The 71,424-nt window shown below is 48.5% G+C and overlaps 2 protein-coding genes and 1 pseudogene across 3 annotated transcripts in view; all 3 read right to left on the minus strand.

The window, feature by feature from the left end:
- Positions 1–24,029: 24,029 nt before the first annotated feature.
- Positions 24,030–24,902, minus strand: LOC311176884 (olfactory receptor 14A16-like; the record flags this gene model as incomplete). Its single annotated transcript, XM_084242522.1, has 1 exon — positions 24,030–24,902. The coding sequence occupies one exon, from the start codon at positions 24,900–24,902 to the stop codon at positions 24,030–24,032; it is 873 nt and encodes a 290-aa protein (XP_084098648.1).
- Positions 24,903–25,260: 358 nt separating this feature from the next.
- LOC311176885 (olfactory receptor 14A16-like) lies at positions 25,261–55,561 on the minus strand (annotated as a pseudogene). The gene is made up of 2 exons: positions 54,790–55,561; positions 25,261–25,419 (listed from the first exon to the last, which is right to left on the minus strand). The product of its transcript is annotated as an olfactory receptor 14A16-like (transcript).
- A 12,149-nt stretch (positions 55,562–67,710) lies between these two features.
- The window catches only part of LOC311176887 (olfactory receptor 14A16-like), a gene marked incomplete at both ends in the record, with an annotated part of 12,975 nt that continues 9,261 nt past the window's right edge, over positions 67,711–71,424 (minus strand). Inside the window, one exon of the mRNA XM_084242524.1 lies at positions 67,711–67,767. Coding sequence (XP_084098650.1) covers positions 67,711–67,767 — 57 coding nt within the window. The remainder of the gene's footprint in view (positions 67,768–71,424) is intronic.

The raw sequence follows: 71,424 nt of genomic DNA on the forward strand, positions 1-71,424 counted from the left end.
GCAGAGGTCCAAGAAGGACAGACTCCTCAGGAAGAAGTACATGGGGGTGTGGAGGTGCCGGTCCAGGGTGGTGATGAGGACGATGAGCCCGTTCCCCAGCAGGGCGCACAGGTAGACCAGGGCGAAGAGCAGCGGGTGCAGGAAGCCCATGGTCCCCTGGGTGGGGAACCCCAGGAGGATGAATTCTGTCACGGCCGTGAGATTGGTCACCCCTGGAGCCGTCATCTTAACAGAAGAGGAAAGAGCAGCAAAATCTTAATTCTTCCAATATTGAAAATAGAATGGGTTATCAACACAATATAATAACTGAATGTATTTTCTACATGATTATTCCTTCCAGTTCTATGGACACTAATATCATCTATGTCTGCTGTTTCATTCAACCCATTTATTACCACCTCATGTGAATATGTCATTATTACATTCTCCACATAAGTCCTGAAAATTGGTGAAAACTAAAATTTTTATCTCTCCCCTACAACACTTGAACAAATTAGAATCTTGTATTTGTCAAAAATCTCAACAGAGCTCCCAACTACGCTCCTCACCCCAGTCCTGCTGCTCCTGCCTCCTGCCCAGGCCCCAGCATCTCAGCCCAGCACACCTCCCAGAGGTTGTCCAGGGCACAGCCCCAGAGGACACGGGACCATGCCCAGCCCCTCCCCACCCTGGAGAGCCTGTCCCTGCTCCTCCAGCACAGCCCTGGTCTGGGGAGGCCCCACAGGGACGGGTGTGCAGGGTGGTGGGGTGTGCGGGTCCCTGTTTTCCTGCTCCCCGGGACCCGACACTGTCCTTGAACTGAATGATCTGGGCTTGGCGTCGCCGTGCGGCGTGTCCTGACGCCTCTTCTGACAGATTCCTGCCCCTGTGGCCTCCCTGCTGCCTCCTGGTCCGTCCCCTCGTCTCCTCATCTCCCTGCCCCTGACTCCCCATATCTGAGGCCCCAGAGACCACATTTCACGCAGAGTCTCCTCCTGGGTCACCCCCACACTTCCCTCCTGCAGGATGTGCTCGTCCACCCCGGGTCCATCCCGGCCCCTCTGTCCCCTCAGACTCATGCACGTCTGTGCAGGGAGGAGGCGGCTCCGGCGCTGAGCCGGACGGTCTGTGCGTGTGGCTGTCCTTGCCGGTCCCAGGGCCACGGGTCCCCTGGGTGCGGGTTTGTTCCTCCCCCCAGGCTAGTGCGTGAGTGGGACGTCTGGACATGGGGCAGCCCTGCCTGCTCCCCTCCTCCTCCACAATCTTATCCTCTCCCCCCTCTGTGGGGTGGCATAGGGGCAGGCCCTGGGAGGCAGGATTTTTAGAAGAGTATAGTAATATAAAATAATTGAATCACATGGGTTTGAATATTCCGAAAATTTAATAAATACAAGGTAATAAACCAGGATATTGGTGTGAAAAATGTTGACATCTGCTGAGTGACCTTAACTACATATTAAAATTGATAAAATAACTTGACACGTCTCCTCCAGGCCCTGTTTAAATACTGTGACTCATTTTGCAATTATACGAACAATCCCTGAGTGTGGAGTTGGGTAAAAAGCCCAAGTTCATGTCCATAAATAGTCACACATCCCTGCCAGAGTCACGTTCAAGTCAGAGCCATGAAGCCGTCAACATGTTGCTGCAAAAATTATTGATTTCTACTTGACTCATTTTTGTTATAATGTTTGGGGCAAAAAGGCACAACGTTCTGAATTCAACAACTAGGTTTATTTTTTAATTTCTTCTGGAATTCCTTTGTTACAATCTAATCCCGTTCATCGTTGTGATTTTATTCAGTGCCCAAAACACACTGAGTGTCGTGAAGCTAAAAACCCAGGTTTGAAGCAATAATCGTCACATCTCCCGGATATCAAAACCAAGAGGATTGTATTAAAAGTCAGTATCTTTGAGCACCGTAATTACAAGAGAATGTGTTTTCTCTCCCTGAGTCTCACCCAGGCTGACGGGGCAGCGGGACATGAAGACTTGGGCCCCGTCAGCGTTAGTTGTCGTGATTTACAAAGTGAATAGTTTAACTACGGTGCTTTCTCCAGTCTAACATGAAGCTTGATCTGAAAACCCTCAAGTGTGAGTGGATTCTCCCCTGCAAACGGCTGGGGCAGATACCTGCAGTCTGGGGAGGAGGTTCCCGATGCCGTGTCGAGTCTCTCTCCTGAGGGTGTCCCCATGGCAGGACAGAGGGCGTCGGGGCCTCTCACTCCATGGTCGGGGCTCGTGGGGAGCCTCTGAGCACTCACAGGATGTTGCACCCCGTCCTGCGCCACCTCATGGACAGAGCAGGGCCTCAGGGTTGGGTCATTTGAGCTCTGGAGCTGGCGTCCGTGGGTTGGACACGGTCCAGATTCCAGCCCTAGGGGACCGTCCTCCCGAGGGAAAGTGTGTGTTTACTTGACTGTGTTAATTGGCGCGTCCTGCAGTGCATCTCAGCGAGTAATTATCACACTCAGTGTGCAGATGTGATTTGTGTCTGGCTCACGCCTCTATGGACGTGAATAGACAAATCCTCATGTCCAGGTTCCATTCCCCACCTGTTGTGTCCGCTGTGGTGGGCACCATCCGTCATAACAGTGCCCTGAGTCCCTGTCTAGACAGCTGGACAGTCGCCCGACATCCCCGTGTGCCCTTCATGGTGTGGCCCCGGGATGGGCGTGAGGGGGGTGCGGGAAGGCCGGAGGCGGGAGGGAGGGACACGGAGAGAGGCAGGAGGGAGCCCAGGGAGGGGAGTGGGGCGGAAAGACAATGGACGTCCAGCAGAAGTGAGTGACCACGGGGGTCCCCAGCCCTGCGGGAAGAGAAACTTTACTCGTCTCTGAAATTGTGTGTCCTGCGGTTCTTTTCCACCCCAGCCCCTGTCCCTGCACTGACATTAGGACTGTTATTAGGTTTGAATAATTTTACTTTTATCCTTAACAGAACGGAGTAGAATATTAGGGTTTCTGCTCATGGTGTCATATCCTTAGGTTTGCTGCATGACGGTGGTGCCGTCACCCATGGAAACAGGCGTTTATCTGCTTGAGTTTCCTCTTCTGCAGGGGGTGGGGCAGGACCTGCTCACTCTGCTGCGTGTGTCTGTCTGCTTCTCCCAGCACCGTCTCCCCACTTTCCTGCTCCAGGGCCTGCTCTGGCTCCTCTGCCGTAGGGTCACTGTCCCTCCTGATGAGGGTGGGTTCCTGGGCCTCATTATTTTCCACATGTCTGTGTGTCTGCTTTTCTCCAGCACCATGCTGTTTTGATTATTAGAGCTTTATTGTGTGGACTGGAGTCTGAAAGTGTGCTTATGCCTGTCTTACTCATTTTTGTCACATCTGTTTGGATACTTGTGGTCTTTTGTAGTTCCATATGCAGGCTCATCAGCAGTTTGCTCAGGGGAGGTGCGGCCAGAGACGGCTCCGGTGGGCCTGACGCTGCGTGCTCAGAGCACTTCAGGGTATCTGGGCCGGGATGCAGGCGCCTCACTGCCCAGCTGAGACGTGGGTGCAGCAGCTGCTTCTGGGCTCGGAGCCGCCATGATGCCAGGGAGTGCCCTGGGCCTGCTCTCCTGTGGCTCATGCCAGGCTGGGTACACCTGGCACGTCAACCCAGGGCTATTGCCCAGGCTAGCCCCTGTGCCTAAGCTTGCACCTGTGGGCAGGGCCCCTGGAACACCGAGACTGGGCAGATGGACACTGAGCACTCACAGAGGCTGAGGGAATCCAGTCACTCAAGGCCAGCTCTGAGGTCAGTTGGTGGCATGACCTCGGGGGACGCCCTCCAGCAGCAGGAGGCCCAGATCTTTGCCTGTGGTCTCTGCCAGACCCGCTTCCTCCCGCTTCTGCCCACGGGGCTGACCTGAGGTGCAGGTCACTGTCCTCCTGCCCGTGTCCGGGACTCTACCTGCCCCCGCTAAGGCGTCGTGGCTTTCTCTTCCTCGCCCCTCAGTGTGGAACGGGCGGTGTCCCCCTCGCTGGCACTCCCGGTGGGCACGGGCGCGTCATTCTCCTGCCTCCTCCGCAGAGGCCGCTGGTCTTGAGTCCGTTTCCTGAGGACACCGCCCGCCACCCCCGCTGCTGCGTCCTTGACCGGGCGGCCGGCCCTGAGAGTGGGCGCCGTGGGGACGCACCGGCCATCGGGGACGGCGCCCTCTGCGGCTCCCTGTCGCCTCCCAGCTGAGCTTGGGCCTGAGGATGGTCCCTGCGGGCCTCCCTCCTGCCGGCTCCTGTCCCGGCCCTGCGCGTCTGTCTTCGCTTTTCCCCCGCGCCGCGCGCTCTGAGGCCCGGGCGTCCGCGGCCCCGCCGGGGACAAGCACGTGGACCCTGACGCGGGGCCGGGACGCGGCCCTCCCCTGGCGAGCGGCCTCGGGTCAGGGCTCAGGCGACGCAGACCTCGCCCCGGGCTCGGCCCAGCCGCGTCTCAGGCCCCGGGCCCGGCCCGCGCCGCAGCCGTCCAGGGAGAGCGGCCGGGCCCAGCGCGCTGGGTGGAGAGAATGTCCGCGTGTCTGCGCGTGGGCGGGCGTCTCCCTGAGGGACGCGAGTGTGAGGAGATGCAGTTTAGGGGCCCGCGAGTGCTGCCTCTGACGTCATCTCCTCTGTCTGTAAATACTCCCCGCGGCCTCTCTTCATCCACCACGAAGCAAACGTCCTCCATCTGTCTCCTGTGTGGTTCGTGTGACAGGAACGACCCGCCGCTGCTCTGAGGAGACGGGGCCGGGACGAGGCCGCCCGGGTCTGTGCAGGCCGCGCTGCGGGGCTGCGGGTGGGGCCCCTCGCTTCCCTGACACCCGTGGGTGCCCCAGAGCTTGGGGTGGGGGGCCCGGGGTCAGGGGTCGGGGCCGCGGGCGCACCGGGGAGCTGGCAGACGGGGCCGGCGCCCAGAGGCCGGCGGGGGCGTCGCCTGCGAGCTCAGAGGGCAGCCTGCGGCCCCCAAGGCTCGCCTGTGTCTCCCCGGGGCATCGTGATTCTGAGCACCGCACGGTCAGCGGTTCCTCAAGTCACCTCTGACCAGTGACCGTCCACACCGACTGACGGTGGCCCCGGACGCCTCCCGGAGCAGAGCCCCCCGGGAGAGGACACCCCCTTCCCTCCTGCTCAGCAGGTGGCCCGGGTGGCAGGGCAGGCGGGGGCAGTGCCCAGGCGGGGTGTCCTTTAGGGGCTCAGGGAGACGGGGGCAGAGGCTGGGGAGCTGCTCATGGGGTTAACTGGGAACCCGCGTGGTCACTGAGACTGTTGTCGTATCTCGGCCAACGAGGGAATGTCTGTCCTTCCCACTGTCCCGGCTGGGCAGTGTCCAGCCACGGGCGCCCACATGTGAGTCGCAGAAAGCAGACTCAGGTGCTCTGTCTCCTGGGAGGCCTCTGTGGGGAGACAATGGGACAGCGAGTGGGAAGGATGAAGAGGATCAGTTTGCAATGGTCAGACCCCGCAGGAAATCACCCGGGAGAACTAACTCAGGAGACTCAGGTTCTCGCCAATATTAAAATCCAGAACAAGCCTCAGGAATGCAGGAGACTTTACGCAGCACGAGCGGCCCCTGTGACTATCGAGGCGCGTTCACGTCCTGCAGGTGTGAGGCAGGTGGACGCGCTCAGGAGCCGAGATGGTTTCAACCTGAATAAAAAGTGTGAGAGGCTGCGGCTCCTGAACTCCCCCAGGACAATGTCTCTGGGGGTCTGAGGTGTGTTGGATGGGGGTGTCTCTTTCAGTTGCTGAGTTTATAGGCTTTGTGTACTTTGGACACTCGCCCTTGTCAGGTGTGTGATGTGCACAATTTTCTCCCAGTGCAGGGGCCTGTTTTGGGGATAGCATATTCTGAGGCACAGAAGTCTCTAGTGTGTGGGGGGCAACCTGCCTATGTGCTCTTCTTCCCTGGTCCTTGGCGTGTGTCCCCAAGTTCACCTGTGGGGTGAGTGTGCAGTAGGCAGCACCTGTGTGTTCCTTCTGGTGTTTTATTGTTTTGTCTAATGCAAATTTTTAATCCATCCCAAATTGTTCTAATAATAAGGAAAATAGAAATACAAACTGTTGTCACCTGTGAGCAGGGACCAATCCAGAGACTGGACACAGCAAAAAGGTGAGGGAGGGAGAGAAAAGGCCTCTCCCCTGTCCTGGGAATGGCGTGGAGACGTCTTCAGACACTGACACCAGGACAAGCACAGGATGGAGCAACCTCATCCCGGTATTTGCCCCTGATGCGCAGACTCTACCGTGCAGACCACGCACACCTGTGTTCCCAGCAGCACCGTCCTCCGTTGCAGGCCTTGGCCCCAACTCAAGAGCCAGGGACAGAGGAGAGAATATATAATGTGTGTCCACACTCCGTGGAATACCTCACGGCTATTAAAGAGGCGAACTAGTGTCCTTAGGGACCAAAGTGGACGTTGGAGGGCGTATGCTAGTGAGAGAAGTCAAAAAGTGAAAGACGTTGGCTGGTCTCACCCATCTGTGGATTATGATATAAAAGTCAACAATTAAAAAATTATAGTGGCAAACAGCACAAGGAAAAGTTGGACTAAGTGAAAAAATTTTCTCTTTACCAGACAGAACAGGGGAGGAGATAGGAGTGTGGACGGAGGGGCCGGGCACTGCACGGCATTTAGTAGATTCTGAATGGACGCTTGTGCATGTGGGGAGTGAAAAGTGACTCACGGTGAAAACAGTAAAAGTGAAAATGAGTGTCCTCCTTGATAGGAACAAATAACAAGTTAACGTGATGTTGGGGTGAAACACTCATGGTGAAGATCCTCACAGACACTCACTGGATTTTTTCAAGGAAAAACAGAAAATGCATCAACAGGAATCAGACCAGGGAATGACGTCATATCCCAAGGGGATGGGGACTGTGATCTCATGTGTATTTTTTTAAGATTTATTTATTTATACAAGAACTGGGGGACAGTCAGAGGCGCGGGAGGATGAGAGAATTCACCAGAGACAGAGCAGGGAGCAGAACAGGCAGAAGGACTGAAGACACTGCTGAGGGGAGCAGCGGGAGACCTGAGAGTTCTGCCGACCATGTGGGTTTCTCCCTGGCCGGCGGGAATCAAACCCGCACTGCAGAGGCTGCGCACAGCTTCAGAGTGCGGCGCTCAACCCGCTGTGCCACCAGGGAGGCCGTGTGCTCTCGTGCTCTCACTGAAACGAATATTACTTTGAGTGATTTTCTAACTCAGGTTTCATTCTGAAATTTGAATGAACGAGTCATGTCTGGTGATTAACTACATTTTATTATCACAGATAGTTTCGTGGACAAAATGTGCTCATTGGTCAGGAGAGTGACCTGCTCTGGAGAGGAGCAACGTCACCCCCAGCTCACGTTCTCAGTGTTAGGGGAACACGAAAGAGAACCTCTGTGACTGCAGTGCAGATGTGTGGAATTATTTTAAAAAGTTGCAAATATCACCAAGCTTTATTTTGCTTTTACATAAAAAAAAAAAAAAAAAACAAACACAGTTCCCAAGTGGAAGAAAAGTGAACTTTAGTGTAATCTACACGAAGGTGGAGAAGACCTGGTCGAGGATCAAGATACCATCTGGAAAAGTAAGGGAACCTAAAAATCAACACAATGACAAGTTACAGATTTTAAACTTTTACATAGAAACGTAGTTCTTCAAGGATAATTCATATAACTTTACTTTTGAAAACGCCACATGGAAGGGGTACAGTCACGTTGGCATCCAAACCGGCATCATAGTTAACATTCCATGCATTCCAGGTTTCACTCATAGATTCCTACTAACCAAGGAAGCTTCCCTCCTTCCATCTGGCAGAGTCAGGTGTGGTTTCCTTTGTCCTTTGAGCAGCAACAGGAACTTCTCCTAGAGGAAGACGCCCGTGAGGAATCGTGAGGGACGGGGCCCACTCAACCTCTTCCCTGCCATCAATGAGGACAAGGCCTTCAGTGGAGACACACGCAGGCTGTGGGACCCGAGCCCCAGGACTGGGGTCCCCTGGCATTGTGGTCCTGAGGACAGACCCCTTTACCACTGCTCATGTTATGTAAATGTTGGTGAATGTGAGTTCTAGAACAGTCTTTCTACACCAAATACAAGTTTTTAACCAAGAGCTGGATTCAGTTTATGAACATCACACAGGGAGGGCTTGGGGTAAGGATTGTAGCAATTTAGTAAACCTGAGTATAGTGAGGATTATAAGAATATGAATTTGTGACAAGGGAATAATCCTAATGGAAGAAATCGATGCTTATAAATGATGACATGTAAGAGTTAGGGGGAAAAAGCTGAATTAATGAGGGTTTGTAATTGTAGATTGTGATATCTCACATCTTGGAGTATTGTCTCTTCATCAGTCTCCTCACTGCCGAATTCATGGCTTGGTTCCTCAGACTGTAGATGACGGGATTAAAGGTGGGGGGCACCACCGTGTAGAACATAGAAATGACCAGGTCAGATGTGGACGGGGTCCCTGAGGTCGGCTTCAGATAATCAAAGAATCCAGTGGAGACAAACAGCACCACAACCAGCAGGTGGGGAAGGCAGGTGGAGTAGGCCTTGGCCTTCCCTTCTGTGGATGGGATCTTCCTGACAGCAGAGAAGATGTGCACATAGGAAATGACGATGAAAATAAAAGAGCAGATACTCAAACCTGCACTAATGAGAATGGGGACAAGTTCATTCATCAGATTTTCTGAGCAGGAAATAGCCACTAACTGGGGGACGTCACAGAAGAACTGGTGGACCACGTTGGACCCACAGTAGGACAAGGAGAAGGTGCCAGCTGTGTTCATCACAGCATAGAGACCCCCCACCCAGCCAGGACACAGCTGTCAGCTGCACACACCTGTCCCTGCTCATGAGGACCTCATAGTGCAGGGGGTGGCAGATGGGAACATAGTGGTCAAGGCTCATTGCCGTGAGCAGGTGCAGCTCTGCACCTGCTGACATAATCAGCATAAAGATATGGACAACAGAGCCCGGGAAGGAGATGGAGCCGCTGTGCCTCAGAGAGTTGGCAATGGACTTAGGGACCATGGCTGAGAGGAGGCAGAGGTCCGAGAAGGACAGACTCCTCAGGAAGAAGTACATGGGGGTGTGGAGGTGCCGGTCCAGGGTGGTGATGAGGACGATGAGCCCGTTCCCCAGCAGGGCGCCCAGGTAGACCAGGGAGAAGAGCAGCGGGTGCAGGAAGCCCATGGGCCCCTGGGTGGGGAAGCCCAGGAGGACGAATTCTGTCACGGCCGTGAGATTGGTCACCCCTGGAGCCGTCATCTGTATAAAAAAATAAAGAAGACGAAAACATTGTGAAATCTACCAGTATTGAACATGAAGTGGGTTATCAGCATAGCATAGTGAATTCAGTCTCTCTACGGGGTAATTACTTCTTCTAGGTCCTACGGAGTCTAATATTCTCATCTGCGTGTCCTGCTGTCTTCAACCTCTCATTTCCATGTCATTTATCATTATGATGTTGTTCAACTTGTCTCTGAAATTTGGTAAAGTGCTGAAAATTTCAACTCTCTGCACAAAACATTAACAAGTTAACATCTCATATGTGTCAACAAACTCAACTGACAACAAACTCAACCCCTCCCTACCACCACAGCCACGCTGCTTCTGCCTCCTGCCCTGGCCCCAGCGTCTCCGCCCAGCACACCTCCCAGAGGTTGTCCAGTGCAGTCCTAGAGGACCTTGACCATGTACAGCCCCCTCCCCCACCCTAGAGAGCCTGTCCCTGTTTCTCCAGCAAAACCCTGGGCTGGGGAGGCTCCCATGGTGACAGGTCAGTGCAGGGAGATGGGGTGGGGTGTGCTGGTCACAGGGCCCTGGGTCCCCTGGGTGCGGGTTTGTTCCTCACCCCAGGCCGGTGCGTGAGTAGGGATGTCTGGACACGTGTCAGCCCTGCCCGCTCTCCTCCCCAGCAATCTCATCCTGTCTTCCCTCTGTGGGGTGACGGAGGGGCAGGCCCTGGGGAGGAAGTATTTTTAGAAGAATGTAATAATATAAAATAATTGTAATAGATTAGTGGAAATAATTCCAAATAGTTCTAATAAAGACAAGTTAATAAATCAGGATAAGTGGTGACCCTGCATGTAAACAACATTTCACTGATTTAAAATAAATATAATTATGCTCTTCCTGGTTCTTTTAAAATCTGTCACTTCTCCATTTTAAAATATGAATAAGAATTCATCACCGATGGAGTTAAACAATTGAAGTTCACGTTGATAATACTCAGATTTCCACACTCATCTTCACTTTAGTGTCCAAGCCATGAATCGTCCACAATGTTTCTGTAGAAGTTATTTAATTTCCACTTGTCTTTCATGTCTCATAGTATTTAGGGACAAAAGTGAACAACAATCTGAAATTGAATAAGAAGTATTATTTTTAATTTTGTTCTCATTATATCTTTATTTCAATTTAAGTTCATTCATTTGTGATTTATTCCTTACTTAATACACTCCCACTTCATGTGGCAAATGTTAAAATTACAGCTATGAACCAATAATTGTCTTATGCCATAAATCAATGTTTCTTGATGTCTTAAACGTATAAAAATGCCATAATCTTTGGAACAATGTAAAGAAAAAAAGATTTTCCCCCATTGAAACATATCGCAGATTAATACAGCATTGTGAAATTCGACTTTTTGTCCACGTTTTATTTTAATAGTTTTCATTATTAATCAGTATTTTAATGATGGCACTTTCTCAACACTAAAATGAAGTTTGAAGTTTTTGAAATTTTTAAACTTATAATCAGAATAGATTCTCCTCTGACAATGGCTGGGGGGCAGATACCTGCGGTATGAGTGGAAACTTCCAGGTGTATCGAGTCTCTCTCCTGAGGGTGTCCCCACGGCAGGACAGAGGGTGTCCCGGCCTCTCACTCCATGGTCGGGGCTCGTGGGGCGCCTCTGAGCACTCACAGGATGTTGCACCCCGTCCTGTGCCGCCTCATGGACAGAGCAGGGCCTCAGGGCTGGGCTATTTGAGCTCTGGAGCCGGTGTCCGCGGGTTGGACACGGTCCAGATTCTGCCCATCAGGTGACTTTACTCCAGAGGGACAAGCGCCCCTTTCGAGGTCACTGAATGGGCGTCGTCCTGGCCCACACTCAGTGATAACTGGTTCCCGGAGTTGTCAGGCGATTTCGTGTGTCCTGCACTCTGTGGAAAGCTTGCAATTCATCTTCCTCTGAGGCCTCCTGCATCATCCGCTGACCAGCCACGGGGACCCAGGGGTGGCCCCGTCGAAACCACACATGAGCACGTCCACAGGGCGCTGGCGAATGACCGTCCCCCCTGAGGCCCGTCCTGGGGGATCCGCAGAGGCGCTGGTGAGGAGGCCGAGGCTGGAGGAAGGGAACGAGCAAGGCAGGACGGAGCTGGGGAGGAGGGAAGGAGACAAAGAGGAATGCAGCAGAAGGAAGGACGGGGGACGCGGCCTGGCCCCTCCGAGGGGAAGGTTCGTGTCCTCACGCGTGGCCGCGGGTGTGTTTGGTCACGCGCGCGTGGCGGCTCCGCCTCCCGCTGCCCGTCTGCGGGGTGTGACGGCCGCTGCCGCGGGGGTTCTCCGGGGTCTTCCCGCGGGGAGGGGCCTGGCGGGCGGGTCGCGGGCGGCTGTGCCGGCGCGCGGCTCCCGGGTGGGCGTCGCGCCCGCCGTGTCCGCTGCCCGCGGGACGAGGCCTCTGCGCGGGGCCGGGACGGAGGGGCCGGGAGCGGGCGCCCCTCAGCGAGCGGATCGCGCCTCGCGCCGGCCGGGCGGCTGCGGGCGGCGCGCGTGACGGTCCCCGCGTCCATGTCCAGCCGCGCCCGGAGCCGCCGTCCCCGCCCCCGCGCGCCCGTCCCGCGTTGGCCGCGGGGAGAGGCCGGAGGAGACGCTTCCTGCCCACGTCCTCCCCGTGTCCAGGCGGTGACGGCATCTCGCGGCGACGTGGCGGGGCGGAGGCGTCCCCGCGGCTCCTTCCTGTGGCCAGGCCCGAGGTGACAACGGCTGCTCCGGGGGTGAGAAAACCCGTGTCGCCCTCGTCCTGAAGGGCTCATTCACCTTCCCGCACGGCCCGGGAGCGGGTTCGGGCCCCGCGGTGCAGCCGTCACAGCCGCGCGGGTCGCCGTCGGTTCTCACGCGTGAAGGTGCTTCTGCGGCCTTGGAAGAGTCTCCAGGCCTGTGACGCTGGCCCGGGCTGACCGGCTCTCGCGCAGCGTTTCCCTGGCCTCTCCCGCCCTCTGGGGCTCGGACGACGCTGCCCTCATCCCGGTATCCCTTGGCACACGGGCTGCGTTAACATATGTGTCCATGTTCTGGCCCCGGTGCCCACATCACAGACACACACGCATGACCCAGAGCGGGGCCCAGCTTCGGGGAGGGCGTCTCTGAGGCGCAAACGCTCTCTAGGGTGTGGGGCCACTTGTCCACGCGCCCTCGGCGCCCTTCTCCTTGGAGTGTGTCCCCACAGCACTCTGGGGGGGGGAGTCGTGGCAGACCACGTGCTCCTGGGGTCACAGCCGCACCGTCCACCGTGGCCTGTCCTGGCCCCCCCCCAAGTGCAGCCACAGGGCAGTGAGTGCAGAATGTGGGTCCACGCTCAGTGGGGACCTCCCAGCTGTGAAAGGATGAAATCGTGTCATTTTCGACAGCATGGCTGGATCCTGTGGTGGTTTTGAGAAGTGAAATGAGCCAGAGAGTGAGAGACAGATGCGGAGGGTCTCGCTCGTCTGTGGAACCGAAATACAGAGAAGCTCCCTCACCAAATGCAGCAAAAGCAGATGTCGGGCTTAGTGAAAAAATGTGCTGTTCCTTGAAGAACAGAGAGAAGCAAGGGGACGGGCATGGAAGAAGAGGAGGCACTAACGGGGTGTTGTGTGCACTGCGGGGGACACTGTGCCTGCAGAATGGGAAATTAACCCCAACATTAAAGCAACAAGCCCCGTGAATAAAGCATTTCTTGGCTGGTGGCAAGTTGTAAACTCGCATAACCTCACGTGACGTCACTGATGACATCAACTCTCCGGCTCAACAGAGATGCAGAAGTTTGGTCCAAAGGAAAATAGAAAATTTTAAAGAGATCTGACCAGGGCCTGATGTAAGTGTCCCCAGGGAAGAAATCTTTGCTCAAAGACATTCGTTGAAATCACAATAATTTGAGAGATTTTCTAACACATTTTTATTCTGAAATTTCAATTACTCAAGTCCTGTGATTTACAAACTTTTTTTAGAAAAGTTTCATGGACTTAGCATGTTATCATCAGTAGGAAGTGCAGGGTGACCTGATCCCTGAGAAAGGCCTGAGGGAGGATCGTCACCCCAGCTCATGTCCTCAGGGTGGGTGAGCAGTCGTGAGACCCCGGGAGCTACCGCACAGAAGCTGCTGGGAATAAAAATTCACATAGAACATCAAGCTGACCTTTACATGGCGTTCTCTACATGACATAATAAATAGCAGGTTTCAAGATAGAAGGGAAGGGAACTAAATTTCCTCTACCCCAGAGTCGAAAGAAGTCCTGGTGTGAGAATCAAAATACAAATGGGAAAACTAAGGGAACCTGAAAGTAAACACACGGACAAATGTATGAAAAACATACATTTTAAAAGTAGAAATGTAGTTCCTCAGTAAAATTCGTACACTTTTCACTTTTGTGACAGTCCCTCCAACAGTGCAGTCCTGTTAGATCAAACCAGATATCATAGAAATGAACATTCACATCAGTTGTGGGGGTCAGCGTGGACTCTGATTCCCCAAGGATGCTTCCATCCTTCCATCCGCACAGCCCGGCATATTCAGGAGTAGATCTCCTTGTCATTTGAACAGAAACATGAATGTCTCTTACAGAAAGACACTCCTTTAGGAATTGTGAGGGTTGGGGTGCCCCTCAACTGTCTCCTTCCCCTCCACAAGGATGGGACCCTCAGTGGGGACAGACACGGGCTGTGGGAACCAAGTGCCAGGGACTGGGCCCTGTGACCCGAGTAATCCCGAGGCCAGACGCCATTTACCACTGCATCATTTTACGTGAATGTTGGTCATGTGTGAGTTCTAGAACATTCTTTCCACACCAAATACATTGTTTTAACAATGAGCTGCATATGGTTTATGAATATCACACAGATAGAGGTTGGGCAAAGGATTGTGTTTTGGGGTAAACTAGAGCTTATGGAAAAATATGAGAAAATAAATTTTTGTCAAAGGAGAAATCCTAATGCAAGAAGTCTATACATTCTAAGTGATGACAGGCAAGAGTTAGAGGGGAAAAACAATAAATGAAGGGTTATAACTGCAGACTGTGATATCTCACATCTTGGAGTAATGGCCATTTATCAGTCTTCCCACAGCTGACTTCATGGCTTGGTTCCTCAGACTGTATATGAGGGGATTAAAGGTGGGGGGCACCATTGTGTAGAACATAGAAATGACCAGGTCAGACATGGACGGGGTCCCTGAGGTTGGCTTCAGATAAGCAAAGCATCCAGTGGAGACAAACAGCACTACAACCAGCAGGTGGGGAAGGCAGGTGGAGTAGACTTTGGCCTTCCCTTCTGTGGATGGGATCTTCCTGACAGCAGAGAAGATGTGCACATAGGAAATGATGATGAAAATGAAAAAGCAGATACTCCAGACCACACTGATGAGAATGGGGACAAGTTCACTCATTAGGTTTTCAGAGCAGGAAATAGTCAATAGTTGTGGGATTTCACAGAAGAACTGGTGGACCACGTTGGACCCACAGTAGGACAAGGAGAAGGTGCCAGCTGTGTTCATCACAGAGATGATGCCACCACCCAGCCAGGACACAGCTGTCAGCTGCACACACCTATCCCTGCTCATGAGGACCTCATAGTGCAGGGGGTGGCAGATGGCAGCATAGCGGTCAAGGCTCATCACCGTGAGCAGGGTCATCTCTGCACCTGCTGAAAAAATCATCACAAAGACCTGGATGATACAGCCCGGGAAGGAGATGGAGCTGCTGTGCCTCAGAGAGTTGGCAATGGACTTGGGGACTATGACTGAGATGAGGCAGAGGTCCAAGAAGGACAGACTCCTCAGGAAGAAGTACATGGGGGTGTGGAGGTGCCGGTCCAGGGTGGTGATGAGGACGATGAGCCCGTTCCCCAGCAGGGCGCCCAGGTAGACCAGGGAGAAGAGCAGCGGGTGCAGGAAGCCCATGGCCCCCTGGGTGGGGAACCCCAGGAGCACGAATTCTGTCACAGCCGTGAGATTGGTCACCCCTGGAGCCATCAGCTATAAAAAAAGGATACAGGAAAAAAAAAATCAAACCTTCCAATATTGAATATAAAATGGTTCATAATCATAAGATAATAATTCAGTCTATTTACCAGGTAATTACTCCTTCTAGGTTTGGTGGAATCTATCTTCATCTGTGTGTCCGCTGTACTCAACCTTTTTTGACAATCTCATGTGTCATTTTATTTTGTCCAACTTGACTCTGAAATTTGGTAAAGACGAAAAATGTAGTCTCCCTTACAAACCTGAACAAATTAGAATCTCGTTTGTGTCAACAAACCCAAGTCACAGCCCTCCCTATTTTTCCCCAGTATTGTTCTCCCGCTTCCTGCCCAGGCCCCAGCGTCTCCGCCCAGCACACCTCCCAGAGGTTGTCCAGGGCACAGCCCCAGAGGACACGGACCATGCCCAGCCCCTCCCCACCCTGGAGAGCCTGTCCCTGCTCCTCTAGCACAGCCCTGGTCTGGGGAGGCCCCACAGGGATGGGTGTGCAGGGGGATGGGGTGTGTTGGTCCCCGTTTTCCTGCTCCCCAGGACCTGACACTGTCCTGGAACTGAATGATCTGGGCTCGGCGTCCCCGTGCGGCGTGTCCTGACGCCTCCTCTGTCAGATTCCTGCCCCTGTGGCCTCCCTGCTGCCTCCTGGTCCGTCCCCTCGTCTCCTCATCTCCCTGCCCCTGACGCCCCACATGTGAGGACACAGAGACCACATTTCTCGCAGAGTCTCCTCCTGGGTCACCCCCACACGTCCCTCCTGCAGGATGGGCTCGTCCACCCCGGGTCCCTCCCGGCCACTCTGTCCCCCTCAGACTCAGGCCCGTCTGTGCAGGGAGGAGGCGGCTCTGGGGCTGAGCCGGACGATCTGTGCGTGTGGCTGTCCCTGCCGTTCCCAGGGCCCCGGGTCCCCCGGGTGCGGGTTTGTTCCTCCCCCCATGCCCGTGCGTGAGTGGGGACGTCTGGACACGGGGCAGCCCTGCCCTCTCTCCTCCTCCCCAATCTCATCCTCTCCCCCCTCTGTGGGGTGACGGAGGGGCAGGCCCTGGTGACGGCAGGATTTTTAAAGAAAATGTGGTGATTAAGCTTGTGGATACACATTAGTGCAAACAATTAAAATATTTTAATAGAAATAATAAACTGAATTAGTTGCCAATGTGATCTAGATGTAGAAAGCTTTGAATACTTTACAGTAAATATAATGACAAAATATGTTTTGATTAAATCCCTTCCTGGCTTTTTAAAACACTGTTACTTCTTCATCTCACACTATCACTAACAGTGTCTTAGTGATGGAGTTGGGGAAAAATCCCAAGTTCACGTCCATAGTCAGATGTCCACGGCACCCGCTCTTCAGTGTCAGAGCCATGAAACTGTCAAGAAAGTTGCTATAAAAAGTTAATGAATTTCTACTTGACTCTTACAGATCTCATCTCCTTTTGGGACACAAGGGCATAACCTTCTGATTTTTTATAATAAAATTTTAATTTCAACTCAGGTTTAGTTTTTAATCACAATTTAATGTTTTTTTTTAATAACATACACTGACGCGTTGTGCTGGCACCTAAATCACAGTTATGAAGCATCATATATCACACATCAAAATCTGATGCTATTGAAATTCATAATATTTGGAAGAGCTACATTAAAAACCATTATTTTCTCCCATTGCAATGCATCCCAGAATATGGAATTGTGGAATTCAGCAACTTGTGCATCTTTAGAATTTGTTTTATAATCTACAAAATGAGTATTTTAACTGCTTTCTCAAGTGAAAAATGAAGCTTGAAATAGAAAAAATTTCAATTCTGAATAGATTCTCCTCTGTGAACAGCTGGGGGCAGATACCTGCAGTCTGGGGGGAAGTTCCTGCTGCCGTGTCCTGTCTCTCCTGCGGGTGTCCCCATGGCAGGACAGAGGGCGTCCGGCCTCTCACTCCATGGTTGGGGCTCGTGGGGAGCCTCTGAGCACTCACAGGATGTCGCACCCCGTCCTGCGCCGCCTCATGGACAGAGCAGGGCCTCAGGGCTGGGCTATTTGAGCTCTGGAGCTGGCGTCCTCGTCTTGGACACGGTCCAGATTCCAGCCCTCAGGGACCTTCCTCCAGAGGGACTAGCGCCCTCTTTGAGTTGACCGTGTTAACGGGCATCATCCTGGACCACATCTCAGGGAGCAATTCCTGCACTGGGGGTGCCAGAGCCAATTTCCTTAGTTGTTTACACCTATGTGGACAGGACTCGGCCCCTCCTCCTCCAGGCTCCATCACCCTCCACTGACACGTCAAGGGGGGGGGCGGGGGGACCCGGGTGTGGGCCTCGTGATGAGCCACGTCCAAAGGGCCCTGGAAAGTCACTGTCACCCACTGTGTGCCCTGGTGGGGAGACCTGGGAGAGGGGCGTGAGGGGGATGGAGAAATGTGGAGGCAGGAGGGGAGGGGAGGAGGAAAACCAAGAAAAATGTGAATTTGCTCATGTTAGTAAATATTTTTATTGAAATGCCACTTTATTCTCCGCACCTATAAATGTGACACAACCTGAGTCCTCGTGTTTTGCTCAATCTTGTGTTTCTCTCACAATTCGGGCGAGTCCCGAGGGCGGCTGTCTTTCGCTTGTCCACTCCCTGGTCTGTGTCTTGGGCTCTGAGACCGCAGTGGGGGGACCCTCTCCCGGGGGTGTCCCCCGCGTGCTCACACCCACCGGGGCGGGTGCACGGAGAAGGGGATGTTTGGGAGGAGACGGGGCGGTCCTGGGCCACATGCCCCGTCCCGCCCCGGCCCGGGGTCCGCCAGGTCCAGCTACGGCTGCTTCAGCAAGACGGTGCCCGCCCCGGGGGGCTGAGCTGGACACCCTGGGGTGGGGGGAGGGAGAAGCAGCCCGGGGTGTGCTGGGCTCAGAGGCGCCGCTCCAGGCCCCGCTGCCGCCGGCTCCCGACCCCCGAAGTCTCCAGCCCGTCGAGGACCCGCCCGCCCCGGGGCCGCTGGAGACACCCGGGTCCAGACACGAGGCCACACTCCGCCCCGTGTGCCCGGCGGGTCAGCCTGGCCGTCCACGGGCCGCTCGGGCTCCGGCGCCCGCCCCGGCCCCGCGTCCACCCGCCCCGCGGCCAGCGGCTGCCGTCAGGCGCCGGGGTCCCGCCCGACGGAGCCCAGAAGCGGGCGCTGCCCCGGGCAGGCGGGCAGCTCCGGCCAGCGGTCGTGGTCACCCCCGGTCACCGCGGGCCGGGCGCCCGGGTCAGGGGCGCGTGCGGGGTCCCTCCTGGCCCCCCGGGGGCGGCGTCAGAGCCGGAGTGTCCCCCGCTCCGGGGTCCGGGCAGCGCCCCGCTCTGAGGGGGGGCCGGGCTCGGGCCGCCTTGGCCAGCGGGGACGCAGGATGGACCCGAGCCCGCGCCTGGACGGCGTCGGCTTCTCTGCCGGCCCCTGAAGCGGCCTTGGCGCCTCTTCCCCTCAGCCCCCAGTCCCTGTCCCGGCCAGGGGCGCGCGGTCCCCCCTCTCCTCAGAGCCCGCCCTGCTCTCCTCAGGCCCTGCCTCAGGCCGCCGCCCCGCCCCCTCCCGGGCTCCTCCCCTCAGCCGCCGGGGCGGAGCCTCTGGGCTGCCCCGCCCCCAGCCCCATCAGACCACGTCGCATCCCTGCGTCTGATTGGGCCGGGCCCTTCCGCCCCGGCGCCTGATTGGTCCAGTCCAGACCCGGAAGTGCGGCTCTCCATAAAAGGGCCCTGAGGCTCCAGAGGAGGAACAGCTCGCAGGAGAGCCCTGGAGAGGCCGCGCCCTCCAATGCGGGCGGCTCCAGGAGGGGGATCAAGGGTGCCGGACGCCTCCTGACGCCCTGGGCCCTGCACGACCCACCCGCGCCAGGGCCCGGCTCAGAGCCTGGACCTGCCTCAACCTGTCCTGCTGCTGGAGACCCTGGCCCCGCCCCCCTCTCCTCAGGTGAGTGTCCACGGCCCCGCCCCCCTCTCCTCGGGGGAGTGTCCATGGCCCCGCCCCCTCTCAGGTGAGTGTCCACAGCCCCTCCCTCCTCTCCACGGGGGTAGTGTCCACGGCCTCGCCCCAGTCTCCTGGGGGAAGTGTCCACGGCCCCGCCTGTCCCCTCTGTCCCCTCAGACTCATGCCCGTCTGTGCAGGGAGGAGGCCGCTCCGGAGCCGAGCCGGACGGTCTGTGCGTGTGGCTGTCCCTGCCGGTCCCAGGGCCCCGGGTCCCCCGGGGGCGGGTTTGTTCCTCTCCGCAGGCCCGTGCGTGAGTGGGGACGCCTGGACACAGGGCAGCCCTGCCCACTCTCTTCCTTCTCCCCAATCTCCCCCTCTCTCCCCTCTGTGGGGTGACAGAGGGGCAGGCCCTGGGGTGCAGGATTTTTAAGGAAAGTGTGGGATAAAACTTGTGGATATACATTAGTTTTAACAATTAAAAATACTTTAATGAAAACAATGTAATCAATGAAGACACAACGTGGTCTATACGTAAAAATCTTTTCATTGATTTAAATAAATATTAATTATAAGATATATTTTGACATGTGATTCTGTTATAAAACTGTTCCACCTGCACTTTACAATATCGCTAACAATCTCTGAGCGGTGGAGTTTGGGACAAATCCCAAATTCCTGTCCCTGAACAGTCGCACGTCCCTGCCAGCCTCATGTTAGTGCCAAAGCCATGAAACTATTTCTGCTTGACACCTGTGTCGTAAATTTCGGGACAAAAAGCCGTAACGCTCTGAATTTTAACAATAAGTATTTTAACTTTCATCTTATGTTTCTTTATCATTATTCCATTAGTTGTGATTTTATTTAATATTTAACATACGCTCACTGTGCTGAAGGCTAAAATCTGTTATAGAGCGATATTGTCGTCGGCCACAATTCCACACATTCTCTATGATAAATGCATTAAAAGTCACAGCCTTTGGAGAGATTAATGAAAAAGTTAATTTCTCTCTTTGAAACTTACCCCATAAAAATATTGTGGTGTGAAATTGAACTATTTAGAAATCTTGAGACTGTGTAGTTCTTTTCTGAATGAATATTTTGACTGCGGTGCTTTCTGAGATGTGAAATGAAGCTTGAAGTCTGAAATCTTTCAGTCTGAATGGATTCTCCTTGAAAACTGTCTTAGAACAGAATACCTGTAGTTGGGGGGAAAAGTTCCCACTGCCGTGTCAAGTCTCTGTCCTGAGGGTGTCCCCATGGCGGGACAGAGGGCGTCCCGGCCTCTCACTCCATGGTTGGGGCTCGTGGGGAGCCTCTGAGCACTCACAGGATGTTCCACCCAGTCCTGCGCCTCCTCATGGACAGAGCAGGGCCTCAGGGCTGGGCCATTTGAGCTCTGGAGCTGGTGTCCGCAGGTTGGACACCTTCCAGATTCCAGCCTTCAAGGACCTTCCTCCAGAGGGACAAGTGCAATTTTTGTTGTTGTTGACGGTCTTAATTGGCGTCGTCCTGCAGCACATCCCAGTGATCATTAGTGCGCTGAGGGTGCCAGAGGCAGTTCTGTTAGTTTTGACCCCTGTGAGGACTGGACTCTGGTTCCTCCTCCTCAGGCTCCATCAGCCTCCACTGACTGAGGGGGACCTGGGTGCTGGTCCCATCATTAAAGCCAGTGGTGGGTCTGCATGGTGGGTGGGGACCAGCTCAGGGATCCTTGGGGCCATGACCTGGGATGACCCACCCCCCAGACTCAAGGGGACAGAGATTTGACATCAGCTTCTGGCACATGGTCACTAATGAGAGGCCCTCGTTCAGCCCGGGGGACCACATGTCCACTGGATGTCTTCCCCCAGCTCCCCACCTGGAGGTAGGGCCTGGCTCTCCCCGCCTAATCTGGGAGGCTCCTTCTTGCAGCAAGAGGGGGCTCTGTATGCACCATTGGGCCGGCAGGGACACGGCCAGGAGACAGCTCCAGGCTGGTGTCTGTTTAGGGGCTCAGGGAGTAGGTTGTGGGGTGTGCCGGGGAGGAGTAACTGGCACTACTGCCCCCACATATCATGGGGTAACCTGTGTTGTCACTAAAAATTTTATGTTCATAACTTGAGAAAAAGTGTAGGTAGTCCCTCCTGCTAATCTTAGGTGAGAAAAGCTTCCTAGCACTGGGAGCACATTCCTCACATGTAAGTCTCTCCGGACACAGACTCGGACCGTGTCACCCCGGTGTCCAGCACCTGCTGAGGGAAGGGGACATGGTAGAAAGTGTGGGCTGAGTGTGAGGAGCGGAAGCGTCATCCCCGGCAGCTCTCAGAGGTCCCAGGACGCATCAGGACAGAGTCCGCCCAGCTGATTAGACGTTAACGCTGAATAATGACACGATCACGCCCTGGACCCCGCTGGCCCCGCAGGATGAGCCCATCCCGGGACGGGAACAAACACATCTGTGCTAGGGGTGGGAGGTGGTCAGGATTCGCCATCGAAGCTCAGAGCAGGGTCTGGAGCCTGAATCCACCTGCCCGCAACTCTGCAGGCACCGGCGTGTCCTCCTTAGAGACTGTCCGTGTCGGCCTTGGCCCGTGTCTCGACTTGGGTGCTGCTCCCTGTTGTGGTGGGGACACAGGTGTGTGGAGGGACACTCGCCCTTGCCAGGAGTGAGGGGTGCACGTGGCTTCTCCCCATGGGCCTGTGTTCACAGCTGTTTCTGAGGCCCAGGAGCGCTCTAGTGTGGGGGGGCCTGCTTGTCCTATGTGCTCTTGTTCCCTTGGCATTGGCCTTGTGTCCCTGAAATCACGCCGTGGTGGGTGCCCATTAGGGCATCACCCCATGTGTTCTTTCTGCTGTTTTATGGTTTTGGGTCCTACCGCAATTTGAGCCACACAATATTGTTCAACAGCACTGATGACAAGAGAACACAAATTAAACTGTAATGACATGTCAGTCACCCTTGTGAGCCGGGACCAATCAAGAGAATGGACACAACAGGAGGTGAGGGAGGGAGCGAAAGGGCCTCTCACCTCTGCCCAAAAGTGGCTTGGAGACTTCTCCAGACAATAACAACAGGACAACCACAGGACGGAGCAAATCTTATCCGGGTATTTGTCCCAGATGCGCAGACTCTACAGGGCAGACCACGCACACCTGTGCTCCCAGCAGCACCGTCCACCATTCCCGGCCATGCCCCAACCCAAGTGCCGGGGACAGAGGAGAGAACAGAGAGTGTAAGGTCCACACTCCATGGAATACTGCACAGCTATTAAAAGATGAAATCATGTATTGGGGACCACATGATGGACCTTGTGGTGATTTTGTTCAGTGACGTAAGCAGATAGCGAGAGACAGATAGTGATGGTCTCACGCATCTGGGGAGAGAAAATACAGAAATCCTGTATTACCAAATCCAGCCAAAGCGAATGTTGGACTAGCGAAAAATGTGCTGTTACCACAGGGAACAAGGGGTGGGGGCGTGGCTTGGAAGTAGATGACATAATAACGGGCTGTTGTGGGGTGCGGGGAGCACCGTGCAAACAGAATGGGAAACTAACCCCCAAATGAGAGCTGCCAACACCTGTGCATAAAGCGTTTGTTTGATGGTGGCAAGTTATAAATTAGCATGTCCTCATGTTACGTCACTGATGTTATGTCACTCATTAAATCCCCGTCTCAAAATACAGAGGTTTTATCCAAGTGAATAATTGAAAATATTTTTAAAAGATGTAAGAGAGACTGAAATAAGTATCCCAAGGGCATAGATCTTTAGTCAAATACATTCATTGACATGAATGCTCGTTTGAGTGAGTTTGCAGCGTGTTTTATTCTGATATCTGAATGGACTCGGTCTGTGGTTAACACACATTTTTTAAAAGAGTTTCCGGACTGAGTATGTCACGGCCCGTCAGGAGAGTCTGGAGACACAGTGATCTGCTCCCGAGAGAACACTTGAGGGAAGAACATCACCCCCAGCTCATGTCTGAGTATAAGGAAAACAGTAATGAGAAGCTGGGTATTTAGGGTACAAATATTGTAGAAGAATAAAAATTTAAAATAGTGTCATGCTGACTTTTACATCTGTTCTTTACATAGTATAATAAATAGCTAGTTGCAGAGTAGAAGAAAAGGGAAATAAATGTTATCTACCAAAGAGTCGACAAGAAGTCCTGGTGTAAGACTCAAAATACAAATTCAAAAACTAAGGGAACTCAAAAATAAATACATTAAAAGATGTGTATAAACAAGATGCATCTTAAAAGTAAATATGTAGTTCCTCAATAAATGTCATATACTTTTTACTTTTATTCTAGTACTTGAAACAGTGTAGTCCTGTAACAATCAAATCAGACATTACAAAAATCAATATGCACGTCACTAATGGAGTCCAGCGTAGACACCAACTCCCCAAGGATGCTTCCATCCTTCCATCCTGACATCTTCAGCAGATTCTAGTGTAGTTTCTCTTTGCCTTTTGAACAGAAACATGAATGTCTCTATAGGAAGACAATGCATTATAATAGGGAGGTTGGGGGGCCCCATTCTACTGTCTCCCCTCCCCTCCACAAGGATGGGGACCTCAGTGGAGACATACATAGGCTGTGGGAACTGAGTGCCCAGGACAGGGGGCCCGGGACAGTGTGCTCTTGAGGATAGACCCCTTTACCACTGCTCCCTTTCACATAAATGTTGGTGATGTGTGAGTTCTAGAACATTCTTTCTAAGCCACATACATTGTTTTCAACCATGAGTGGGAATCCACTTTATGAACATCACACAGTTGGAGGATTGGCAAATGAGAGCAGCATTTAGGAAATTAAAGCTTATGGAAGAATACGAGAATATAAATTTCTGGAAAAGGAAAAATCCCCATGCAAGAAATCTGTACTTTATAAATAATGACATCTAGAGTCAGAGGGAAAAACTAATCATGGGTGATAATTATAGATTGTGATATCTCACATCTTGGAATATTGGCAATTTATCAGTCTCCCCACAGCCAACTTCATGGCTTGGTTCCTCAGACTGTAGATGACGGGATTAAAGGTGGGGGGCACCATCGTGTAGAACATAGAAATGACCAGGTCAGACATGGACGGGGGCCCTGAGGTCGGCTTCAGATAATCAAAGAATCCAGCGGAGAGAAACAGCACCACAACCAGCAGGTGGGGAAGGCAGGTGGAGTAGGCCTTGGCCTTCCCTTCTGTGGATGGGATCTTCCTGACAGCAGAGAAGATGTGGACATAGGAAATGACGATGAAAGTCAAACAACCCACATCCAATGTTACACTAATGAGAATGGGGAAAATTTCACTCATTAGATTTTCTGAGCAGGAAATAGCCAATAACTGGGGGATGTCACAGAAGAACTGGTGGACCACGTTGGACCCACAATAGGACAAGGAGAAGGTGCCAGCTGTGTGCATCACAGCATGGAGACCCCCACCCAGCCAGGACACAGCTGTCAGCTGCACACACCTATCCCTGCTCATGATGACGTCATAGTGCAGGGGGTGGCAGATGGCAGCATAGCGGTCAAGGCTCATCACCGTGAGCAGGGTCATCTCTGTACCTGCTGACATAACCACCATGAAGACCTGGAGGACACAGCCCGGGAAGGAGATGGAGCCGCTGTGCCTCAGAGAGTTGGCAATGGACTTGGGGACCGTGGCTGAGATGAGGCAGAGGTCTGAGAAGGACAGACCCCTCAGGAAGAAGTACATGGGGGTGTGGAGGTGCCGGTCCAGGGTGGTGATGAGGACGATGAGCCCGTTCCCCAGCAGGGCGCACAGGTAGACCAGGGAGAAGAGCAGCGGGTGCAAGAAGCCCATGGTCCCCTGGGTGGGGAACCCCAGGAGCACGAATTCTGTCACGGCCGTGAGATTGGTCACCCCTGGAGCCATCATCTGTATAAATATATCAAGTAGAATAAAACATGAGTGAAGCCTTCCAGTCTGAGTCTAGATGACACCTACAAGGACAGGCACAGGTGTGCCCCATCGGTCACTCTCAGGGTGTGGAGTGGAGGAGCACCATGTCTCTTGCTCTTTGTTGAGCCTTTTGCGTTCTGCTCCAAAGTGCACCTTTATCACACTGTATCTGGGATCAGGAAGGAGGAACATTTCAGCTGATCATAGGATTCTGCTCTGGTTGATCTCATAGCCAGACTGACAGCCCCTCCCCACCGCCCTATGCCCGCTGGCCCAGCTCCTGCCCAGGTCCCAGCATCTCCGCCCAGCACGCCTCCATCAGAGGTTGTCCAGGGCACAGTCCCAGAGGACACGGGACCATGCCCAGCTCTTCCCGACTGTGGAGAGCCTGTCCCTGATCCTCCCGCACAGCCCTGGTCTGGGGAGGCCCCACAGGGATGGGTGTTCAGGGAGATGGGGTGTGCGGGTCCCCGTTTTCCTGCTCCCCAGGACCCGACACTGTCCTGGAACTGAATGATCTGGGCTCCACGTCCCCGGGTGGCGTGTCCTGATGCCTCCTCTGTCAGATTCCTGCCCCTGTGGCCTCAGCTGCCTCCTGGTCTGTCCCCTCATCCCCTCATCTCCCTGCCCCTGACGCCCCACATCTGAGGACCCAGAGACCACGTTTCCCACAGAGTCTCCTCCTGGGTCACACCCATGTGTCCCTCCTGCAGGATGGGCTTGTCCACCCCCGGGTCCCTCCCCGGCCCCTCTGTCCCCCTCAGACTCATGCACATCTGTGCAGGGAGGAGGCCGCTTCGGAGCTGAGCCGGACGGTCTGTGCGTGTGGCTGTCCCTGCCGGTCCCAGGGCCCCGGGTCCCCCCGGGTGCGGGTTTGTTCGTCCCCCCAGGCCCGTGCGTGAGTGGGGACATGTGGACACGGGACAGCCCTGCCCTCTCTCCTCCTCCTTCCCCTATGTCATCCCCTCTCCCCTCTGTGGGGTTGACGGAGGGGCAGGCTCTGGGGAGGGCAGGAATTTTACAAATATGGGGTAATATATAATTATTGTAACAGATAAGAGAACCATTTCCAGCTATTTTACTGTATAGGAGAAATAATAAACTAAAAACATGTAGCCTCTGAAAAAACTCTTTCAGTGATGTAGAATACACATTTATATGGACAAAGTTATATTTTACATAGCTCTGTTGTTGTGTGGTGTTAAAATATAAGGAAGGTCAGGGCTGCACTGGGGGCGCAGGTGCTTGAGCGTGGTGCTGTGAAGCTGTCTGCAGCTTCTGCAGCGTAGGTTGGATCCTGGCCGGCCAGTGAGGGTCCCTCTTCTACCTCGTCCACTGCTCCCCTCAACAGTGTATTTCATCAGTCTGCCTGTTCTGTTCCCTGCTCTGCCTCTGGTGAATCCTCTCACTGTACGCGCATCTGACCGGTACCCCAGTTCTTGTATACATAAATAAATAAATCTTTCAAAAAATATATAAGCAAGATCAGGTCCAGAATAGACAGATTTCCACATGTGTCTATCACTTTAGTGTGAAGGAAATAGGAAGATCAACATTGATCACGAGAAAAAGTCATGTATTTCTGTCTGACTCCCTTATTGTCATAATATTTTAGGCATGTGATAGTTTAGCTTTCCCTTTATAAACAATTAGCATTGTTTTAAATTTCCTATTCAGATTTTCTTCACTGCCCCCTAAATACTTCTATTAAATGTGATTTCATTTATATTCATATGCTTTCAACTCAGAGTGCTAAATGTTAAAAAAATTACTCATGAAACAATTATTGCCCTATATACCCTATGTCAGAATATTATAAAATAGTAAATGCAGATGCAGGAAAGATCATAATCTGTGGAACACCTTAAAATGAAATTATATTTTCTCTCTTAGAAACTCATCCCAGAACAACATGGCCTTCTGAAACTGAGCTATATCCACTTTTATAATTTATTATAAATTAATAAATTATAAGATGCGTATTTTAACTACTGTTGTTCTGAAGTGCAAAATGCATTTTGAAATGATACTGTGTTGTAAACAATGTTACCCCAAAAAAGGAAAAAAGCCACCCTTAGAAACACAAACAGTAACAAATATTTCATGTTGAAATGCCAACACTTTCATGTATGGGCTAAATGAAATGTCAGTAAATTAAAATTTTTAAAAACTTACTTTTATATAAATTATTTGACTGACACATCCAGTCTGGCGTGATGCGCCCACTGGCCCAGAAGTTGCTTCCCACAAAACTCGCCCTCACAGAGACAGGAAAAGCAAACCTCACTTGATGGCCCGGTTACCCGCTGCCCTCTGCTGTGATGGCCTCTGCCGTCTGGGGTCCAGGCTTCCGTTACACAGACTCCACAGATCGGCCTCAGGGCTCACTCTCTCTGTCTCCCGCGGCCCCCGGGCCCTGACATGTCCATGCTTCCCTTCCTAGGGACCTCGCCCGGGGCCGGGGGTGTCCCTTGTCCCCGAGGACTTCTCAACGACGTCCACGGTAATAAGCCTCCCGAGTCATTGGCACAGTCGGGGTCCCAAGAGACTCCGCGAGCAGGACCATGTTTCCTCCTCCTCAGACTGCATCATCCTCCACTGACTGGCATCGGGGGAGGGGACCCGGATGTGGCCCCATCCTCAGAGCCACGGATGAGCCATGTCCAGGGAGCTGGAAAGTCACCACCACCCACCGTGCCCCCTTCATGAGGACCTGGCAGGTGGTGTGAAGAGGTTGAGGCAGGAGGAATGGAAAGAATAAAAGTAGGATGGAAAGAGGGAAGGAAGACAAAGAGAAATTCAACAGAACTGAATGACAGAGGGAAGAAAACTGGATCCTCTGAAGTGGGCATGGTTCATGTCATCCCGGGTTTACTCTGTGTGTGCATCTGTTTGTTTATTTTTAGCTGGGCCATTCTCAGCGCCTACAAGTCTTGTTTGAATCTGAATCGCTGCTGCCAGTGAGCGTGTTTCTCCTTTGTCTTCACAAGGCGAGGGGCCATTGCAGTTGGAGTGGTTCTGTGGGGTGGTGCATGGTGTGAAGTTCCTGGGGTTGACGTCATGCATACTGTGTCTTCAAACACCTGGCAAGAGGCCTTTTGTGTGTTGTGGCCTTGGCTGTGTTCAATGCTTTGGGAAATGAATAATTTATCAAGTAGATTATGCCACAGTATTGACTAGATTGTGGGGGGGGCGGTTAGTCCAGGTTATAGTCTCCGCATCCTGCCCACACTTAGAGGGGAACAACCATCAGCCCCTCCATGGGATGGATCCCAGGCAGTACGCTTGGCTGAGAGTGAGAGGCTGGGCTGAGACTCTTCCTACACAACATCCTCAACCATTCCCTGGTCATCTAAATAAATATCTCACTATTCTGCAGTGACCAGAAGAGTTATTGCTTCTATTTTCTGTAGTTGTGCACAAATATTAAAATGGCTTCTCCAATAACATTAGAATTGACCACATTACCCATCCGTCATTGAAAGGCTAATTTATCTTCAAACACAGGCTCTGGCAACCTTCTTTAGGGCCACGTTTTGCAGCCTTTCCAGGCCGTGCGGGTCATAGTCATTTCTCACATGTGAAAAGATAATTTTGTGGCCTTGGTAGACTTTTCAGGTCTTTAACAATGACTTAGGGGACAGATCAGCTCTCTCCCTCAGCATTTCTCTGGCCGTCTCCCTGCCCTCTGGATCTCAGAGTGACGCTGCCCTTATACCTCTTCATCCTTTGGTTTACATAAGCACATGTCCCATATTCTCTGGGCCCAGGTGTCCACACTCACATGCACATGTACAAGACTTTGGGTGCCAGCCACAGAGGCTAATGGCAGGAGGGGGCAAAAAGCCTGACTTTTACCTCATATACCCTATAATCCACCCCTTCAGGATTTTTCACTGCTCCCTAGTGCCTGGCACAGCCACCCTGTGGCCCTGGGAGTGCCGGGCAGCAGATAAGATTGCTTTAAGCCACCAAGGCTGACAGGCCCATTCTTTGATCTTCATCTCCTATGGTGGGCAAATGATTCTGTCCACCCCCAGGTCCCAAAGTTCGTCTTCTGGCAGGATTGTTTGTGCAAGTAAGTCAGTGTCATCTTTGTCACTGGGCAAGCTCTGAATGATGGATAGGGTCCTACTTTTTTCTGCTCCCTCAGGGGTATAGTGGGCTGGTCTTCGCAGGGCTGTCTTCTCTTCCCCATGAGGTCTCAGGTGTTCCCAGTGCTTGTCCTCCATCTCCCAGGCCTTGTCCACCTTCTGTGCTCCTGCAGCAACTTTAGCTATTCTTGGACTTTGGCCACCATCTGTGGTTCCCAGTGACTCTGATGTTGTCTTTCACTCCATTTGTAGATGCCACGTGGTATGTCTGCTCTCGGAGTGATATCCTGCCAACTACGCCAATTGTTTTTCAACCATTCAAAGCCAGGTAGGTCATTGTCATCTCTCACAGACGCAAAGATAATTTTGGAGCCTTCAGTATATATTTGCATGTAGATATTTAGAGCTTTCATGCTGTGTCAGGGAACAGACCAGCTCTCTCCCTCAGCTTTCTGGGACTGTCTCCCCTCCCTCTGGATCTCAGTTGACTCAACCCATCATCCCTTGGCACAGGGGTCCCAATTAACATATGTGCATGCTCCATGCTCTCTGGGCCCAAGTGTCCACAATCATAGGCACATGTGCAAGACCTCAGGTGTTAGCGATAGTGGGTTAATGGCAGTTCTGCAGCTATTGAAATAACCAACATAAAGACCTGACGACACAGCCTGGGAAGGAGATGGAGCTGCTGTGCCTCAGAGAGTTGGCAATGGACTTGGGGACCGTGGCTGAGAGGAGGCAGAGGTCCGAGAAGGACAGACTCCTCAGGAAGAAGTACATGGGAGTGTGGAGGCGCTGGTCCAGGGTCGTGATGACGATGATGAGCCCGTTCCCTAGCAGGGCACACAGGTAGACCAGGGAGAAGAGCAGCAGGTGCAAGAATCCCATGGTCCCCAGGGTGGGGAAGCCCAGGAGGATGTATTCTGTCACAGCCATGAGATTTGGCACCACTGGAGCCATCATCTGGGGAAAACAGAAAACAGGAAGAAATTGTCAAATCAGCCAACATTGAGCATATGGTTTATCATGGTATGATAACAATTCAATCAACTTTCTACGTAATTTCTCCTTCTAGGTCCTATTGAGTCAAATACCATCATCTGCATAAATTTCATTATTCAACCCCATGTACATATATTTCCATGTATGTAAATGTGTCATTATTAGGTACTCTGAACTTGTTTCAGAAATTGGTGAAAGACCAACATTTCACCAAAAATTGTACACATTAGAATCCCATTGTGTCAACAAACCTCACAGGCCCTCCCTACTGCCCCAGCCCCCTGCTTCTTCCTCCTGCTCCTGCCCAGGCCCCAGCGTCCAGCCCAGCACATCTCCCAGAGGTCACATGGCCATGCCCAGCCCCCTCCCCACCCTAGAGAGCATGTCCCTGCTCCTCTAGCACAGCCTGGTCTGGGGAGGCCCCACAGTGACAGGTGTGCAGGGTGATGGTGTATGCAGGTCCCTGTTTTCCTGCTCCCCAGGACCCTACACTGTCTTGGAACTGAATGATCTGGGCTCAGCTTCCCGGTGCAGCGTGTCCTGACGCCTCCTCTGTCAGATTCCTGCCCCTGTGGCCTCACGGCTGCCTCTTGGTCCGTCCCCTCGTCTCCTCATCTCCCTGCCTCTGACTCCCCACATCTGAGGACCCAGAGACCACGTTTCCCACAGAGTCTCCTCCTGGGTCACCCCCACACGTCCCTCCTGCAGGATGGGCTCGTCCACCCCGGGTCCCTCCCGGCCCCTCTGTCCCCTTCAGACTCATGCACGTCTGTGCAGGGAGGAGGCGGCTCCTGTCCTGAGCCGGACGGTCTGTGCGTGTGGCTGTCCCTGCCAGTCCCAGGGCCCCGGGTCCCCCAGGTGCAGGTTTGTTCCTCCCCCCAGGTCCGTGCGTGAGTGGGGACGTCTGGACACGGGGCAGCCCTGCCCACTCTCCCACTCCCCACTTTCCTCCTCTCCTCCCTCTGTGAAATAATGGAGCGGCAGGCCCTAGTGAAGGCAGGATTTTTAGGAGAATGTGGGGAATAAATTGATAAAAATACATTAGTGGAAATATTTCCAAATATTTTAATAAAACAAAAAAAATAAGGATACCACATGGTTAAATTTGTAGACATATTTTGAGTGATTTTAAAGTACATATTATAACTGATGTAAATTTTGATATAGATTCTTCTTTCTCTAGTCAATTAGTGTGACTTTATTTTCTATCACTAACAATCCCAGAGTGATGGAGTTGGGGAAAATTCTCAAGTTCACGTCCATAAATAGTCAGATGTCCCTGCCACCTGCACTGTAGTGTCAGAGCCATGAAGTAGTAAAATATTGTTATAAAAGTTGTTGCATTTCTTCTTCATATCTGTCAATATTTAGGAACAAAAAGAAACAAGAAATTGAAATTCAGCAATAAATATTTTGAAATTTCATCCTGAATGTCTTCTTAGTTACAAAATAATGATTAGTTTTTGTGATTCCATTTAACACTTAATACACAATAATAGATGTATGCTAAAACCACTCATGAAACATCCAATATGATGATTATATTAAAATGGTATATTTGTGGAAGATCCTCAAATAACAATATGTTTTCTCTCATTGAGTCTCACCCAGGCTGACAGGGCAGTGGGACATGACGTCTTGGGCCCCGTCAGCATTAGTTGTCATGATTTACAAAATGAATAGTTTAACTGCGGCACTTTCTCAAGCCTAAAATGAAGCTTGATCTGAAAACTTTCAAGTGTGAGTGGATTCTCCCCTGCAAATACCTGCTCTAGGGGGGAAAGTTCCTGCTGCTGTGTCGAGTCTCTTTACTGAGGCTGTCCCCATGGCATGGACAGAAGGTTTTCAGGCCTCTCACTCCATGGTCGGGGCTCGTGGGGAGCCTCTGAGCACTCACAGGATGTTCCACCCCATCCTGCGCTGCCTCCTGGACAGAGCAGGGCCTCAGGGCTGGGCTATTTGAGCTCTGGAGCTGGTGTCCGCGTGTTGGACATTGTCCAGATTCCAGCCCTCAGGGACCTTCCTCCCGAGGGAAAGTGTGTGTTTACTTGACTGTGTTAATTGGAGCGTCCTGCAGTGCGTCTCAGCGAGTAATTATCACACTCGGTGTGCAGATGTGATTTTGTGTCTGGGTCACACCTCTATGGATGTGAATACAAAATCCTATTTTGGGCCTCCCTGGTGGTGCAGCGGGCCGAGCACCACACTGTGAATCTGTCCACTGCCTCAGCAGTGCGTGTTTGATCCCGGCAGGCCAGCGAGGGTCTCACAGGGTGCCACAGACCACTCCTGTTGTGTCCACTGCTCCCCTCAGCCGTGTATTTCTGTTGTCTGCGTGTTCCGCTCCCTCTCTGCTCAGTCTCAGGTGAATCCTCTCACCCTCCTGCGCCTCTGGCCTGTACTCCACTGTTGTATAAAAATAAATAAATCTTTTTCTTTTTTTAAAAAAAAGGAAAATCCTCACTTCCAGGTTCCATTCCCCACCTGTCGTGTCCGCCGTGGTGGGCACCATCAGTAATAACAGTGCCGAGAGTCCCTGTCTAGACAGCTGGACAGTTGCCCATCACCCACCGTGTGCCCTTCATCGAGAGGCCCTGGAGATGGGCATGAGGGGGGATGTGGAAATGCAGGAGGTGGGAGGGAAGGTAAATGGAGAGAGGCAGGAGGGAGCCAAGGGAGGAAGAGTGGGTTGGAAAGACAATGAACGTCCAGCAGAAGTGCGTGACCATGGGGATCACCAGCCCTTCGGAAAGAGAAACTTTATTAATCTCTAATAAAATTTCCATTTTCAGCACCTGTAATTCTGAATTTAAATTAGAACTGTTACTATGTTTGAATAATTTTACTTTTAACCTTAACAAAATGGAGTGGAGTATTAGGGTTTCTGCACTTGGTGTTATATACTTAGGTTTGCTGCATGAAGATGGTGACTTCATACCTTTGCAAACAGGTGTTTATCTGTTTTGAGTTTATATTTTTGTAGGGTGTGGGGCAGTGACCTGGTTTCTTCTGTTGCATGTGTCTGTCTCCTTTTCCCAGCACCATTTCCCCACTTTCTTTGTTCTAGTGCGGGCTCTTGGCTCCTCTGTCATAGAGTAACTGTCCATCTCGATGAGGGTGTTTTCCTGGGCCCTCATTATAATCCATTGCTCTGTGTGTCAGTTTTTGTCCCAGTGCCATGCTGCTTTAAGTATTAGAGCTTTATTGTATGGACTGGAGTCTGGAATGTGCTGCCTCCACCATTCTGCCTCATTTTTATCAGAGTTGTTTTGGGTGTTTGGGGTCTTTTGTGGTTCCATATTCATTTAAGTATTTTTTTTAACCTCTTTGGCAAATGCCATTGAATTTCTTATTGGGATTGCATTGAATCTGTAAATTGCTTTGGGTCAGATGGGCATTTGGTAATGTTGATTCTTCCAAGCCAAGGGCAGGAAATATCTTTCCAATTCTCTGTCTTTTCTATTTCTTTTGACAATGTCTTACTCTTTTCTTGTATCTTCACCTCCTTAGTTATGTTTACTCCATGGTACTTAGTCTCGTGGTTATAAGTAGGATTGTTTTCTTAACTTCTCTTGTAGTTCTTTTTTGCAAATAAGAAGGCAATTGATTTCATGTGTTGATTTTGTAAGTTTGCAATGACACTGAAGTGGCTTATTGCTTAGTGTACATTATGTTGCCCACACAGCTTCCTCATATTTGTCAGGATCTTTGGTTGTTGCATATGCATTTCTGTAATGCTTGTTTTATATCCTTGGGGAATGACATTGAAGTCCTTACTGGGATTTCATTGAATCTGTAAACTGCTCTGGGTCAGTTGGGCATTTGGTAATGTTGATTCTTCCAAGCCCACAGCAGGGAATCTCTTTCCATTTCGTTGTCTTTTCTATTTCTTTTAACGATGCCTTACCCTTTTCTTGTATCTTCACCTCCTTAGTTGTGTCTTCTCCATGGTACTTAGTCTCGTGGTTGTAAGTGGGATTGTTTTCTTCACTTCTGTTCTAGTTCAATTTTTGGGTATAAGAAGGCAATTGATTTCTGTGTGTTGATTTTGTAATCTAGCTACACTGAAGTGGCTTCTTGATTTAATTTGTTTTTACAGTGGAATCTTTAGTGTTCTTAGTGTGTATTATACGTCCACAACAAATTTAATTGTGCTTAAATGCTTAAAGCCATACAACCTAGAGACAGTTAATGTTTTATTTAAAAATTTCAATTCTGTTATACAAAGGTGACAAAATGAATAATCTTACTATAGTCTTAGTATAAATTTATAAGTCTTAGTATGAACAGTCTTAGTATAAATTTATAATAGTCTGATTCAGCTTCTTCATTCAATACATGTTTCGAATTCTCATTGTATCCCCAAACCTATTCTCATTATATTCCATAACTTTTATTGACCAGTAAGCTATGACAGTATCAACAATTAATATTAAGAAAGTTATTTATCAGTTGATAAATTAAAACGCCAATGATTTAAAAGAACAGTAGCAAGTTGTCAACCTAGAAGATTATATTTTGAGTTTTTGCCATCTTTTAACTATTCCTGGCTGCCTCCAATCTGACATTGTGCACACATGGGACAGCCTGAGCTGAAGGCAAGATCAGCCTGATTAGCACCCTCAGAGCGTGAATGTCTGAGAATGAGTTAAATGTCTGATATCCAGTTGGAGCTACATTTTATCATGAAATATTTTGGTGTGAACTTTTCAAACATTGGACATCACAGATGGGCAAGCAGGGGTCGATGCAGTCAGCAGATAGGAGCTGAGGCCAGACAGCAGCCACACACTTGGGTATTTCACTTCCCAATAAGTTCCTTTATTGTTTCTTAAAAAACCCTACCCATAACATATTAGTAATGTTTTAGTGATTATACTGCACGTGAAATTAACTGCTTTTACTCACTGTCTTATTTCTGGTGTCCACTGTAAGATGAGTGTGTTTACAGTAAACGCCGTCAGCACCCACACCAGAGCTTCCCGAAGGGTCTCTACCACATCACGTGTGGTCCTTATCGACAGAAGGTCATGACTGCTCAGATTCTACTACAGATCCCAAGGCCTTATTTATTATGTGAAGGCCTCACTCACTATCCATGAGTGATCCCTGATCAGCGACATGAAAGGGGAAGCACCATGGAGACGGGAGATGCTGCCCTGTGAGAGAACTTCTGCTGACGACTGAGATGAAACCCAACCATCCCCCTTCTCCGCCGAGAGCACAGAATGGAGAACAGCAGAAAGATGCTGAGGTCCAATCACCCCAGTACACACAGAATACCAAAAAACATTCAGTGCTCAAAAGAGCAAAATATAAGCTATAGGGGTATATGAAGTATCTTAAATATAATTAAAAAATAAGCATATATTTTTAATTATACAATGGAATTAAACGTAATATAAGAATATAAAGCATGATGAAAAAATTTAAAATAAATGTCTGTAATAGAGTCATGAACTAATCTTCCTATTATATTTTGGTGAGTCTCCCCTTCATCAGTCTCCCCACAGCCGAATTCATGGCCTGGTTCCTCAGACTGTAGATGATGGGATTAAAGGTGGGGGGCACCATCGTGTAGAACGTAGAAATGACCAGGTCAGACGTGGATGGAGTCTCTGAGGTCGGCTTCAGATAAGCAAAGAATCCAGCGGAGAGAAACAGCACCACAACCAGCAGGTGGGGAAGGCAGGTGGAGTAGACTTTGGCCTTCCGTTCTGTGGATGGGATCTTCCTGACAGCAGAGAAGATGTGGACGTAGGAAATGACGATGAAAATAGAACAGCACAACCCCAGACCACAATGATGAGAATGGGGACAAGTTCACTCATTAAATTTCCTGAGCAGGAAATAGCCAATAACTGGGGGATGTCGCAGAAGAACTGGTGGGCCACGTTGGACCCACAGTAGGACAAGGAGAAGGTTCCAGCTTTGTTCATCACAGACATGACACACCCACCCAGCCAGGACACAGCTGTCAGCTGCACACACCTGTTCCTGCTCATGAGGACCTCATAGTGCAGGGGGTGGCAGATGGCAGCATAGCGGTCAAGGCTCATCACCATGAGGAGGTAAAGCTCTGAACCTGCTGAGAAAATCATCACGAAGACCTGGAGGACACAGCCCGGGAAGGAGATGGAGCTGCTGTGCCTCAGAGAGTTGGCGATGGACTTGGGGACTGTGGCTGAGAGGAGGCTGAAGTCCGTTAGGGACAGACTCCTCAGGAAGAAGTACATGGGGGTGTGGAGGTGCCGGTCCAGGGTGGTGATGAGGACGATGAGCCCGTTCCCCAGCAGGGCGCACAGGTAGACCAGGGAGAAGAGCAGCGGGTGCAGGAAGCCCATGGTCCCCTGGGTGGGGAACCCCAGGAGGATGAATTCTGTCACGGCCATGAGATTCGTCCCCCCTGGAGCCATCACTGCATGAACATCTAGAGGAATAAAGTGCCAGGACCATCTACCAGTGCTGGACCCGCGGTGTCTCTTCAGGTGACCAGCACTGTCCTTCCCCACTGACCTCTCTCCGTGCCCTGGTCGGCACCACACCCGCAGGGATCTCAGCTCCTGCTCTGCTCGGCCTCACCAGCTTCAGTGACCAACAGGTGCCACCATTCTCCACGCCGCCTGTGGGAGATGCTAAAGGGCAGAGAGTTCAACTGACCTCAGCCCCCTGAGCAGTCTCCTCCCGTCTCACCCCGTCCTGTGCTTGGGCACCCCTGAAACCCTAACCCCGGCCCCTCCTTTGCCAACCCTGGGCCCCAGGTCAGCGCACCTCCCAGGAGGGGACCCTCCAAGAAGACTCAGGAACGTGAACGTTCAAGCTCGGCCAAATCTGGCCTGTGGATCTCAGCTGCCAAGTTCCAGCCAAACAAAGGCCAGTTGCAGCTCCAGGTGCATATTTTGGGACCAAGTGGACACTGATGGTCCCAAGTCTGTTCCTGGTCGGTGCCCATGTTCATCAGCACAGCAGTAGGTGGGGTGTCCCGCGCGCCCATGTTGCCATCTGAGCACTGACTGCCCCCCGCCCCTGCATTGTGTGTGCTGAGAGGGTGACCGCTCCTGCCTGTCCCATTTACTGGAGGAGCTAAGGTGGTTTCTCCTGCAGCTACTTCTTCCCATGGTCACATCCACATGTTCCTCCTGCAGGATGGACGCTCCAGGGCCGAGCCAGACAGTCTGTGCGTGTGGCTGTCCCTGCCGGTCCCAGGGACCCGGGTCCCCCTCATTCAAGTTTGTTTTTCACCCCAGGCTCATGTGTGGGTGGGGACATCTGGACACGGGGCAGCCCTGCCCGCTCTTCTATTCCCACCCCCCAATCTCACCCTCTCCCCCCTCTGTGGGGGTGATGGACGGGCAGGTCTGGTGAAGGAAGGATGTTTGGAATGTGATGATATAAAATATTTGCAATACATTGGTGGGAATAATGCCAAATAATTTAATAAAACAAGGAAATAAATTTGGGTACTTGGTTGTTAATGATGTTGACACCTATTGAGTGATTTATATAAAAATTTAAAATCATAAAATACCATTTGTCATATATCTCCTCCAGGCCCTGTTTAAATACTGTGATTTATTTTACAAAATCGCTAACAATCCCTGAGTGATGGAGTTGGGGAAGAATCCCAAGTTCACGTCCACAAATAGTCACACGTCCCTGCAGCCTCATGCTAGTGTCAGAGCCATGAAGCCGTCAACATGTTGCCGTAAGAGTTTTTGATTTTCTACTTGGCTCATATCTGTCATAATGTGTAGGACCAACGGGCATAGCATTTTGAATTTAACAACAAATATTTTTATTTTGCTCTGAAATTTTTTCGATACCATTTTATTGCATTAACTTTGTGATTTTGTTTACTATCTGAAACACACTGAGTATGTTGAGGTTACGACCTCATACGAAGCAATAATCATCACATCTCCCATAAGTCAAAATCTTCTAATATGCTCAATGTACTAAAAGTCAATATCTTTGAGCATCTTAAATTACAAGGGAATATGTTTTCTCTCCCTGAGTCACACCCAGGGTGACAGGGCAGTGGGACATGAGGACTTGGGCCCCGTCAGCATCAGTTGTTGTGATTTACAAAGTGAATAGTTTAACTGTGGTGCTTTCTCCAGTCTAACATGAAGCTTGATCTGAAAACCCTCAAGTGTGAGTGGATTCTCCCCTGCCAACGGCTGGGGGCAGATACCTGCAGTCTGGGGGGGAAGTTCCTGCTGCCCTGTCGAGTCTCTCTCCTGAGGTTGTCCCCATGGCGGGACAGAGGGCGTCCCGGCCTCTCACTCCATGGTCGGGGCTCGTGGGGAGCCTCTCAGCACTCACAGGATGTCGCACCCCGTCCTGCACCGCCTCTTGGACAGAGCAGGGCCTCAGGGCTGGGCTACTTGAGCTCTGGAGCTGGTGTCCAGGGGTTGGACACTGTCCAGATTCCAGCCCTCAGGTACCTTCCTCCCGAGGGAAAGTGTGTGTTTACTTGAGTGTTAATTGGAGCGTCCTGCAGTGCATCTCAGCGAGTAATTATCACACTCGGTGTGCAGATGTGATGTTGTGTCTGGCTCACGCCTCTATGGACGTGAACAGGCAAATCCTCATGTCCAGGTTCCATTCCCCACCTGTCGTGTCCGCCGTGGTGGGCACCATCCGTCATAACAGTGCCCTGAGTCCCTGTCTAGACAGCTGGACAGTCGCCAGTCACCCACCCCCCCGCCGTGTGCCCTTCACGGAGAGGCCCTGGGGATGGGCGTGAGGGGGATGCGGGTAGGCCTGAGGCGGGAGGGAAGGGACATGGAGAGAGGCAGGAGGGAGCCCAGGGAGGGGGAGTGGGGTGGAAAGACAATGGACGTCCAGCAGTAGTGAATGACCACGGGGGTCCCCAGCCCTGCGGGAAGAGAAACTTTACTCGTCTCTGAAGTTGTGTGTCCTGCGGTTCTTTTCCTCCCCAGCCCCTGTCCCTGCACTTGCATTAGAATTGTCCTTTTGTTGGGATCATTTGTTTCTAATCTTTAGGAAACAGTATTTTAGGGTTTCTGCTCATGGTGTCATGTGCTTAGGTTTGCTGCATGACGATGGTGCCGTCACCTATGGAAACAGGCGTTTATCTGCTTGAATTTCCTCATCTGCAGGGAGTGGGGTAGGACCTGCTCACTCTGCTGCGTGTGTCTGTCTGCTTCTCCCAGCACCGTCTCCCCACTTTCCTGCTCCAGGGCCTGTTCTGGCTCCTCTGCTGGAGGGTCACTGTCCCTCCTGATGAGGGTGGGTTCCTGGCCCTCGTTATATTCCAGTGACCGGCCTGACTGTTTTTGTCCCAGTGTCATGCTGCTTTAACTATCAGAGCTTTATTGTATGGACTGGAGTCTGGAATGTGCAGCCTTCACCATGCTTCCTCATTTTTGTCAGGTTTGTTTTGGCCGTTTGGGGTCTTTGTGGTTGCAAATACATTTGAACAATTTATTTTTCTTATAAATTTTATTTTTATATTCCCCATACAATTGCAACCCCCTTATTTTGACCCCAACCCCTCCACTCCCCGCCCACCACACCCCATAGAGTGTTTCTGGTTCATAGTTGTTTGTTGATTTTGATTTTCACTTTCTTATAGTTATTCATTTTCCTGGTCCCTTATTTAAGTTTTCTAGATTCCTGCTATGAGTGAGACCATCCGGTATTTTTCTTTTTCTTTCTGGCTTATTTCGCCGAGCATGATCCCTTCCAGCGCCATCCATGTTGCTGCAAATTCATGTTTTTATCTTTTTTGAATGCTGAGTAATATTCCATGGTGTATATGTACCACATCTTCTTGATCCAGTCATCTATTTTTGGGCATTTGGGTTGTTTCCAGAGCTTAGCTATTGTAAACAGTGCTGCTATAAACATGGGGGTGCAGGTGCTCTTTGAAATTGATGTTTCTGTGTCCTTTGGGTAAAGACCTATGAGTGGAATTGCTGGATCCTATGGAAATCCAGAAATCTCCACACAGCTCTCCATAGTGGTTGGACCAGTTTGCACTCCCACCAACAGTGCAGGAGAGTTCCTTTTTCTCCACACCCTGGCCAACATTTGTTGTTGCTAGTTTCTTTAATATGTGCCATTCTCACTGGTGTGAGATGGTATCTCATGGTAGTTTTGATTTGCATTTCCCTGATGACAAGTGATGTTGAACATTTTTTCATATGCCTGTTGGCCAATTGCATTTCCTCCTCAGAGAAGTTTCTTTTTAGCTCTTCTGCCCATTTTTTGACTGGATTATTTTCTTTGTTGTTGTTGAGTCTCATCAGCTCTTTGCAGATTTTTGTGATCAGTCCTTTATCATTAGTGTTGGGTGCAAAAATGTTCTCCCAGTTGGTGGGGTTTCTCTTTGTTTTTGTTATTGTCTCTTTTGCTGTGCAGAAGCTCTTTAATTTGATGTCGTCCCAGCTGTTGATCTTTGCCTTCACTATCACTGCTTTGGGTGATGTGTCTGTAAAGATGTCTTTGATGTGCATATCACGTAGTGTTTCGCCTATATTTCCTTCTATGTATTTTATGGTTTCAGGTCTTCTGTCTAGTTCTTTAATCCATTTTGAGTTGATTTTTGTGTATGGTGTGAGGTAGTGGTCAAGCTTCATTCTTTTGCATGTAGCGACCCAGTTTTCCCAGCACCATTTATTGAACAAACTTTCTTTGCCCCAATGCATAGCCTTTGATCCTTTGTCAAAGATTAGTTGACCATAAATCTGTGGGTTTGTTTCTGGATTTTCTATTCAATTCCATTGGTCTGTGTGTCTGTTCTTGTTCCAATACCATGCAGTTTTGATGATTATGGCTTTGTGGTAGAGTTTGAAGTCTGGGAGTGGGATGCCTCCATTCCCTTCTTTTTTTTTTTTTTTCAGGAGAGCTTTGGCTATTCGGGGTTTTTGGTGATTCCATATGAATTTCATCAATAATTGTTCTATTTCTTTGAAGAATGACATTGAAATTTTGATTGGAATAGCATTGAATCTGTATATTGCTTTTGGTAGGATGGCCATTTTAATAATGTTTATTCTTCCAATCCATGAGCAGGGGATGTCTTTCCATTTCTTTGTATCTTCTTCTATTTCTTTTAACAGTGTGTTATTGTTTTCTTTGTATAGGTCCTTTACCTCTTTTTTTTAGATTTATTCCCAAGTATTTGATTTTTTTTGTTTTGATAATAAAAGGGATGGTTTTTTTTTTATTTCTTCTTCTTCAGATTTATTGTTTGTGTATAGGAAGGCTACTGACTTTTGCGTGTTGATTTTATATCCTGCCACTTTACTGAACTGATTGATGAGTTGAATTAGTTTTTCTGTGGAGTTTTTGGGGTTCTCTATGTATATTATTATATCATCTGCAAATAGTGATAGTTGGACTTCTTCTTTTCCTATATGGATTCCTTGTATGTCTTTCTCTTGTCTTATTGCTCTGGCTAGGACTTCCAGTATTATATTGAAAAGCAGTGGTGAGAGTGGACATCCTTGTCTTGTTCCAGATCTTAATGGAATTGCTTTCAGCTTTTCACCATTGAGAATGATACTGGCTGTTGGCTTGTCATATATGGCCTTTATGATGTTGAGTTATGTTCCTTGTATCCCAAGAATCTCAAGGGCTTTTATCATGAATGGGTGTTGCACTTTGTCAAAAGCTTTGTCAGCATCTATTGATATTATCATATGGTTTTTATATGTCTTCTTGTTGATGTGTTGGATAACGTTGATTAATTTTTGGATGTTAAACCATCCTTGTGTCCTTGGAATTTATCCTACTTGGTCGTGGTGAGTTATCTTATGGATACATTGTTGGATTCTGATAGCTAAAATTTTATTGAGGATTTTTGTATCAGTGTTCATTAGGGAGATTGGCCTGTAGTTTTCCTTGTTCGGTTTTGGTATTAGTGTAATGTTGGCTTCATAGAATGTGTTTGGTATTGTCCCTTCCTTCTCAATTTTTTGGAAGAGTTTGTGAAGAATAGGTATTAATTTGTCTCTGAATGTCTGGTAGAATTCATTTGTAAATCCATCCGGTCCTGGGCTTTTGTTTTAGGGGAGGTTTTTGATTACCATTTCAATTTCACTGCTTGTAATTGGTCGGTTTACGTGTTCTATTTCTTCTTTCTCTAGCTTTGGGTGATTGTAGAGTTGTAGGAATTTGTCCATCTCTAGATTGTTGAACTTGTTTCCATATAACTGTTCGTAGTAGTTACTGATTATTCTTTTGATTTCTGCTGTGTCTGTTGTGATTTCTCCTCTGTCATTTATGATCCTGTTTATTTGTGCTTTCTCCCTTTTTTCTTTTGTGAGCCTGGCTAGGGGTTTGTCTATTTTATTGATTTTTTCAAAGAACCAGCTCTTGGTTTCATTGATTTTTTGGATTTTTTTTTGTTTGTTTGTTTTGATTTCATTTATTTCTGCTTTGGTTTTTATTATTTCTTTTCTTCTACTGGTTTTGGGGTTTTTTTTGTTGTTCTTTTTTCTAGATCTTTGAGCTTCGAGATTAGTTGTTTCTTTGAGTTCTTTCTTGTTTCTTGATGTGAGCCTCTATTGCTATATATTTTCTCTTATTACTGCTTTTGCTGCATCCCATACATTTAGAAATTGGTGTCCTCCTTGTCATTCAATTCAAAGAATTTTTTAATTTCTTCTTTGATCTCCTCGTTAGTCCAGTGGTCTTCCAGTAGTGTGGTTTTCAATCTCCATGAGGCAGGAGAGTTCCTTGCCTTATTTTTATGGTTTATTTCTTGTTTGATGCCTTCATGGTCAGAGAAGATGGTTGGTATGATTTCAATCTTGGTGTATCTGTTGATGTTTGTCTTGTGTCCCAGTATGTGATCGATCCTGGAGAATGATCCCTGTGCGCTTGAGAAAAATGTGCACTCAGATTTTTTTGGGTTTAGTGTTCTATAGATGTCTGTTAAGCCCAAGTGCTCTAGGTCCTTATTTAGAGCTTTAGTGTCTTTACTTATTTTTTGTCTCGTTGATCTATCCATTGTTGATAGTGGTGTGTTGAAGTCTCCCACTACGTATGTGTTTTCTCTGATGTCTGTTTTCAGAGATGACGATAGTTGTCTGATATATTTTGGTGCTTCTTCGTTTGGTGAATATATGTTAATGAGTGTTATTTCTTCTTGAAGTATTGTCCCCTTGATCATAATGTAGTGACCATTGGAGTCTCTTTCATCTTGTTGAGTTTCAAATCTTATTTATCTGATATAAGTATAGCTGTTCCTGCTTTCTTTTTTGGTCAATTTGCTTGTAGGATTGCATCCATCCTTTAACTTTGAGTATATTTTTATCTTTTGTAGCTAAATATGTTTCCTGGAGACAGCAAAAGGTTGGGTTTTGTTTCTTAATCCATCCTGTGACTCTGTATCTTTTTATTGAAGAGTTTAGTCCATTGACATATTGATATGTTAGCATCTGTATTTGCCATTGTGTTTGGCTTTCCTTTGATTTTATTTATTTATTCTTTTAATAACTTTTTTTTGGCCTCCTTTTGTTGTTTTTCGTCTCTGTGAAGTTCTGGTTTTAGGACTCCTTGTAGTATTTTTTTGGAGTGGGGGTTTAGATGTAATGAAATTCCAGAGTTTCTGTTTGTCTGGGAATGTCCTTATTCTTTCTTCATAGAGGAAGGAGAGCTTTGCAGGATAGAGTATTCTTGGTTGGCATCTGTTTTCTTGGAGTCTGTTGACTAATCCCTCCACTAACTCCTTGCCCATAGTGTTTCTTCGGAGAAGTCTGATGTCAGCCTGATTGGTTTTCCTTTGTATGTTATCTGTTTCTTCCCTCTTGTCAGCTTCATTATTTTTTCCTTGTCCTGGATTCTTGGGAGCTTTACTATTATGTGTCTTGCTGTATTTTTCCTTTCGTTGTGGAAGTTTGGTGTTCTTCTTGCTTCTTGTATATCAATTTTCAGCTCCTTCTTCACGTTTGGGAAGTTCTCTTCAATTATCTCCTTGAATATTTTCTCTGTTCCTACATCTCTCTCCTCTCCTTCTGGTATTCCTATAACTCTTATATTTCCTTTCCTCATGGAGTCAGATAGTTCCCGAAGTCTTTCTTCGGTCTTTTTCCTTCGTACTTCTCTTTCCTTTTCTGTTTTGTTTCTTTTTATTTCTGTGTCTTCAAGCGTACTTATTCCTTCTTCCATTTCATCTATTCTGCTTTCATTGTTTTTTGAAGAGTTCTTTAGTGCCTCCATTAATTCTTTGATATCCTGCATTTCTTTTACTTCCCTCTTTAGGGACTCAATTTTATTCTTCTGTTCATTGATTATTTTCCCCTTATCATTGTTTTCCTTTATGACTTCTGCCAGTTTTTTAATCATGGCAATTTTAAATTCTCTTTCTGGAAGGCTCAGAAGTTCTTCCATGTTACTGTCGTTGCAATCTGGGGGGTGGTTTTCTTTTTGTGGTGTGCTTTTTTCCTGAGGAGTTGCTAGGTTGTGCGTGGTTCTTCTACTCCCTAGTGTCTGTTTTCTAATTTGCCGTATGCATTCGGACACTGTATTGCTGGGACTGGCCGGCATCTTGGGCGAACTTCTCCACTCCCCTCTGGCTCCTCTGGGAGCCATCTGTTGGTTTCAAGCAGTCTTTACTGAAGAAAGTTCCCTGTTCTAAAATGCCGATGCAGGGACATGCTCCCCTGAGCAACTTCTCTGCCCCGGTGGTGGGTTCCCGCTCCCCCTCTGGGCTCAGACTGCAGGTCAAAAGGCGCCTGGCATGGGCGAAATTCCCTGCTCACCTCTGGTTCCTCTGGGAGCCTTCTGCCGGTTTCAAGCAGTCTTTACTGAAGAATTGTCCCTGTTCTAAAGTGTCGATGTGGGGACGCACTCCCTGCGTGCCAACTCTGCCCTGGCGGTGGGTTCCCGCTCCTCCTCTGGGCTTGGACTGCAGGCCAGAAGGGGCCTGGCATGGGCGAACTTTGAGCAATTTTTTTTTTATATCTTTGGAAAATGCCATTGAAGATTTTATTGGGATTACACTGAATCTGTAAGTTGCTCTGGGTCAGATTCAAATTTGGTATGTTGATTCTCCCAAGCCAAGGGCAGGGAATATCTTTCCATTTCTCTGTCTTTTCTATTTCTATTAACAATATCTTACTCTTTTCTTTGCATTTTACCTCCTTTGTTATGTTTACTCCATGGTACTTCATCTCATTATTGTATGTGGGATTGTTTTCTTAACTTCTTTTCTAGTTAATTTTGTGCATATAGAAGGCAATTGATTTTTTTGTGTTGTTTTTTTAAAGGTTGGTTTATTTATTAAGTTAACACAAGTTGACAACATTGTGTTTATTTATTTATTTGTTTGTTTGATTGTTTATTTATTTATCTATCTATCTATCTATCTATCTATCTATCTATTTATTTATTTATTTATTTATTTATACAAGCACTGGGTACAGTCAGAAGCACAGGAGGGTGAGAGAACTCACCCGAGCCAGAGCCGGGAACAGAACAGGCAGACTGACGAAGTACACTGCTGAGGGGAGCAGCGGCTGGCAGGAGAGGTCTGCGCACCATGAGGGACCCTTGTCGGTGGCCGGGGATTGAACAGGCACTGTGGAGGATGCAGGCAGCTTTGTAGCCCAGCACTCAACTGCTGCGCCACCGGGGAGGCCCTGTGTCTTGATTTTTTTACACTTTCAACTACACTGAAGTGGCTTATTATTTTAATTTGTTTTTTCAGTGGAATCTTTTGTTTTCTTAGTGTATATTACATTGTCCACAACAGCTTTAATTGTGCTGAAATGTTTAAATCCATACAACCGAGAGACAGTTAATGTTTTATTATTTAAAAAATTTTAATTATGTTACACAAAACTGACAAATTGGAGGCAATGAATAGTCTCAGTATATTTTTATAATAGTCTGATTCAGCTTCTTCATTCAATACGTGCATTGAATTCTCATTATATCCCATAACCTTCTTCTCTTGATAGCCCATAACTTTTATTGACCTGTAAACTATGACAGTAACTAGAATTAATAATAAGAATGTTATCTATCATCAGAAAAATTATAAATGCCAGTGATTTAAAAGAACAGTAGCAGGTTGTCAACCCAGAAGTTCAAAGATGGAGATGTTGCCATCTTTTAACCATTCCTGGCTGCCTCCAGTCAGACATTGTGCCCACATGGGCCTTGCCTGGGCTGAAGGCAAGGTCAGCCTGATTAGCACCCTCAGAGCATGAATGTCTGAGAATGAGTTAAATGTCTGATATCCAGATGGAACTGCATATTATCATGAAATATTTTGGTGTGAACTTTTCAAACGTTGGACGTCACAGATGGACAAGCAGGGGTCAATGCAGTCAGCAGACAAGAGCTGAGGCCAGACAGCAGCCACACACTTGGGCATTCCACTTCCCAATTTAAATCTTCTTCAAATTCTTTGTCTTTGCATCTACAATAAATGATAGTGTTATTTATGATATGTAAATCTGATGAGGTTCTCATTTGACCTACTCCACATGGAAACGCAAACACTCTGAGATCCCATAATAATGTGGCCAAAATGATATTGTCCTCAAATTCCCAGAAATTCTAGGAAATTAAATATATGGGGATAAACACACGAGGAAAGTGCAGCGTGATGTTGTGCGCACCCTTCCTCAACTATCTCTGGAAATATTAGAATATTGTGTAGTCCACTAGCTAGCATTTTTTTTACCATTATAGCTTCCAAAGTTCCTTTATTGTTTCTTGAAAAACCCTACTCACTATTTTAGTAAATTTTCAGTAATTATACTGCACATGAAATTAACAGCTTTCACAGCCACTGTCTTATTTCTGGTGTCCACTGTGCGCTGAGTGTGTTTATGGTAAATGCCGGTGGCACCCACACAAGAGCCTCCAGGAGGTTCTCTATCCCGTCGTGTGTGGGTCCTTGTCCACAGAAGGTCGTGGCCACTCAGTGTCCAACTTGGGCCCTCAGGCCTTCCTTATGTGATGAAGGCCTCACTCACCAAGTACAGGGGCCTCTGTCCCACCCGTAGCCCCTGATCCCACACGTGACCACGAGAGTCAGTAACATGAAAGGGGAAGTGCCTTAGAGACAGGAGATGCTGCCCAGTGAGAGAACTTCTGCTGACAACTGAGATGAAACCCAACCATCGCCCCTCGGCCGAGAGCACGGAAATGTAGACCAGCAGACAGATGCTGAAGTTAGGTAACCTTCATTGTACAGAGAATATTAAAGTGCAAATAAGTGTTAAAAAAGAGGAACAATCAATGGTAATCGAGTGAATGAGCTGAAGAATACATGAAGTCATCGTAAATATATCTTAAAAATGAGCATATATATTTAAATTATACAATGGAAAAATATGAAATGAAAAGAATATGAAGGAGACAATAATGTGAAAATTTAAAATAAATGTCTCATAATTGAGTCATGAGGTCATCTTCTCGATTACATTTTGGTGAGTCTCCCCTTCATCAGTCTCCCTACGGCCGACTTCATGGCTTGGTTCCTCAGACTGTAGATGACGGGATTAAAGGTGGGGGGCACCACCGTGTAGAACATAGAAATGACCAGGTCAGACATGGACGGGGTCCTTGATGTCAGCTTCAGATAATCAAAGAATCCAGTGGAGATAAAAAGCACCACAACCAGCAGGTGGGGAAGGCAGGTGGAATAGGCCTTGGCCTTCCCTTCTGTGGATGGGATCTTCCTGACAGCAGAGAAGATGTGGACATAGGAAATGACGATGAAAATGAAACAAAAGGAATCCGTCACTACACTGGTGAGAATAGGGGCAAGTTCGTTGATTAAATTTCCTGAGCAGGAAATAGCCATTAACTGGGGGACGTCACAGAAGAACTGGTGGACCACGTTGGACCCACAGTAGGACAAGGAGAAGGTTCCAGCTGTGTGCATCACAGCATGGAGTCCCCCAGCCAGCCAGGACACAGCTGTCAGCTGCACACACCTGTTCCTGCTCATGATGACCTCATAGTGCAGCGGGTGGCAGATGGCAGCATAGCGGTCAAAGCTCATCGCCGTGAGCAGGTGAAGCTCTGTAACTATGGAAATAATCACCATGAAGACCTGGAGGACACAGCCCGGGAAGGAGATGGAGCCGCTGTGCCTCAGAGAGTTGGCGATGGACTTGGGGATCGTGGCTGAGATGAAGCAGAGGTCCGAGAAGGACAGACTCCTCAGGAAGAAGTACATGGGGGTGTGGAGGTGCCGGTCCAGGGTGGTGATGAGGACGATGAGCCCGTTCCCCAGCAGGGCGCCCAGGTAGACCAGGGAGAAGAGCAGCGGGTGCAAGAAGCCCATGGTGCCCTGGGTGGGGAACCCCAGGAGCACGAATTCTGTCAGTGCCGTGAGATTCGTCACCCCTGGAGCCATCATCATCTGTGTAAAAACATGAAGCTGAATAAAACATGACACCTGCAAGGACAGTCACAGGCATGTCCCAGTGGTCACTCTGAGGCTGTGGAGTGGAGCAACTCCATGTCTCTCACTCTGTTGAGCCTTTTGCGTTCAGCTCCAGAAACGCGCATTTATCACACTCGATCTGGGATCGGGAAGGAGGACATTTTGGTGATCATAGGATTCTGCTCTGGTTGATCTCATAGCCAGACTAACAGCTCCTCCCCACCGCCACAGTCCTGTTGCTCCTGCCTCCTGCCCAGGCCCCAGCGTCTCCGCCCAGCACACCTCCCAGAGGTTGTCTGGGCACAGCCCCAGAGGACACGGGACCCTGCCCAGCCCCTCCCCACCCTGGAGAGCCTGTCCCTGCTCCTCCAGCACAGCCCTGGTCTGGGGAGGCCCCACAGGGACGGGTGTGCAGGGAGATGGGGTGTGCGTGTCCCCGTTTTCCTGCTCCCCAGGACCCAACAATGTCTTGGAGCTGAATGATCTGGGCTCGTCGTCCCCGTGCGGCGTGTCCTGACGCCTCCTCTGTCAGATTCCTGCCCCTGTGGCCTCCCTGCGGCCTCCTGGTCCATCCCCTCATCTCCTCATCTCCCTGCCCCTGACTCCCCACATCTGAGGCCCCAGAGACCATGTTTCCCGCAGAGTCTCCTCCTGGGTTACCCCCACACGTCCCTCCTGCAGGATGGGCTCGTCCACCCCGGGTCCCTCCCGCCCCTCGGTCCCCCTCAGACTCAGGCACATCTCTGTAGGGAGGAGGCGGCTCCAGTGCTGAGCCGGATGGTCTGTGTGTGTGGCTGTCCCTGCCGGTCCCAGGGCCCCGGGTCCCCCGGGTGCGGGTTTGTTCCTCCCCCCAGGCCCGTGCATGAGTGGGGACGCCTGGACACGGTGCAGCCCTGCCTGCTCTCCTCCCCCCCAATCTCACCCTCTCCCCCCTCTGTGGGGTGATGGAGGGGCAGGCCCTGGGGAGGCGGGATTTTTAAGGGGAATGTGGGGAGCCAACTTGTGGCTATGCATCAGTGTACATACAATTCCAAGCAATTTAATAAAAACTAGAATATAAAGGAAAATACCAGGTGGTCACACATGTAGACATCTTACGAGTGATTTAAAATACTATTTGTAATGGTGAAATAATTTTTGATGCATCTCTCTCCAGGTATTGTTAAAATATTGTGTTTTTTCATTTTAATATCACTAACAATCCTTGAGTGATGAGTTGGGGAAAAATCCCAATTCCATGTCCAAAAGTAGTAGACGTCCGGGCCGCCCTCCTCTAGTGTTAGAGCCATGACGTGGGGATCATGTTGCTTTAAAAAGTTTTTGAATTTCCACTTGTCTCATATCTGTTGCATATTTCAGAACAAAATGGCTTAACATTCTGATTTTTAACTATAAGTGTTTTTTATTTGATTACGAGTTTTTTAATATCAATTTAATTGTATCAATTGTTTTGATTTTACTTGATACTTAATACGCACTGACTCTTTGAGCTGAGTGCCCAGATCTTAGTTATGAAGTCATATGCATCGTATATTAAAATCTACTAATATGATGATGCTATTAAATTCATAATATTTGGATTTTTCAATTAAAAAAAGTAATTTTCTGTCATTGAACCTTAACCCCAGGATGATACGGCTGTGCATCGTTGAGGAACTTGTGCAACTCTAGAAGCAATAGTTTTCATGATTTATGAAATGACTCTTTTGGATGATGTGCTTTCTCGAATCTACAGTGAACCTTGAAATCTAAAAACGTTCAAGTCTGAACGATTTCTATTCTGAAAACTGTTTACGAACAGAATACCTGCAGTCTGAGGGGGGCGTTGCCAGCTGCCATGACGAGTCTCTGTCCTGAGGTTGTCCCCATGGCAGGACAGAGGGTGTCCTGGCCTCTCACTCCATGGTCGGGGCTCGTGGGGAGCCCCTGAGCACTCACAGGATGTTGCACCCCGTCCTGCGCCGCCTCATGGACAGAGCAGGGCCTCAGGGCTGGGCTATTTGAGCTCTGGAGCTGGTGTCCGCGGGTTGGACACGGTCCAGATTCCAGCCCTCAGGGACCTTCCTCCTGAGGGAAAGTGTGTGTTTACTTGACTGTGTTAATTGGAGCGTCCTGTAGCACATTCAGTGAGCAATTAGTGCACTGAGTGTGTCAGAGGCAATTTCGTTAGTTTTTACACCTGTGAGGACAGGTCAGTGTTTACTCCTAGCGAGTCTCCATCACCCTAGGCTGACCAGCCACGGGGGACCTGGGTGTGGCCCAGCAGACTTCACGCTCTCGCTCTGATATAATCCTGGTTTTTGCTTTTGTTTCCTTAAAGGCCTTAAAAGCCGTCCTTAAAAGCCACGTGATGTGCCACGTCCGAAGGGAGCTGGAAAGTCACCGTCACCCACTGCGCTCCGGTGGGGGAGGGTGATGCGGTGGGGTGGAGGCAGGGGCGATGGGTGGAGGTAGCGAGGTGGACAGACAAGGGAAATCTCAACAGACGTGAAGTTTAATGGGTGGAGCCTGGATCTTCTGAAACGTGTGTCTTCGAGTCACTTAAATATTATTTACGAGATCTGTTGCACTCTCGATACCTGTAACTCTGCATTTCCCCTTGCATAGTTACTATTGTTAAGCATTTTGCTTTACCTTAATAAACGAGACAGGTTTTGGGCTTCTGTGCATGGCGGCTTTTCCTGGGGTCTTGATCTCATGATCAGAGTGGCTTTTCATGTTGGAAAGTTCTTGGAAAAGGCCTTTTTTATTTACGGATTTAAATAGTGTAATATGGTTAGATGCAGGCTCATAAAAATTAAAGACATTTATGTGCCAACATTAGCTAAATTCAAGGTGACTGGGTGTGCATGTGTGCGTGGGTGTGCACGTGTACATGTGTGTGCACACGCGGGTGTGTGGGTGTGCACATGTGCATGGTCTTTGCACTCTCCTTGTGGGGAGGTTGGAGCACGGGTGGTAAGTGACCTCTGTGGTTCCGCCAAATCCCGCGGCGTGTATGGTGTTACCCGCTGAACATCCCAGGGTCTGTTAACACGCGTATGCGGTGGGTTCTCGTGAGCTCGAAGTCGTTCTGCTTATATTTCGACATGACACAGATGTTGCGGTAGCATTGATGACAAACTTAGATTAACCTCATTGTCCATCAACTGCTGAAGATAATTTCAATACCCTTTCAGAACACACAGTAAAGGAAATGCATTGGTAAAGTCGAAACTTGATTAATTTCTAAAGAACAGAAGCCCTGTGCACGGTGGGTTGTGCAGGACCTGGAGCGGCCTGGCCTGGGGAGCGGGGCCACAGCCCATTCAGCCCGTGCTCCCAGCAAAGGCTTTCGCCTTTGTTCAAGTGTTTCTGTAGATCTTGTGTCTGGTTTTCATTGATTTGTTTGGTTTTTTTTGTTGACTCTTTGAGTGTTTATATTTCTTGGTTATTAAGCCCTGGTGGGATGGTGCTTTGCAAAGAGCTCCCCCCATTCAGTAAGTTGACGTTTTCTTTTGGATGTTGCTGGTAGAGGAATTCTTGCTCTGATCTAATCCTGGGTTTTGCTTTTGTTTCCTTTGCTGGTGGCTTTGAATCCACACAGACATCTCTGAAGCTGCAGTCAAAGAGTCTATGTTTTCTTCCCTGTATTTTATTGTTTCATATCTTACATTAAAATAATAAGTGCATTTATTAACTTTTGTATATAGTGTGAGATAATGGTCTAGTTTCATTCTTTTGCATGTGGTTGTCCAGAATCCCCCGCACCATTAATTGAAGAGACCCCTGTTAGTCATTGCTGCAAGAGTTGTGTGTGTATATGTGTGGAGCCTGTTACATTGATCCATGTGTGGTTTCCTCCCAACAACGTGCTCTGTTGATTACTATCACTTTGTAGTATGGTTTGAATCAGGAGCATAAAACCTCCATTTTGCTTTTATTGCTGAATTGCTTTGCTAGTCAAGATCTTATGTGCTTCCTACAAATGTTAGGGATTTCTTTGTTCTAATTCTGTGAAGAAAGTCACTGGGATTTTGATAGGCATTATATGAATTTGTACATTGCTTTATGGATAATGACCTTTTAAAAATGCTAATTTTTCTGACCCATGAGAAAAGTATGTTTTCCTATTTCTTTGTCCTTTCTAACTTACTTCATTGCTGTCATAGATCTTAGTGTGTGGGTGTTTAACCCACTGATTAAACTTATCCTGGGTATTTTATTCTTGTTAATGTCCTTGTAATGGGCTTGTCTTTATTTCTCTTTCAGGTAGTTTTTGTCTGTGTACAGAAACACAACTGAAATTTGTATAGTGATTTTGTAGTGTGCAACTTTGCACTATTTACTATTTTTAGTTTGTTGCTTGAGTCATTAGGGCGTGCATGTCTGCCTCCATGTCACCTGCACAAAGGAGCCACTTTACTCCAGTCTGGATACCCTTTATGTCTCGTCCCTGCCTGACCCCTCTGCCGGGACCTGCAGCCCCAGGTTGAACAGCACTGGTGAGAGAGGCCACTCAGTCTCCCTCCTGACCACAGAAGGAGGAGCTTTCCGTTTTGTTTTGTTTTGTTTTTGCCACCAACTGTGATGTTAGGTCTGGATCATCATTTATGATTTATTTATTGTTAGTACTTGTTTCTTATACCCATTTTATTTAGAAGATTTTTTTTTCTGATCAAATGGATCTTTCTTGTCAATTGCTCCTTCCGAATCTATTAAATTAATTTTATGATGTCCCCTTCATTTATATTACATTGATTTGACCAGAACCTATACAAAGTTTAACTCCAAATGGATCGCTGGCCTTGTGTAAAACACCATGGCATAAACACAGCACTTGACACAGCCTGAAGTCTAGGTAACCTTGAGTGTGGTGATTCTTTGTAGATGCATTTCCAAAGACATGAAGCATGAAAAGGAAAAATGTTGCTCTGGAGTTGAGGAAAATACCAAGAGAGGAGAAAAAGCCACACTGTGAGAAAATACCTGCCAAAGATGCACTTGACAAAAGACCTTTATACAAAATAAGCAAATGCTTGTAGGACTCAACAAGAACAGAGACAGTTCTGGGCCTCCCCTGGTGGCGCAGCGGTTGAGCGCTGGGCTGCGAGGTTGCCCGCAGCCTCTGAAGCGCCAGTTCAATGCCTGGCCGCTGGCGAGGGTCCCAAAAAAAGAAAAAAAAAAAAACAGAGACGGTTCCACCAGAGGGGCCGGCAAGCTCACTACACGCTCCGCAGAGCAGGCATCGGCCAAGCAGGCTGCTGAAAGTCGTTTCTCCTCGTCCATCACCAAGAGCCGCAGAGGGCATTTGAGATGCCCCCACACTCCTGCCCAGAAACCGAACCCCACACACTAATGATGAAAGGAACATCAGGGCCTCTCGCATGTCCCCTGTGGGAAGAAGCCCACTGGACACTCAGTTATAAGACAGTTTAATGGGGGTCTGAGGAAACTGAAGCGTCTCTCACCTCGCCGTCAAGCGTTCACTTACCCTGCGTTAACCCAAAGGCGGGAGAAACTTCTGCACTCACACAGAGCTTCACAAGTGTGTACGGTAACTTCATTCTTCTTGCCAACATGTGGAAGGAAGCGAGTCACACCTCAGAATGGATGAACGGTGGCCAGGCGCGCAGACGACGGCCGTCACCCGGAGAGAGCGGAGGGAGCTCCTGCCTGAGAAGGAAGTGGAGGAAGCTGAGCTGAACTCGGCTAAGCAGAGGAAGTCAAACTGAAAAGTTGGACCTGTCCGACTCCATGGCGTTCTGGAAAGACCTGAACGATGGCGACAGGGAGAAGATCGGCGGTCTGCAGGGCGAGAGGGTGACAGCGGCAGGGTGCAGATGGTCGGGGACTGGTGAGGCGGGCTGGGTGCAGTGATGATGACGAGTGTCTGTCACGTGCATTGTCCCAAACGCACAGAATGCAAAACACCGAGGGGGAAGCCCGAGAGTGAGCCATGGGCTGGACTCCATGACGAGGCGCCAAAGTGGACACATCCTTGGTGAAAACAGCACGATTCTGATGAATCATGCTGCTTTGGGAGGAGACGGTGCACTTGTGGGTTGAAGAGAGTATGGAAAAGCTGCATCTCCCTCGCACTATTATTGTTTAGAAAGTACTGCAAATCTTCAAGCCTTGGAAAACAAATATTCAAATTAAAATATTAAGAAATATTGGAAATAGAGCTGTACAAGGTAACTATTATTGTAAAGAAGAAGTAGAGTTTTCACATTTTGGTGAGTCTCCCCTTCATCAGTCTCCCCACAGCCAACTTCATGGCTTGGTTCCTCAGACTGTAGATGACGGGATTAAAGGTGGGGGGCACCACCGTGTAGAACATAGAAAAGACCAGGTCAGACATGGACGGGGTCCCTGAGGTCGGCTTCAGATAAGCAAATCATGCAGTGGAGAGAAACAGCACCACAACCAGCAGGTGGGGAAGGCAGGTGGAGTAGGCCTTGGCCTTCCCTTCTGTGGATGGGATCTTCCTGACAGCAGAGAAGATGTGGACGTAGGAAATGATGATGAAATTAAAACAACAGATACCCAAAACCACACTAATGAGAATGGGGACAAATTTGTTCATTAAATTTCCTGAGCAGGAAATAGCCAATAACTGGGGGACGTCACAGAAGAACTGGTGGGCCACGTTGGACCCACAGTAGGACAAGGAGAAGGTTCCAGCTGTGAGCATCACTGCATAGAGACCCCCACCCAAAGGACACAGCTGTCAGCTGCACACACCTTTCCCTGCTCATGAGGACCTCATAGTGCAGGGGGTGGCAGATGGCAGCATAGCGGTCAAGGCTCATCACCGTGAGCAGGTAAAGCTCTGCACCTGCTGCAAGAATCATCATGAAGACCTGAAGGACACAGCCCAGGAAGGAGATGGAGCTGCTGTGCCTCAGAGAGTTGGCGATGGACTTGGGGACTGTGGCTGAGATGAGGCAGAGGTCCGAGAAGGACAGACCCCTCAGGAAGAAGTACATGGGGGTGTGGAGGTGCCGGTCCAGGGTGGTGATGAGGACGATGAGCCCGTTCCCCAGCAGGGCGCCCAGGTAGACCAGGGAGAAGAGCAGCGGGTGCAGGAAGCCCATGGTCCCCTGGGTGGGGAACCCCAGGAGGACGAATTCTGTCACGGCTGTGAGATTGGTCACCACTGGAGCCATCACTGCATGAACGTCTAGAGGAATAAAGTGCCCAGACCATCTACCTGTGCTGGACCTGCGGTGTCTCTCTGCAGGTGACCAGCACTGTACTTCCCCACTGACCTCTCTCCAGCTCTGTCCAGCGTCTCTCCCACAGGGATCTCAGCTCTTGTTCCTCTCAGCCTCTGTAGCTTCAGTGACCTGCAGGTGCCGCTACTGTCCACGCCGCCTGTGGGAGATGCTAAAGGGCAGAGTGTTCAACTGACCTCAGCTCCCTGAGCAGTCTCCTCCCGTCTCACCACGTCCTGTGTATGGGCACCCCTGAAACCGTGTCCCCGGCCCCTCCTCTGCCAACCCCGGGCCCTAGATCAGCACAACGCCCAGAAGCAGACCCTCCAAGAAGACTCAGGTACATGAACATTCAAGCTCGCCCCAAATCTGGCCTGTGGATCTCAGCTGCCAAGTTCCAGCAAATCAAAGGCCAGTTGCAGCTCCAGGTGCATATTTTGGGACCAAGTGGACACTGATGGTCCCAAGTCTGTTCCTGGTCGGTGCCCATGTTCATCAGCACAGCAGTAGGTGGGGTGTCCCGCGCGCCCATGTTGCCATCTGAGCACTGACTGCCCCCCGCCCCTGCATTGTGTGTGCTGAGAGGGTGACCGCTCCTGCCTGTCCCATTTACCAGAGGAGCTAAGGTGGTTTCTCCTGCAGCTACTTCTTCCCATGGTCACATCCACATGTTCCTCCTGCAGGATGGGCTCGTCTACCCCCGGGTCCTGCTGGGCCCAGTTTTACCCACTCAGACTCATGCAGGAATTAGGACGCTTCGGGGCTAAGCTGGACGGTCTGTGCGTGTGTCTGTCCCTGCTGGTCCCAGGGACCCGGGTCCCCCTCATGCAAGTTTGTTTTTCACCCCAGGCTCATGTGTGAGTGGGGATATCTGGGCACGGGACAGCCCTGCCCGCTCTCCTATTCCCACCCCCCAATCTCACCCTCTCCTCCCTCTGTGGGGTGAGGGACGGGCAGGTCTGGTGATGGAAGGATGTTTGAAATGTGGCGATATAAAATATTTGCAATACATTAGTGGGAATAATGCCAAATAATTTAATAAAAGCAAGGAAATAAATTAGGATACTTGGTTGTTAATAATGTTGACATCTGTTGAGTGATTTACATACAAATTTAAAATCTTAAAAAGCATTTGTCATATATCTCCTCCAGGCCCTGTTTAAATACTGTGATTTATTTTACAAAATCGCTAACAATCCCTGAGGAATGCAGTGGGGGAAGAATCCCAAGTTCACGTCCATAAATAGTCACACGTCCCTGCAGCCTCATGCTAGTGTCAGAGCCATGAAGCCGTCAACATGTTGCCGTAAGATTTTTTGATTTTCTACTTGGTTCATATCTGTCATAGTGTGTAGGCCCAATGGGCATAGCATTTTGAATTTAACAATCAATATTTTTTACTTTGCTCTGAAATTTCTTCCATACAATCTAACTCCACTAATTTTGTTATTTTGTTTAGTATCCAAAATACACTGAGTGTGCTGATGCTAAAATTCTAGGTATGAATCAAAAATCGTCACAATCCCATAAATCAAAATCTTCTGATATGATCAATGTATTAAGTCAGTATCTTTGAGCATCATAAATTATAAGAGAATATGTTTTCTCTCCCTGAGCGTCTCCCAGGCTGACAGGGCAGTGGGACATGATGACTTGGGCACCGTCAGCATCAGTTGTCGTGATTTACAAAGTGAAAAGTTTAACTGGGGCACTTTCTCAAGTCTAAAATGGAGCTTGAATCTGAAAACTTCCAAGTGTGAGTGGATTCTCCCCTGCCAACGGCTGGGGGCAGATACCTGCAGTCTGGGGGGGGAAGTTCCCGCTGCCCTGTCGAGTCTCTCTCCTGAGGTTGTCCCCATGGCGGGACAGAGGGCGTCCCGGCCTCTCACTCCATGGTCGGGGCTCGTGGGGAGCCTCTGAGCACTCACAGGATGTTGCACCCCGTCCTGCGCCGCCTCATGGACAGAGCAGGGCCTCAGGGCTGGGCTATTTGAGCTCTGGAGCTGGTGTCTGTGTGTTGGACACGGTCCAGATTCCAGCCCTCGGGGACCTTCTTCCCGAGGGAAAGTGTGTGTTTACTTGACTGTGTTAATTGGCGCGTCCTGCAGTGCGTCTCAGCGAGTAATTATCACACTCGGTGTGCAGATGTGATGTTGTGTCTGGCTCACACCTCTATGGCCGTGAATAGACAAATCCTCATGTCCAGGTTCCATTCCCCACCTGTTGTGTCCGCCGTGGTGGGCACCATCCGTCATAACAGTGCCCTGAGTCCCTGTCTAGACAGCTGGACAGTCGCCCGTCACCCCCCCGCCGTGTGCCCTCCATGGAGAGGCCCTGGGGATGGGCGTGAGGGGGATGCGGGAAGGCCTGAGGTGGGAGGGAAGGGACATGGAGAGAGGCAGGAGGGAGCCCAGGGAGGGGGAGTGGGGAGGAAAGACAATGGACGTCCAGCAGAAGTGAGTGACCACGGGGGTCCCCAGCCCTGTGGGAAGAGAAACTTTACTCGTCTCTGAAATTGTGTGTCCTGTGGTTCTTTTCCACCCCAACCCCTGTCCCTGCACTCACATTAGAATTGTCCTTTTGTTGGGATCATTTGCTTCTAATCTTTAGGAAACAGTATTTTCGGGTTTCTGCTCATGGTGTCATGTGCTTAGGTTTGCTGCATGACGGTGGTGCCGTCACCCATGGAAACAGGCGTTTATCTGCTTGAGTTTCCTCTTCTGTGGGGGGTGGGGAGGACCTGCTTCACTGCTGCGTGTGTCTGTCTGCTTCTCCCAGCTCCGTCTCCCCACTTTCCTGCTCCAGGGCCTGCTCTGGCTCCTCTGTGGTAGGGTCACTGTCCCTCCTGATGAGGGTGGGTTCCTGGGCCCTCATATTCCAGTGGCCTCTCTGTCTGTTTTTATCCCAGTACCATGCTGCTTTAAATATTAGAGCTTTATTGGATGGACTGGAGTCTGGAATGTGCTGCCTCCACCATGCTTCCTCGTTTTCGTCAGGGTTGTTTTGGCCGTTTGGGGTCTTTATGGTTCCACATACATTTGAGCAATGTTTTTTTATTATAAATTTTATTTTTATATTTTATATTGCAACCCCCTTATTTTGACCTCAACCCCTCCCTCACCACCTCTCACCCCCCATAGAGTGTCTCTGGTTCATAGTTGTTTGTGGATTTTGATTTTTACTTTCTTATAGTTATTCATTTTCCTGGTCCCTTTTTTAAGTTTTCTAGATTCCTGCTATGACTGAGACCATCCGGTATTTTTCTTTTTCTTTCTGGCTTATTTCGCTGAGCATGATCCCTTCCAGCGCCATCCATGTTGCTGCAAATTGCATGTGTTTATCTTTTTTGAATGCTGAGTAATATTCTATGGTGTATATGGACCACATCTCCTTGATCCAGTCATCTTTTTTGGGCATTTGGGTTGTTTCCAAAGCTTAGCTGTTGTAAACAGTGCTGCTATAAACATAGGGGTGCAGGTGCTCTTTGGAATTGATGTTTCTGTGTCCTTTGGGTAAATGCCTAGGAGTGGAATTGCTGGATCCTATGGAAGCTCTATGTTTACTAGGTCCAGAAATCTCCACACAGCTCTCCATAGTGGTTGGACCAGTTTGCACTCCCACCAGCAGTGCAGGAGAGTTCCTTTTTCTCCACATCCTCGCCAACATTTGTTGTTGCTCTTTTTTTTAATATGTGCCATTCTCACTGGTGTGAGATGGTATCTCATGGTAGGTTTGATGTGCATTTCCCTGATTACAAGTGATGTTGAACATTTTTTCATATGCCTGTTGGCCATTTGCATTTCCTCTTCAGAGATGTTTCTTTTTAGCTCTTCTGCCCATTCTTTCACTGGATTATTTACTTTGTTTTTGTTGAGTCTCATCAGCTCTTTGTAGATTTTTTTGATCAATCCTTTATCATTAGTGTTGTGTGCAAAAATGTTCTCCCAATCTGTGGGGTTTCTCTTTGTTTTTGTTATTGTCTCTTTTGCTGTGCAGAAGCTCTTTAATTTGATATAGTCCCAGCTGTTGATCTTTGCCTTCACTATCACTGCTTTGGGTGATGTGTCTTTAAAGATGTCTTTGATGTGCATGTCATGTAGTGTTTCGCCTATATTTCCTTCTATGTATTTTATGGTTTCAGGTATTATGTCTAGTTCTTTAATCGATTTTGAGTTGGTTTTTGTGTATGGTGTGAGGTAGTGGTCAAGCTTCATTGTTTTGCATGTAGCAACCCAGTTTTCCCAGCACCATTTATTGAACAAACTTTCTTTGCTCCAATGCATAGTCTTTGCTCCTTTGTCAAAGATTAGTTGACCATAAATCTGTGGGTTTATTTCTGGATTTTCTATTCGATTCCATTGGTCTGTATGTCTGTTCTTGTTCCAATACCATGCAGTTTTGATGATTATGGCTTTGTAGTAGAGTTTGAAGTCTGGGAGTGGGATGCCTCCATTCCCTTTTTTTTTTTCAGGAGAGCTTTGGCTATTCGGGGTTTTTGGTGATTCCATATGAATTTCATCAATAATTGTTCTATTTCTTTGAAGAATGACATTGAGATTTTGATTGGAATAGCATTGAATCTGTATATTGCTTTTGGTAGGATGGCCATTTTAATAATGTTTATTCTTCCAATCCATGAGCAGGAGGTGTCTTTCCATTTCTTTGTGTCTTCTTCTATTTCTTTTAACAGTGTTTTATCGTTTTCTTTGTATAGGTCCTTTACCTCTTTTGTTAGATTTTTTTTCCAAGTATTTGATTTTTTTGTTTTGATAATAAAAGGGATGTTTTTTTTGATTTCTTCTTCAGGTTTATTGTTTATGTATAGGAAGGCTACTGACTTTTGCGTGTTGATTTTGTATCCTACCACTTTACTGAATTGATTGATGAGTTGAATAAGTTTTTCTGTGGAGTTTTTGGGGTTCTCTAGTATATTATCATATCATCTGCAAATAGTGATAGTTTGACTTCTTCTTTTCCTATTTGGATTACTTGGATGTCTTTCTCTTGTCTTATTGCTCTCGCTAGGACTTCCATTATTATATTGAAAAGCAGTGGTGAGAGTGGACATACTTGTCTTGTTCCAAATCTTAAAGGAAATGCTTTCAGCTTTTTACCATTGACAATGATACTGTGTGTTGGCTTGTCACAGATGGCCTTTATGATGTTGAGTTATGTTCCTTGTATCCCAAGAATTTCAAGGGCTTTTATCATGAATGGGTGTTGCACTTTGTTGAAAGCTTTCTCAGCATCTATTGATATTATCATATGGTTTTTATATGTCTTTTTGTTGATGTGTTGGATAATGTTGATTGATTTTCGGATGTTGAACCATCCTTGTGTCCCTGGCATGAATCGTACTTGGTCGTGGTGAATTATCTTATGGATACATTGTTGGATTCTGATAGCTAAAATTTTGTTGAGCATTTTTGCATCAGTGTTCATTAGGGAGATTGGCCTGTAGTTTTCTTTTTTTGTGCTGTCCTTGTTTGGTTTTGGTATTAGTGTAATGTTGGCTTCATAGAACGTGTTTGGTATTGTTCCTTCCTTCTCAATTTTTTGGAAGAGTTTGTGAAGGATAGGCACTAATTCATCTCTGAATGTTTGGTAGAATTCATTTGTAAATCCATCAGGTCCTGGGCTTTTGTTTTGGGTAGGTTTTTGATTACCATTTCAATTTCACTGCTTGTAATTGGTCTGTTTATTTGTTCTGTTTCTTCTTTATCTGGCTTTGGGTGATTGTAGAGTTGTTAGTTTGTCCATCTCCTCTAGACTGTTGAACTTGTTTCTATATAACTGTTAACAGTAGTTTCTGATTATTCTTTCTATTTCTGCGGTGTCCATTGTGATTTCTCCTCTTTCATTTATGATCCTGTTTATTGTTGCTTTCTCCCTTTTTTCCTTTGTGAGCCTGGCTAGGGGTTTGTCTATTTTATTTATTTTCTCGAAGAACCAGCTCTTGCTTTCATCGATCTTTAGGATTTTTTTTTTTTGGTTTTGATTTCATTTATTTATGCTTTGGTTTTTATTATTTCTTTTATTCTACTGGTTTTGGGGTTTTTTGTTGTTCTTTTTCTAGATCTTTGAGCTTCAAGATAAGGTTGTTTCTTTGAGTTCTTTCTTGTTTCTTGATGTGAGCCTCTGTTGCTATATATTTTCCTCTTATTACTGCTTTTGCTGCATCCCATACATATAGGAAATTGGTGTCCTCCTTGTCATTGAATTCAAAGAATTTTTTAATTTCTTCTTTGATCTCCTCGTTAGTCCAGTGGTCTTCCAGTAGTGTGGTTTTCAATCTCCATGAGGCAGGAGAGTTCCTTGCCTTCTTTTTATGGTTTATTTCTAGTTTGATGCCTTCATGGTCAGAAAAGATGGTTGGTATGATTTCAATCTTGGTGTATCTGTTGATGTTTGTCTTGTGTCCCAGTATGTGATCGATCCTGGAGAATGATCCCTGTGCGCTTGAGAAAAATGTGTACTCCGTTTTTTTGGGGGGTTTAGTGTTCTATATATGTCTGTTAAGCCTAAGCGCTCTAGATCCTTATTTAGAGCTTTAGTGCATTACTTATTTTTTGTCTCGTTGATCTATCCATTGTTGGTAGTGGTGTGTTGAAGTCTCCCACTATGTATGTGTTTTCTCTGATGTCTGTTTTCAGAGATGACAATAGTTGTCTGATATATTTTGGTGCTCCTTCATTTGGTGAATATATGTTAATGAGTGTTATTTCTTCTTGAAGTGCTGTCCCCTTGATCATAATGTAGTGACCATTGGGGTCTCTTTTTATCTTTTTGAGTTTGAAATCTGTTTTATCTGATATAAGTATAGCTGTTCCTGCCTTCCTTTTTGGTCCATTTGCTTGTAGGATTGTTTTCCATCCTTTAACTTTGAGTCTATTTTTATCTTTTGTAGCTAAATGTGTTTCCTGGAGACAGCAAAACATTGGGTTTTGTTTCTTAATCCAGCCTACGACTCTGTGTCTTTTTATTGGAGAGTTTAGTCCATTTACATTTAGAGTTAATATTGATAAGTTAGCATCTGTATTTGCCATTGTGTTTGTCTTTCCTTTGATTTTATTCATTTATTCTTTTAGTAACTTTTTTTTTTTTTGGCCTTCTTTCGTTGTTATTTGTCCCTCTGAGGTTCTGGCTTTAGGATTCCTTGTAGTAGTTTTTGGAGTGGGGGTTTAGTTGTAATGAAATTCCAGAGTTTCTGTTTGTCTGGGAGAGTCCTTATTCTTTCTTCATAGAGGAAGGAGAGCTTTGCGGGATAGAGTATTCTTGGTTGGCATCTGTTTTCTTGGAGTCTGTTGACTATGTCCCTCCACTCTCTCCTTGCCCGTAGTGTTTCTTCGGAGAAGTCTGATGTCAGCCTGATTGGTTTTCCTTTGAATGTTATCTGTTTCTTCCCTCTTGTCAGCTTCATTATTTTTTCCTTGTCCTGGATTCTTGGGAGCTTTACTATTTTGTGTCTTGCTGTATTTTTCCTTTCGTCGTGGACGTTTGGTGTTCTTCTTGCTTCTTGTATATCAATTTTCAGCTCCTTTTTCACATTTGGGAAGTTCTCTTCAATTATCTCCTTGAATATGTTCTCTGTTCTTACATCTCTCTCCTCTCCTTCTGGGATTCCTATAACTCTTATATTTTCTTTCCTCATGGAGTCAGATAGTTCCCGAAGTCTTTCTTCGGTCTTTTTCCTTCTTACTTCTCTTTCCTTTTCTGTTTTCGTTCTTTCTATTTCTGTGTTTTCAAGAGTACTTATTCGTTCTTCCATTTCATCTATTCTGCTTTCATTGCTTTTCGCAGAGTTCTTTAGTGCTTCCATTAATTCTTTGATCTCCTGCATTTCTTTTAAGTCCCTCTTCAGGGACTCAATTTCATTCTTCTGTCCATTGATTATTTTTCGCTTATCATAGTTTTCCTTTATGACTTCTGTCAGTTTTTTAATCATGGCATTTTTAAATCTCTTTCTGGAAGGCTCAGAAGTTCTTCCAAGTTACTGTCGTTGCAGTGTGGGGGGTGGTTTTCTTTTTGTGGTGTGCTTTTTTTCCTGAGGAGTTGCTGGGTTGCATGTGGTTTATCTACTCCCTAGTGTCTGTTTTCTAATTTGCCGTATGCATTCAGACACTGTGTTGCTGGTACTGGTCGGCATCTTGGGAGAACTTCCCAGCTCACCTCTGGCTCTTCCAGGAGCCATGTGCTGGTTTCAAGCAGGCTTTACTGAAGAAAGGTCCCTGTTCTAAAAAGGTGATGCAGGGTCGCACTCCTCTGCATGCCCAGTCTGCCCTGGCGGTGGGTTCCCGCTCCCCCTCTGGCCTGGGACTACAGGCCAGAAGGGGCCTGGCGTGGGCGAACTTCCCTGCTCACCTTTGGTTCCTCTGGGAGCCTTCTGCCGGTTTCAAGCAGTCTTTACTGAAGAATTGTCCCTGTTCTAAAGTGTCGATGTGGGGACGCACTCCCTGCGTGCCAACTCTGCCCTGGCGGTGGGTTCCCGCTCCTCCTCTGGGCTTTGACTGCAGGCCAGAAGGGGCCTGGCATGGGCGAACTTTGAGCAATTTTATTTTATATCTTTGGAAAATGCCATTGAAGTTTTTATTGGGATTACACTGAATCTGTAAATTGCTTTGGGTCAGATGCACATTTGGTATGTTGATTCTCCCAAGCCAAGGGCAGGGAATATCTTTCCATTTCTCTGTCTTTTCTATTTCTATTAACAATATCTTACTCTTTACTTTGCATCTTTACCTCCTTTGTTATGTTTACTCCATGGTACTTCATCTCATGATTATATGTGGGATTGTTTTCTTAACTTCTTTTCTAGTTAATTTTGTGCATATAGAAGTCAATTGATTTTTGTGTGTTTTTTTTTAAAGGTTGGTTTATTTATTAACACAAGTTGACAACATTGTATGTATGTATGTATGTATGTATGTATGTATGTATGTATTTATTTATTTATACAAGCACTGGGTAAAGTCAGAAGCGGAGGAGGGTGAGAGAACTCACCAGAGCCAGAGCGGGGAACAGAACAGGCAGACTGACGAAGTACACTGCTGAGGGGAGCAGCGGCTGGCAGGAGAGGTCTGCGCACCATGAGGGACCCTTGTCGGCGGCCGGGGATTGAACAGGCACTGTGGAGGATGCAGGCAGCTTTGTAGCCCAGCACTCAACTGCTGCTCCACCAGGGAGGCCCTGTGTGTTGATTTTTTAACTTCAACTACACTGAAGTGGCTTATTATTTTAATTTGTTTTTTCAGTGGAATCTTTTGTTTTCTTAGTGTATATTACATTGTCCACAACAGCTTTAATTGTGCTGAAATGTTTAAATCCATACAACCGAGAGACAGTTAATGTTTTATTAATTTAAAAATTTTAATTATGTTACACAAAACTGACAAATTGTAGGCAATGAATAGTCTCAATATATGTTTATAATAGTCTGATTCAGCTTCTTCATTCAATACGTGCATTGAATTCTCATTATATCCCATAACCTTCTTCTTTTTATGCCCTATAACTTTTAATGACCTGTAAACTATGACAGTAACTAGAATTAATAATAAGAATGTTACCTATCATCAGAAAAAAATAAAAATACCAATGATTTAAAAGAACAGCAGCAAGTTGTCCACCCAGAAGTTCAAAGATGGAGATGTTGCCATCTTTTAACCATTCCTGGCTGCCTCCAGTCAGATATTGTGCCCACATGGGCCTCGCCTGGGCTGAAGGCAAGGTCAGCCTGATTAGCTCCCTCAGAGCGTGAATGTCTGCGAATGAGTTAAAGGTCTGATATCCAGATGAATCTGCATATTATCATGAAAAATTTTGGTGTGAAATTGTCAAACATTGGACGTCACAGATGGGCAAGCAGGGGTCGATGCAGTCAGCAGAGAGGAACTGAGGCCAGACGGCAGCCACACACTTGGGCATTTCACTTCCCAATTTTAAATCTTCTTCCAATTCTTTGTCTTTGCATCTACAATAAATGATAGTGTTATTTATGATATGTAAATCTGATGAGGTTTCTCATTTGAACTACTCCACATGGAAACGCAAACACTCTGAGATCCCCATAATAATGTGGCCAAAAGGACATTGTCCTCAAATTCCCGAAATTCTAGAAAATTAAATATATGGGGATAAACACACAAGGAAAGTGTGGCATGATGCTGTGAGTGCCCTTCCTCAACTGTCTCTGGAAATATTAGAATATTGCGTAGTCCACTAGCTAGTATTTTTTTTTACCATTATAGCTTCCAAAGTTCCTTTATTGTTTCTTGAAAAACCCTACTCACTGTATTTTAGTAAATTTTTTAGTAATTTTACTGCACATGAAATTAACAGCTTTCACAGCCACTGTCTTATTTCTGGTGTCCACTGTGTGCTGTGTTTATGGTAAAAGCTGGTGACATCCACACCAGAGCCTCCAGGAGGGTCTCTACCCCATCATGTGTGGGTCCCTGTCCACAGAAACGTGAGCACTCAGTGTCCAACTTGGGCCCTCAGGCCTTCCTTATGCGATGAAGTCCTCACTCACCAAGTACAGGGGCCTCTGTCCCACCCGTAGCCTGTGATCCCACATGTGACCACGAGAGTCAGTAAATGAAAGGGGAAGTGCTTTAGAGACTAGAGATGCTGCCCTAATGAGAGAAGTTCTGCTGATGACTGAAATGAAACTCACCCCTCGCCCCTTGGCCGAGAGCACAGAAATGGAGACCAGCAGACAGATGCTAAAGTTCAGTGACCTCCATTGTACAGAGAATATAAAAGTGCAACTAAGTGTTAAAAAGAGGAACAATCAATGCTAATCGAGTGAATGAGCGGAAGAATATATGAAGTCATCGTAAATATATCTTAAAAATGAGCATATATATTTAAATTATACAATGGAATTATATGAAATTAAAAGAATATGAAGGAGACAATAATGTGAAAATTTAAAATAAATGTCTCATAATAGAGTTGTGTACTAATCTTCTCTACGACATTTTGGTGAGTCTCCCCTTCATCAGTCTCCCTACGGCCGACTTCATGGCTTGGTCCCTCAGACTGTAGATGACGGGATTAAAGGCGGGGGGCACCACCGTGTAGAACATAGAAATGACCAGGTCAGACATGGACAGGGTCCCTGAGGTCGGCTTCAGATAAGCAAAGCATCCAGTGGAGACAAACAGCACCACAACCAGCAGGTGGGGAAGGCAGGTGGAGTAGGCCTTGGCCTTCCCTTCTGTGGATGGGATCTTCCTGACAGCAGAGAAGATGTGCACATAGGAAATGACGATGAAAATAAAACAAAAGGAATCCGTCGCTGCACTAGTGAGAATAGGGACAAATTCATTGATTAAATTTCCTGAGCAGGAAGTAGACAATAATTGGGAGATGTCACAGAAGAACTGGTGGACCAGGTTGGACCCACAGTAGGACAAGGAGAAGGTTCCAGCTGTGTTCATCACAGCATAGAGACCCCCACCCAGCCAGGACACAGCTGTCAGCTGCACACACCTGTCCCTGCTCATGATGACCTCATAGTGCAGGGGTGGCAGATGGCAGCATAGTTGTCAAGGCTCATCACCACAAGGATGTAAAACTCTGCAGCACCTGAAAGAATCAGCACAAAGACCTGGAGGACACAGCCCGGGAAGGAGATGGAGCTGCTGTGCCTCAGAGAGCTGGCAATAGACTTGGGGACCATGGCTGAGATGAGGCAGAGGTCCGAGAAGGACAGACTCCTCAGGAAGAAGTACATGGGAGTGTGGAGGTGCCGGTCCAGGGTGGTGATGAGGACGATGAGCCCGTTCCCCAGCAGGGCGCACAGGTAGAGCAGGGAAAAGAACAGCAGGTGCAGGAAGCCCATGGTCCCCTGGGTGGGGAACCCCGGGAGGACGAATTCTGTCACGGCCATGAGATTGGTCACCCCTGGAGCCATCATTTGTGTAAAAACATCGAGCTGAATAAAACATGACACCTACAAGGACAGTCACAGGCGTGTCCCAGTGGTCACTCTGAGGCTGTGGAGTTGAGCAGCTCCATATCTCTCACTCTGTTGAGCCTTTTGCGTTCAGCTCCAGAAACGCAAATTTATCACACTCGATCTGGTGTTGGGAAGGAGGGACATTTCAGTGATCATAGGATTCTGCTCTGGTTGATCTCATAGCCCGACTGACAGCCCCTCCCCACCCCCCAGCCCCGCTCTCCTGCCTCCTCCACAGGCCCCCGCGTCTCGGCCCAGCACACCTCCCAGAGGTTGTCCAGGGCACAGCCCCAGAGTACATGTGACCATGCCCAGCCCCTCCCCACCCTGGAGAGCCTGTCCCTGCTCCTCCAGCACAGCCCTGGTCTGGGGAGGCCCCACAGTGGCGGTTGTGCAGGGAGGTGGGGTGTGCAGGTCCCTGTTTTCCTGCCCCAGGACCCGACACTGTCTTGGAATTGGATGATCTGGGCTCGGCGTCCCCGTGCAGGGTGTCCTGACGCCTCCTCTGTCAGATTCCTGCCCCTGTGGCCTCCCTGCTGCCTCCTGGTCCATCCCCTCGTCCCATCATCTCCCTGCCCCTGACTCCCCACATCTGAGGACCCAGAGATCCCGTTTCTCACAGAGTCTCCTCCTGGGTCACCCCCACACATCCCTCCTGCAGGATGGGCTCGTCCACCCCGGGTCCCTCTCGGCCCCTCTGTCCCCCTCAGACTCAGGCACGTCTATGCAGTGAGGAGGCCGCTCCGGAGCTGAGCCGGACGGTCTGTGCGTGTGGCTGTCCCTGCCGGTCCCAGGGCCCCGGGTCCCCCGGGTGCGGGTTTGTTCCTCCCCCCGGGCCTGTGAGTGAGTGGGGACGTCTGGACACGGGGCAGCCCTGCTGGTCTCCCCCTCCCTAGTCTCACCCTCTCCCCGCTCTGTGGGGTGACAGATGGGAGGCCCTGGGGAGGCAGGACTTTTAAGGGGAATGTGGGGAACAAACTTGTGGCTATGCATCAGTGTACGTACAATTCCAAGTAATTTAATAAAAACTAGAAGATAATTGAAAATACCAGGTGGTCATACATGCAGACATCTTAGGAGTGATTTAAAATACTATTTGTAATGATGAAATAATTTTTGATGCATCTCTCTCCAGGTATTGTTGTAATATTGTGTTTTTTCATTTTAATATCACTAACTATCCTTGAGTGATGAGTTGGGGAAAAATCCCAATTCCATGTGCAAAAGTAGCAGAGGTCCGGGCCGCCCTCCCGTTAATGTTAGGCCATGAAGTGGGGATCATGTTGCTTTAAAAAGTTTTTGAATTTCCACTTGTCTCTTATTTTTTTTTATTATTTTTTATTTATTTGTTTGTTTTTGTTTATACATGCACTGGGCACAGTCAGAAGCGCGGGAGGGTGAGAGGATTCACCAGAGCCAGAGCGGGGAGCAGAGCAGGCAGAAGGACCGAAGTACACTGCTGAGGGGAGCAGCGGGCGGCAGGAGAGGTCTGCGCACCATGTGGGACCCTCCTCCGGTGGCCGGGGAGCAGCCGGGGATCGAACCGGCGCTGCAGAGGCTGCAGGCAGCTTCGCAACCCAGCGCTCAACTGCTGCGCCACCGGGGAGGCCCTCCACTTGTCTCTTATATCTGTTGCATATTTCAGAACAAAATGGCTTAACATTCTGATTTTTAACTATAAGTGTTTTTTATTTGATTACGAGTTTTTTAATATCAATTTAATTGTATCAATTGTTTTGATTTTACTTGATACTTAATACGCACTGACTCTTTGAGCTGAGTGCCCAGATCTTAGTTATGAAGTCATATGCATCGTATATTAAAATCTACTAATATGATGATGCTATTAAATTCATAATATTTGGATTTTTCAATTAAAAAAAGTAATTTTCTGTCATTGAACCTTAACCCCAGGATGATACGGCTGTGCATCGTTGAGGAACTTGTGCAACTCTAGAAGCAATAGTTTTCATGATTTATGAAATGACTCTTTTGGATGATGTGCTTTCTCGAATCTACAGTGAACCTTGAAATCTAAAAACGTTCAAGTCTGAACGATTTCTATTCTGAAAACTGTTTACGAACAGAATACCTGCAGTCTGAGGGGGGCGTTGCCAGCTGCCATGACGAGTCTCTGTCCTGAGGTTGTCCCCATGGCAGGACAGAGGGTGTCCTGGCCTCTCACTCCATGGTCGGGGCTCGTGGGGAGCCCCTGAGCACTCACAGGATGTTGCACCCCGTCCTGCGCCGCCTCATGGACAGAGCAGGGCCTCAGGGCTGGGCTATTTGAGCTCTGGAGCTGGTGTCCGCGGGTTGGACACGGTCCAGATTCCAGCCCTCAGGGACCTTCCTCCTGAGGGAAAGTGTGTGTTTACTTGACTGTGTTAATTGGAGCGTCCTGTAGCACATTCAGTGAGCAATTAGTGCACTGAGTGTGTCAGAGGCAATTTCGTTAGTTTTTACACCTGTGAGGACAGGTCAGTGTTTACTCCTAGCGAGTCTCCATCACCCTAGGCTGACCAGCCACGGGGGACCTGGGTGTGGCCCAGCAGACTTCACGCTCTCGCTCTGATATAATCCTGGTTTTTGCTTTTGTTTCCTTAAAGGCCTTAAAAGCCGTCCTTAAAAGCCACGTGATGTGCCACGTCCGAAGGGAGCTGGAAAGTCACCGTCACCCACTGCGCTCCGGTGGGGGAGGGTGATGCGGTGGGGTGGAGGCAGGGGCGATGGGTGGAGGTAGCGAGGTGGACAGACAAGGGAAATCTCAACAGACGTGAAGTTTAATGGGTGGAGCCTGGATCTTCTGAAACGTGTGTCTTCGAGTCACTTAAATATTATTTACGAGATCTGTTGCACTCTCGATACCTGTAACTCTGCATTTCCCCTTGCGTAGTTACTATTGTTAAGCATTTTGCCTTTACCTTAATAAACGAGACAGGTTTTGGGCTTCTGTGCATGGCGGCTTTTCCTGGGGTCTTGATCTCATGATCAGAGTGGCTTTTCATGTTGGAAAGTTCTTGGAAAAGGCCTTTTTTATTTACGGATTTAAATAGTGTAATATGGTTAGATGCAGGCTCATAAAAATTAAAGACATTTATGTGCCAACATTAGCTAAATTCAAGGTGACTGGGTGTGCATGTGTGCGTGGGTGTGCACGTGTACATGTGTGTGCACACGCGGGTGTGTGGGTGTGCACATGTGCATGGTCTTTGCACTCTCCTTGTGGGGAGGTTGGAGCACGGGTGGTAAGTGACCTCTGTGGTTCCGCCAAATCCCGCGGCGTGTATGGTGTTACCCGCTGAACATCCCAGGGTCTGTTAACACGCGTATGCGGTGGGTTCTCGTGAGCTCGAAGTCGTTCTGCTTATATTTCGACATGACACAGATGTTGCGGTAGCATTGATGACAAACTTAGATTAACCTCATTGTCCATCAACTGCTGAAGATAATTTCAATACCCTTTCAGAACACACAGTAAAGGAAATGCATTGGTAAAGTCGAAACTTGATTAATTTCTAAAGAACAGAAGCCCTGTGCACGGTGGGTTGTGCAGGACCTGGAGCGGCCTGGCCTGGGGAGCGGGGCCACATCCCATTCAGTCCGTGCTCCCAGCTCCGGGGGACTTTCGTCTTTGATCAAGTGTTTCTGTAGATCTTGTGTCTGTTTTTCATTGAGGTGTTTGTTTTTTTTTTGTTGACTCTATGTTTGAGTGTTTATATTTCTTGGTTATTAAGCCCTGGTGGGATGGTGGTTTGCAAATAGCTCCCCCCATTCAGTA

The sequence above is a fragment of the Talpa europaea genome, assembly GCF_964194135.1.
Source record: "Talpa europaea genome assembly, chromosome: 9".
Classification (NCBI taxonomy): domain Eukaryota; kingdom Metazoa; phylum Chordata; class Mammalia; order Eulipotyphla; family Talpidae; genus Talpa; species Talpa europaea.